The sequence below is a fragment of the Castor canadensis genome, chromosome 9 (assembly GCF_047511655.1).
Source record: "Castor canadensis chromosome 9, mCasCan1.hap1v2, whole genome shotgun sequence".
NCBI lineage: Eukaryota > Metazoa > Chordata > Mammalia > Rodentia > Castoridae > Castor > Castor canadensis.
In genome coordinates, this window is record NC_133394.1 from 20,307,071 (window position 1) to 20,377,891 (window position 70,821).

Sequence of the window (70,821 nt, forward strand, 5' to 3'; positions counted from 1 at the left end):
CCTGCACCAGCCTTCCCAGATTTCTCTGGGAGGTCTATACCCAGCCTCCACACAGAACAAAGGTCTCAACCCATCAAATGACTTCTGTACACCCTGAATCATGAGCATAGAGACCACAAGGACCCCATTTTTCATGAGCTCCATCCACAGACAAGGTCAAACCTGACTCTGCCCAGCAGGCAGAGTTGCCCTTCCGTTGAGATAAACTGTGAAGAGGACATGCTTGTAAAAGAATGTATAGCTGGGAACATGGGCGGATCCTAGTAATAAGAAGCAGGTGGGTAGAGATGAAGACACATGTACACCTAGGGTTTTCTCTGCTTGTCTTTTCTCTCTGTCTGCTTGTCTTTCTTTACACCCCTTTTTAAATTCAAATGTGGTGTGTCTTTGGGATCCCAAATTTTGGGTAATTGAGAATTCACAGTGAGAAGGTTTTCAGTTTTCTGGGGAAGAGAAATTGCATCGTGTGTGCGTGTGTGTGTGTGTGTGTGTGTGTGTGTGTGTGACAGAGAAAGAGAGATTTCCAGCATAAAAGTAATTCCATTTTGCACTGTCAATAAAATGTCCGATGTTTGTGTGCTTGCCAGGTACTCCCTGATTCCCTGCTGTGTAAAAACACATACCTGCAGGGACGATGCCCATTGGTCGGTCACCCACAGAAAGCATGGCACGTTCAAAACCCCTCGGATTAGAAACCCATTCACACATGCAACAGAGGAGGGAGTGGGTCAGGAGCGCGGGGTTGCCTGGAAATCCCGCAACATTTCATGAAAAATTAAATGTGAGGCCATTTGCTCTTTTTTCTGGCCTAGTCCTCAGAAATCTCCCCCCTATAGAACACCTTGTACAGAGAAATGTTATCTTCTCCAATATGCAATTTAATATGGAACACACAAAAGTTACCCTCTGTGAAATCCCTAGATAGAAGGGATTTAGAAGTGTGAGGGGAATATTTCCATCCATTTAAAAATGGCTCAAGAATTTAATGCCACCTCTCAGGTTAACGCAGGAGCCTCTTTTCCTAGCAAGGTGGGAGAGAAGACGAACCAGAAGTCCCCAGCTTTTACTCCAACAGACCCTCCCCCACATTATAAACAGGGCCTGATTTTAATGCCAAGAGCTTGGTAAGGGTTCTCTTTGTATCCAGGGCCATTCAAGATACTAACCAATAGTATCTGCAACAAAAAGCTTACCCCCTTCCTCCAACATTGTGGTCCATTGCAGATATTCCTACAATTATTTTTGAGAAATACTAGAATTCAGATTATTGCATGAGGCATTGGGTTCAATACCAGCACCATACAAAAAATCTGATTATTATAGGCTTGTCATACTATTTTGCTAACATACCAAAATTCATATTGACTTATTAAAAATAGATCCTTAAGAGTGAAGGAATTGTCCATAGCCACTCCAGTAAACTAAGCACACACTTGAGTCCCAAGGGCACAAAAGGGCTTCAGCAAGTTGCTAAGTCACCAGCAGGTCCTTTCTCCACCTGTACATGCACTCAGGTCTGCACAGGATTCGCAGAGCATTCCCCCAGGGACACACACACACCCCTTGTTGATTCCCTGGGTTTATTTGGGAACTGCTTATTCTGTGTGTGTTATGGTTTCAAATTACTGTTTGCTCTTCTAACTTCTTAAAAGGGTAAACAACTGGAAAACAGTTGGAACCAATAACAAAAGAAGCCAGCTCTTTAAACTCCATTCCTTTTACACTCACACTTGTTTTGGAGTTGGGTAAAGGACAGATGTACCAGGCTGTCATGGCATATTTTAAAGCTATTTGTGTCCGCTCAATATTTCACTGCTACATTTATAATTCACACAGGCCAGTTTTCCAAGCTCCGAGTGGATGTAACTGAAAAAAAAATGTAACTGAAGTTTTGCTGGGTGGAAACTCAGTGTGATATGTACTATTTCTTTCTCCTTTGCCTCTTCTTCATTCTCCAGCTTCTAACACACACACACACACACACACACACACCCCTACCTTAAAAGGGAGAAAATGGGCAATTTGCTCTAAATAAATATGGACAGGTAGAGATAAGGTTCCTTAGGTTTCCTATGACCTCATTCCTGCATGTTGGGTAAGAGCTGTTTTTAATCTGTCCATCAAACGCCTGGGCGCTGTTATTGATAAGTACCTCTATTCATTTCTGGCCAGGGAGGTGTTGATGCTGCCAGGGATGCTAACATCACATGAAAAACAATTTCTATTTAAAGCTTCTGGAAATCACTGTTTAGAATCTAGAACAAAAGTCTTAATGATCAGCGTCCAGTCATTGTTTACTTGTTATATTTAAAGGCAACTTGCTATTTCAATTTCTTAGTCTAGAAATATAAAGTAGCATTTTGTCAGTTGGAAAGTTACATTTCATCAAGAAGATTTTTTTTTTATTGTGGTGGGTGGGGGCACATTGTAGCATTTACAAGAAGATATTTGCACTTGAATTCACAGTGCCAGTAACAATCTTACTGATTTCATTTGTTGAATGACTTCCACCCTTTGAAGGACAGGGAGTCTAGCAGCTTCTCTGCGCAATGGCTGGTCGTAGAGGTGGGTTCCTGAGTCTGCATTTGTCTGCCAGGCTGTTAACTACAGAGTTGGTTGTTTCTTTCAGCAGTTTCCTATGTTAAGAAGCAAAGACGCAACCTGTAATCTAAACACTGAGTAACTGATCTCATCAGATCTATGTTTTAAGAAGAATCAAAATTGAAAGATTAAAGCAAAGCACATCTCAGTCTGTATCATAAAAAGAGGGAAAAGGAACAAGAGAGGGAGGAAGGGAGACAAGAGACTTAAAATCAGTTTGTTGCTTCAATTCTGTGCCCCAGGGGACTGGCTTCAGTGTGTCCGAGGGCTCTCCAAGTCAGCTCAGAAATTAGATCCACTCCTTCAGCATAAGACTCTGTTCAAATGATAAGGTATTCTTTAGAATGAAGCCTGAAATTTCATTCATCTTTGTTTGAAGGCTTTCTTTAGCAGCTCCTAATGACAGATTGGGATACCAATATTTGATGGAGAAGAAGCAGCTTCTCAGGGCAGAGGCTGTGGCAGCGGGAAGAAAGAGGATACATCAGGGTGAAGGAAGTGGAACATTCTAGAAAGGACAGGCCTGGGAGAGGGATGAGTTAGTTGTGCAGGGAGCAGGGCTTGGCACCAGTCCTCCATGTTGCCCAGGCCACACTCAGTAACAAACATACTCATAGAGTCAGGCTTGCCTTGAAAGCAAGACCGCCCACTCTGCCCTCTGCCTGAGCCCCTGTAGCAGCAAACGCTGCCACCTGGGGCCACCAAGTCCAGTGGCTGGGCTGCCTTTGAGCACAGTTGGCATCCGGAGCCTTGCCAGCCCTCCCCGGAGGCTAGTCGGTACGGTTTTGGAATACAGATGCACTGAAGTTCTTCCCGGGCAAGTACACACGTTGGTGAGATGAGGGTGTGGAAAACGATCACCATATTAGTAGATAAAGAAATTGCAGTCTTAGATCCAATCCATCAAGATATGAACTCTGACTGGGCACTGGTGGCTCACACCTGTAATCCTAGCTACTTGTGAGACTGAGATCAGGAGGAACATGGTTCAAGGTCAACCTGGGCAAAAACAAAAGTTTGTGAGACCCCCATCTCAACCAATAGCTGAGCTCAGTGGTACACCCCTGTCATCCCAGATACTGCAGGAAGCACAAATAGACAGTAGACAAAAAGTGAGACCCTATCTCCAAAATAACCAGAGCAAAAAGGGCTGGGAGCATGACTCAAGTGGAAAAGCCCTTTGCCTAGCAAGGGAGAAGCCCTGAGTTCTAACCCCAGTAGCACCAAAAAAAACCCCTGTATTTGAGAGTTTTGCTCTGCCTCATTCATGTACCTTTTGACCACCTCATGTGCACTCCACAAAAATAAGTCCAAATAAGCATGACACCATGCTGCTGGAAGGACTTGGGACACTTCAGATGGTGGCATGCCACAGCCTGTCAGATTGAGGAATGCACCTTTTCCCTGAAGACACACATGAACCCACAGAAGTTTTGAACAGGTGCACAATGCCATGATATCAACTTACAAAAATAACTCAGCAGCAGAGTTTCAGGATGGATTTAGGGAACAGGGAAATGACAGAACACTGAGCTAGGGGAAGCGGGTGTCCAATTTAACTTCCGTAAGCTGGAAAACATAGGAGGTAGGGTTCAGTGGGTGATGGTAAGACTCAAGGTGCCTGATGCATGGCCAACAGCAAAGTGACACGGGTTCCCCTTCCTCTAATTAGGACTAGTATGGGGTAGCAGTGGATAGAAAGTATAGACCGAATGAATATTACTTGGGAAAGAAAAAGCAAACTTGGCAAAATGTGGATATAAGGCATTTAAAAGCAAGGAAGAGAAACAAAGAACCTAAGAAAAAACTTTTATAAAATCAGCTCTTAGGTAAAGGAGAAATGAAAGAATACTAGTTTTGAGAGAAAGATGAGTTGACTTGTACACATTTGAGGTAGTGCAAGGGACCACACAGATTCTACAGTCCCTGAGGCTCCCCCAGGTGAAACCAGGAATGGACTGGCTCTCATTTTCCCGGGACTCTGCCAGGGATGGACCTTAGGATTGCGTTTATACCTTTGTTTTCTTGTTTTTCTTTAACAAGCATCCGGGTTGAAGTCAGAAGGCAATTCCCCCAGGGGGAGAGGGAGGGAAATAGTGGGAATGGGAGATCAAGATACGTAAGAGCCTTGTGACTGTTGTCAGAGGAAAAGAAGGGTCAGTCAGGAAGGCCAGAGAAACAGAGGAAAGGCCTTGGGCCAGGAGATCAAAGGAACTCTAAGGAACCCCGGGCGGGGCTGGGTCACCGCACTTGACCCTCAAAAGCGGACATTTTGGGCTTTTTGTAGCAGACATTTTGGGCAGCAAACACCTGGACTAAAGCGATCGTCAAGCCTCAGCTTCCACACTGACTTTTGGATACGAGCTCAGTACAGCGTGGAGAGGCGCTGGCTCCCAGCAGCAGGTGGACTCTACACCTGACCAGGCTGTGGATGGAGAGACACGCACAGAACGCCATCCTACACCTCACTTGACGCGCTGGGGCCTTTTGCCTGGGTAGCTAATATTCGCTTGGATTGACCTTAGCTCCCCTGAGGTGGGACAGGCCTGGTCTTTTCTTACAATATTCCACTCTTTGAGATCTCCTGTGGTCTCAGTGAAAGCCTCATCATTGACCAGGAAATGGCAGAGTTTGGGGTTTTGGAGGCTGGCCGGTTGGTTTGCACTAAGCTTTCTCTTTTCCCATTCAAGACAAACCGAGGTCAGGAATCCAGGAGCTCGGGGCTGAGGCCCGGGTTGGAGGATCAGGAAGTGCTGAAGCCCAAAGGCTGTAAAGCCCTGGTGGCTTATCTGGGATCAGGCGGTCAAGAGGCAGAGTGACTTCATCCCCGCAGAGGGCGCTTCCCAGCTGCAGCAGCCGGTTTGTCCGGGGTAAGTTTTCTCTGACTACTCACTGCGCACTGCCTGGCACCGCAAGTCCCTGTGAAAAAAGATGAGATTAGACCAATTTCCTGGTTTCCTTCAGTGCGTGGGCAGGGCACTTCCCACGCAGCGTCAGTCCATTCACCCGGCCTGCAATAGCCTTTTTTCTGATTTTGCTTTAATAAAACTGAAAGGCTCCTCTTACCCTCGCCATTGAAAATGTTTTAAAATGACCCAAACACTGACTTTTATATGAATAAAAGAAGAAAAAAAAAAAAAAGAAAAGATGAAAATAAATAAAATGACGTTAAAGCAGCAAAGGTACAGGTTGGCAGGCCCCAGGGAGGAGCCGCCCTTTGGGACGCTGCGGCCCCCCGCCAGGCTTGGCCTTCCAGGGCTGGGACGGCCCCTCCCCAGGTGTCGCCTGGCGCTCCCGGGAGCACCGAGAGTGCCAGCGGCAGGCGGAGCGCGAGCTGGCGCGCAGGGTGCGCGCGTGCCTGAGTGTGTGCGGGGTGCGCGCGGTGGAGGGGGCGGTGCGGGGAGGGCGTCCGGGAGGCTGCAGCCGAGTTGCCTTTGTGGAAGGCTTTTGCGGGCTCCGAAGCCAGCGTGGCGCCTCCCTCGCGGGTTCCACTAGGACCGCGGGCTCGTCTTCGCAGCCAGGCGCCCTCCATCTCCCTCCGCCCCTACTTCCCTGGGCGGTCGGCGGCCCGGCCCTAGGTGCGGGGAAGCGCGTTGCGAGCCCCCCTCCCCCCCGAGCAGGTGAAGGCGATCGCGGCGGCGGGGAGGGGTGATCGGGGAGTCCGGGCGCGGGAGCAGCGGGGCCCGCAGCATTGTTACCTGAGGCCGCGGCCCCGCCCCGCCCCGCCGCGCCGCCCTGCCCCCTCGCGGTCCCGCGCGGCTGGGCCTGCAGTGACCGGAGGAGACGGCGGCGCAGGGAGACCGCGGTGGACGCTGCGCGGGAGCGGGGAGCGCGGCGGTGAGCGGGGCGGGCAGGCCGGGCGGGGGGCGCGGGCTGCGTCCTCCAGCCCCACGGGGAGGCTCCCACGGCCCCTCCGGGAGGACTTCGGTGGCCGCTCGCACCTGGCCTGGCCGGCGTGGGGAGACGTGGGTGGGCAGCGCTGGCCTTCCTAGGACGGCCACGTCCCTGCCCGTGGGGACGCGCCCCGAGCCGGTGGCCCTGCGACAGCGGGCACGGGGCTTGCCCGGGAAGTTCCTGTCCCAGGGGCGCCTGCATAAGGGGAGTGGGGGGAGTGAGCGGTCACCCCTGGCCACCACGGTGGGCCTGGGTCTTGGACGGAGGGGTCCCCGTCTATCCCCGGGACCCCATTTCTAGCGCGGCACCCCCGCCCCGTGCGCTCCCGTCGCCGGCTCTTCCCGCTCCCTTTTTTGGAGCTGCAGTGCGGCGGTGAAGGTGCCCCCCCACCCCTCGCCATCCGTGCGCTCTGGGACTCCGGTGGAGATGTCACCGCGGAGGTCCCAGGAGAGGGGTGTCATCGGGATCGGATAAAGGTGTCTCCCTTCAAACACCCCTCTCTAGTGAGCCGGCCCCCTTTTCTGGGAGCTTTGCACCCCAGCCCGGGCGGAGTGGGGGGGTGCCCCGGTCAGCGTGGCGCAGGGACCCCTATCCCGCCACGCTCTCAGGGGTCCGGGGGGCCGAGTCCAGCCCCAGCCCGAGGTCCCCGGGTCCCCGCGGTCCCCACCCCGGCCCCGGGCCGCCGCAGAGCCGTGCGGGCGCCGCGCCCCCTCCGGTCACAGATGAGGTCGCCGTCGGCCCTTTTGGCCAGGGATCGCGTCGAGTGGCCGATGCTCGAGGAGGGGACTCCGGGCTGGGCAACCAAGCCGGTGGCGTTGGTGAGTGGCGGGGACCCGGCCTGGAGAGCGGGGCTGGAGACGCAAGGAGGCGCTGGCCCGCTGCCCAAAGCCAAGACCCCTACTCTGCGCACCATGACTTGCAGGGGCTCGTGTCCCTGCTGTCCCCCACGCCCAATTTCTTCATCACCCAGCGGTCAGTGTTCGAACATCTGTTCGCATAGAAACTCCCCCTTGACTTTGGCACTCTGTGACACCCCCCCCCCGCCGCTGACCCACGGGGTGTCCTTCCTTCCCTCTGCTCAACAGCATCATTTGGCACTCTAGTGTACCCCGCCTTGGTTTTGGGGGCAGTGAGTGAAGAAACTGAAAATGAGTGTTCAGAAACTGGCGGTCCCTGGACTCTGGGGGCGTCGCTCAGGCAGCTGTGAATGTTTACATGAGCCTGATTAAACATGCTGTGTTGGTTCTTTCCCTGCTGGCTGGAGTGCCAAGTTGACGTCTCAGCTCCACTGTGTGGCTGCACCGCCTGTCGTCCTGTTTGATAATGGAGAAAGGTCAAGTGATAGGTAGTGCTGCTGGTGCTGGTGCTGGTGCTGGTGAGGAGGACACTTCTTAAATCCTTATTGGGTTGTGGATTTTAGAACTGCCTGAACTTCTCCAGGCTTTCTCCTTCTCCCAGCCCTCAATGTAGGGCTCTCCCTCTTCTCAGCATACCTGGCTTGCTCTGCCCTCCACCCCACCCCAGAAGCCTGGGCCAGCATTCCTGCCCCCCTCCATCCCCAATGTGGGGCACTTGTCAGGAGTCAAGGGGAGGGCTTTTCTGGCACTGGTGTTACTTTTAATTATTGTTAAACAAGAAGGCCTTGCCCGCCCTCTATCAGGAAAGTCCTGAGCTCCGCCTGGGTCTTCAGAGACCATGTGGTCTTACATACACTGGGATGGAAACTGCCCTCTTTCTTCTCTCCTGCCGCTCTCTTCAAGAGAGCAGAACTTGAGGATGTCCCTAACACCAAAGACCAAGTAGTGCCAGGTCTTTGGCAGGAGTGATTATCGCAGGGGGACCGAGAGCTTCTCTGGAGACCCTGAGGAACCTCCTCCTTCTAAACCTTTTGCTATTGCTTCTTGGCCTTTTGGCTGTAATCAAGATTTGCTTGCTCGTTAAATACTGAAGGTTAAGTTCTTGAGCACAGCATCCCTTACCGAAATTTCACAAAGTTGAAAGTTGCTTAGCTGAGCTACAGTCTCCCTGTTTGGCCCAGCTCTTAAGCCCACCTCTGCAAAGCACTCAGGGAACTTGAAGACATTTTTTGCCTTCAGAGCCTCCCGGTGACAGCCCTCCTCCCTGCTCCTGGGGTCCCCAGCCTGGAGGGAAGATGTTAAATACAAGCGTGTCTCTGTCTGTCCTGGGGACAGTGATAGGACACTTGATGGCTTCCAGACAGAACAGGGGCTGACCGGTCCCATTGTCCCCGCTGGCAATTGCAGGCAGTGATTGTCTTCTGTCAGGGCTGTAGCAGCACCTACGTTTTCCTAGTGTACCTGAGTTTGGGTTGCATCAGTACTGTGGTCAGTGCTTTAGTAAATCGAATGTTCTTTATGGATCTATTTTAATATCTCACGTGACTGCGGAAAGTTAGAATGCTGTCTGCTTGCTTCTTTTCCCACTACCTCTTTGTCACTAGAAATCCTGTCCAAAGGGGGCTGCTATTGAAGTACCAATACTAAAAGCATTAGCATCCTAGCTAATCATTGCCATGAACTGATTCTTTAGAAACTGGTGGGGGGCTAAGACCCTTGTGTGTCACCTGGGAAAAAATTAACCAGACAACTTACCAGGGACAGTGTGATTTATTTTCCTTTGCTTCTCAAACTGTTTAAAATAACATTCTTTGTAAAGATGGGGCAGTGGTTAGATTATGGCAGTGCACAGCTAACATGCCACATTTTACTTTGACAGGTTTTTAATCTGGTACTGGCTCTCTGTGAAACACAGTACTCAAAAAAGCTCGCATCCTTTTGGCTTTGGCATTAGAAGATTGTGATGTCACACAACTTTTGAGTAGAGTCTTTCTTGCTCTTAATTTGCATTGAATAGCTAATGCACATCTGAGCATATACTCAGCACTGAATCAATTATTGCTTTCTAAATTGGAGACTTTTTTTAGCTTATTGCTTGTGTGTGTGTTTGTGTGCGTGTGTGTGTGTGTGTGTGTGTGTGTGTAGGGGGTGAGGCTTGAACCCAGGGCCTTGCACGTTCTAGATGGCTCTGCCACTGAGCCACACTCCCAGCTATCACCATTCTTCAGAGGGATAATATGGAACTGAGACAGAGATCAGTGGTAGAGCACTTGCCTAGGTTCCATCTCCAGCTCTAAAAAGAATAAAGGGACAATGTGTAAAACTGTCAGCACATCTGGAATTAGAGGTGAATTGGAGAATTAGCGACTCTTCTACATGAGAGTTATTTAATGTACAGAAGTGTTTTAAAATATGTAATAATAAACTGCCAAAATTACCTGTACAGTCTTGAGAAAAGAAGAGTTCAAATATAACTATAAACTGTAATTGACAGTGAGTCATTTGCTTTCCGGGTGCCAACTATGAAAACAGCCTCGTTAGGCCCCTAATGATAATTACGAAAACTCCTTCTAAACACCAGCTGTGTCTCCAGTGAACTGGAAGTCAGCTTGGACACACACTTTCAGTTGTACCTATTTAGAAAGATCCAATGGTGACAGCCGTAGCACACTGACAATGTATTTAACTGAATACTAAACTAAATACTTTAAAATGGTTAAAAGTAGTGTCCAATTATAATAATATGCAAAGCTATTTTCTAGTCATATATAGGCAATTTTCAAAACTTAAGAAGTGTTAACACCGTGATGGAGCACTGGGTAGCAGTGTGTGAAGGCCTGGGTTTCAGCCCCACCACCAAAATAAATAAATACCTTGAATATTTAAATGTTTCATCAAAACGTTTGTTCTTGTAACTTAGGGATGATTTAATATGCAATCATTGAATCTTTTTTTAAAAAAAAGGACAAACCTCACAAACTTCTATAACAAGAAGTGGAAATATTAAAAGTGTATTTCTAGCAGCCAGGGATAGCTTGGCATTTTATCTAGAATCCCAAACATGTTTTAAAGCAAGTGCATGGTTTCCATGCTCGTTCGAGTAGATAGTGACTATCAGAAGTGGCTCACTGTGTACCAAGACTCTCAAGAAGGACATACCGGTACTAGTTCACTCATTCTTACACAAACCAGTGGGTCAGATATATCCACACCATAGCTGAGCACGCTGAAGTGTGGGTTAAGTAACCTACAGGTCGAACAGCTAGGAAGTTGAAGAGCTGGGCTCTGAGGAAAAGCAATCTCTTTTTGGAATCTCCACTCCCAAGGTAGTCCTGCCTTTCATATCCAGTATGTAAAACAGTGCGTCAAGTTGAATTAGTGACATCAGACAGTGTATTGTTTGGCCAATTTGTGTCTGTAAGTCTGGGCTCTGCTGATGATTCCATAAAATGGTAACTATACCCAGAAGTCCTGTGTAAAAAGCCCCTCTGTGTGGCCCTTTGTGAGCTGAAGGAGACAGTCCCCTTTTCACACTCACATCTAGCAAGGGTGCTCTCATCACTCCGTTCAGTGTCCCTTAACCACTCCCCTATCTACCTGTCCTGGAAGAGATGTAGTTGTTTTGACCCCATCTCACATCAGCTCAGTTACAACCCAGAGCCAAAACCAAATATTTGAAGGTCCAGAAAGATACAAGCCACCAAGAGCAGCGAGTGAGTTGTGTGGATAAGGGGTAGACATGTGGCAGACCTGATAGGGACAAGCATGTCCTTGTGTCTCTTCTTTGCTAATTGTGCCACAGAAGCAGAAGAGGTGGGTGTCAAGTTCTGATGGTTTCCAAAGAGTGGTTGTCTAGAATTCAAGATGACAGCATCTGAAAGGACAGTAGAGGACATTTCATATGTCCTCTGAGTTTTACAGATGAGAAAACTGAAGCATGTGAGGTGAAGTGACTTGTCTCAAATGGCAATGAGGACAGCTTGGTTTAGATCTGGCCTTTTGTCTGTTTGGGAGGAAGTCATATAACCCCATGGAGTAGGAACATGGTGACCCTGACTCCAGGAAAATGAGCTAGGCCATTTTTCTGTCATCTCCAAATGCTCAGCCTATTCCATACAAGGTGGAGGATGCCTTTTGACCCAGTGATTGGTAGGAGACATGTCCAGACTGGAAAAAGGCAGGGTCACTAAACACCTAACACTTCAGTAATTTGGGGAGGTTCCATCAGGCTGGGGATCCATTGCCCAAAAGAGAATGAACCAGTTGGTGAACAAGTACTTTGTTCATTCAGTCTTGCTGAACCTATAGTGGGCTCTCAGTAAATACATGCTTTATTGATTAGTGGAAGATTTCTTAATTGGATTTATTGCTGCTGCGTTGGCCACATTTCCTGGTAGTTAAATTTGGTTCACAGTTAGAGAAGTTTTGGTTCTTTTGAATGCCCTTTGGGATGTCCTTTTGACTTTCGTGTCTTCCCAGTTTGGGTGGGCTGACTTCCAAAGGGACAAGGCTAGTAAGAAAACCTCTGCTTATACTGACTTTAATCTCATTTTATCTTGGCAGGTTTGGAAGATGACAGGCAGCCCGGTTGCCTTGTTTTCTGGAGAAGAAGTATAATACAAGTTTGGTGTTTTGTGTCTGCTTTCCGGAGGTCAAGGAATTATTTCCTTAGAAGGCAACAGTACTATGCATGTTACAAATTGTGTCTCCCTGGCCAGTGATAAAGAAAATGGTACTATTGCCACAGGAGCCGGATTCATGATCCCAACTCCTCCTCTGCCTCCTCCTCCACCCCCTCCGCCTCTACCATGTCCACAATCAGAGGAAGGCTTTTCCCCCTCCCTTCCTCCTCCCCTGCCACCTCCTCTGCCTGGAGGGCCTCCGGTACCCCCACCCCCTCCAGGACTACCCCCAACTGCCCACATGAATGGCCACAGCACCCTGGGTAAGAAGAAACGCATGAGAAGCTTTTTCTGGAAAACCATCCCAGAGGAGCAGGTTCGTGGCAAGACCAACATTTGGACCTTGGCGGCCCAGCAGCAGCATCACTACCAGATTGATACGAAGACTGTCGAGGAGCTGTTCGGGCAGCAGGAAGACCCTGCCAAGTCCTCCCTCCCAAGGAGAGGGGGATCTTTGAATTCCTCCTTCAAAGATGCCCGGGAAGAGGTGAGTGAGTGTTGTGTTGGAGCTGTGTGTACGTGTGTGGTGTACATTTCCAAAACAATTGCTAGACATCCCGGAGAAATCAGATAGAAAAGGGCTTATGTGATGAGTTGGAACTGAGCAGTGAAAATGTGGAAGGCGTGTGCATGCGGGATCCTCCCAGGCCTTCCCATGGGTTATGACTCATGCAGAGAACATGCTAGTGGGGGCCATTGGTCTTGGCCTCTCCCCCTGCCCTTTTCTAGAGCATCTGCTATGGTTTTCCTACTGACAACTTCTGCTGGAGTGCAGGATTGTTCTTTTCAGAAAAAAGACTGAGCTCCTGAGCTCAGCCATGTGGGGTGAACTAGAGCTGTCTGAGAGCCAATGCCTTTTATTAAAAGCATTAACTACTGGGCGTCCTTAGGATTTTCCCTGATTTTCTCCTCCAGTGTGCCCTTAACATGGGTTTTTAGATGATCTTCATTCCTTAGCTCTGTGAATTAAATTGTGGCCTTTTTGGAAGACAGAGTTCCAGACAGCCAAAGCATAATGCTATTTTTCAGATAGACTTTCTAAGAAACATATTTCCAGTGAACACTAAAGGTTTTACTTTGAGGGGAAATGGCCATAAAAGTATAAGAAGTTAACTGAAAGCATGACCCCAAAGCTCTAGATTGCAATGTGTTACAGAAACAGAACCAAAAATCGCACCTGTCAGGACTCTTAGTTCTCTCAGTGAATTAAGAAATTAAATTAAGTTAGCAAGTAAGGGATTTCAAAGGAAGGCATGTTGGGAAGCTGGGAAGGGAAGAAGAGGAGGAGAAGGAAGAGGAGAGAGAGAGAGACAGAGACGGAGACAGAGACAGGCAGAGAGAGAACATGACATAAGTCTTTGGTTTTTTAATCTGTAATAAAGGAATTAAGAAAGTAGGTCAGTGATGGAGCTGCCTAGATAAGAGAGGCAGGGCCCTGAGATGAATTACTTTCTCCATTCATTATTGAATTCTTGAGCCAACAGTATTGACCTCTTTTCTCTGGCTTGGGAACATGTAACTCCTTCTGCTGGTTCATTCGGGGGGCCCTTCAAGCTGATTGTATGACTCTGTTGAAATCACTGGGAGGTTATTTATTATGAAATGCAAGGAACACTGAGATTGGGATTTTTTGTGTGTCAAGTAATTAGAGAAGGAAATGCTCAGGAGAGCCCACGGTGCCTTCAGTGCTGAACAGAACTTCCTGTCTCTGTGTTTTATGCAAAGTCCCTTTATAGAGTCAACTATCCCTTCAATATTGGATACAGCAAGAGGTCATTTCCTTAGTAGCCTGGCCTTTGCCCCAGCTTCCACTAGAGGCTCTTAATTGTACAGCATGCCACATCTCGCCATTGTCTCCTAGCTCTCCTTGCTGAGGTTCAAGAAGTCATGATTGGATGGGTACATGTGGAAACAGGGCTTGTGTCTCAGGAACGCTTCTAGAACAGAAGGGGGTTAGCTTAGCTTGCCCCTGGGGAGGCAGCCATAGCTGAGAGCAGGTGGTGTCCTCTGGGAACTGGGGAAATGTCAAGGCGCTCCTAGAAATTGCTGCTTTATTATGCTTGTGAGTTAAAGAGAGGTAAAGAACCACTTGGGTAGGGGAGGGCAGTGTGGGTGGCATTCCTCCCCCACCTGTGGCAGAAGCAGGAATGTCCACTTTCAGGCCAGATGGAAAATTGGGGGGAAATAGCCTCTGCACCCTAGATAGCTTTTCACATTTCTCTTTTTCTTTCTATCAGTGCTAGGGATTGAACCCAGAGCCTTGAATGTGCTAAGCAAGCACATTATCACTGAGCTGTAACTCCAGCCCTAAACTATTTTAAGTTGTAAAATGCATATAACATGAAATTTACCACCTTAACTATTTTTTGTTCAGTGACTTTGAATGCAGCCACATTTCTGTAAGCCATCTCCATCATCCATTTCCAGAACTGTCTTCATCCCACCCATCAAACTCTATACCTCCTAAACAATAACTTCCCATTCCCTCCTCCCTCAAGACCTTGGCAACTCCATTCTACTTTCTGTCTCTATGAATTTGACTACTTTTGGTGCCTCATGTAAGTGAAATCATACAGTGTTTGTCTTTTTGTAACTGACTTAATTTCTCTCAGCTTGCTGTCCTCAAGATTCACCTGTGTCATAGCATGGGTCAGAAAGTAAGGCCAGATGATATTCCATTGTATGCTGTTCCACATTTAGTTTATCCATTCATCCATCCATCCAAACAGCCTGGCAGCTGTGTTGTACATTTGTGTACAATACCTCTGTGAACACGGGTGTGCAAATATCTCTACTTTTGACACTCGTATGTCTTTAAGAAGACAGCATACTAGAAAGAAAGTTTAAGTCAGCATGACTAATGATCTCAAAATGAGCTAAGCCTTCAGCTCTTAGGTTTGCAGAATTAAGTAGCTTAAATCAATCATGCTAGGTAACATTGTCACATAACAGAGGCTCCTCAGAATTATTTTCAAGTTTTCGTTCTATTGCCAGTGTGGCTAGAAGTATTAGACCTTTTTCAGTACAAGAACAGAGAATGTGCTATTTTCTTTCCTTACTCGATTTTCTTGTAAAGAAGTTATAACTCAGCACAGTTCTAGTCTGACAAAGATCAGCAATAAATCTTCCAACTCAGCCTGCAGTAAGTGGAGTCCAGGGTCGAAAGCAATAGTCCTCACCCTCTGTCCAGGTGGATCATAGAATATGCTGAGCAGCGCATTTTGCAGAGCCTGGTTTTACACCTGGACACAGGACTCCAGCATGTCACCACATAGGCTATAATTCTGAAGGTTCAGCCACACAAGAGGGTCAGTCATGTCCTCTTGTCATATAATAACCTCCCACAGAAATGACCTAACATTGTGTGATTGACTTACACTTTCAAAGACTTATAAAACATGGCAGATAAGTTCCATTGTACTCCAGAGGAAGGATTTGCTTTGCAGGTAGGGAAGATTTGGCTTTGGGAACCTGAACTTAGAAAGAACTTAGAAAGGCTTAAACAGTTAAGTTTTGTAGGGGGAGAGGAAGCTATGAAATATTTCATGGCCTTGTGTCTTTGTTACCTAAAAAAAAATTAACTTGAGGAGATTACAGATGTGATAGTTCAATAGTAATTAAGCTGTAATAAAGCACTCAGAGATAACAAAGATACGCACTACAGCCATATAAAAGGACTGGCTCAGACTTCCTTCCCCTGAGAAGCTCTGAAGTCCATCCGTTACAGATGTCCCTTGGTCTGCCACACTAGTGTTGGGTCTGTGTCTCCTACAAATTGAGCAGTTCTTAAGGGCTGGGATATGTCTTAGCCATTTGGTGTCCCAAAGGAAATTAAAGGCAATTGAGCTGGCTGGAACTTAACCAAGGGAGCAAAGGGACCATCTTTCTAGGTGTCAACAGATCAAAGTTGGGCTTCACCAAGAAAACACGAATATTGAGACACAGGCAGTCATTTGCTGTGATGTGTGACACTGAGTATACATTGACAGTATAGAAAACAACTTCTAAAAGTGCATGGGGGGAAGGAGAGAGAGAAGACGAGAGAAGGCTGCAAGGATGGTTGCTTGCTCGAAGTTTATGAGAAGTAATTTTTATTCAAGGATCAGTCATCCTCAACTATTGTTAATGATCTCAGTGTGTTCTAAAACTGTGGGACAGACTTACAATCTAGAACTAAATAGAATATTTGAATTTTTTTTTAAAAATACACTTCAAATTGAGTTTCATTTTTTTTTCCTAAAATGGGGGGAGGAGCAATTTCCAATTGATAGCTAACTAAAGATTAAAAAATGAAAAACCATTAAAGACCAAAAGCCAAGTCTACATTGGAGGAAAGAGGAGGACTTTTCAAGCTTTGCTTTTCAGAATTTGAAATAGAATTGAAACAGCCTGTATTTAGTATTTCCTGGGTAGGTAAGGGAAACCCTCTTGGGCATTCTGGAATGAAAGTGGTTTGTAAGTGTCTTCTTCCACCTGACAACATGAAGCTAAGTAAAAAAGTGAGTCAGGAAAGAACAAAGTAAACTGTAGTTGTTGGAGGCACCTAGTTGCATTCAGAGACAGAAAGTGCAGGGGTGGCTGCCAGGGGCTGTGATAAGGGATCAGGGAGCTGGTGTTTAATGGGTGCCAAGCTTCAGTGTTGCAGGATGAAAAAGGCCTGAGATGAGTGGTGGTATCCACAACAGTGTGGCTACACTTAGTGCCAATGAATTGCACACTTAAAAATGATTACCATGATAAATGTTATTTATTGTTTACCACGGCTTAGCAATGTTTCTTCCTCCTGTAGAGGATATGGGAGGCAGACTTTGTAATGATGGATGCTAGTGAAACCAAGAATTGTGTGGTTGGGGGTGTGGCTCAGTGGTAAAGTGACCCCAGCACAGAGAGAGAGAGAGAGATCACTGTCTCAGAGGACAGAACAACCCTGGCACTTAACATGTGCCAGGGACATAACAGGTCCCCTTTACATGTAGTGGGAAGTCCTTGAAAGGAGAGGCACACCTGACCTTAATTCCCTTACCCTGGGTCCCCTCGTTACCACTTTCTCAAGGGACTCTTAGCAGAAGAGCTACTAAAGTCTCTATCGCATACCTGTACCTGCCAGCAGCACTGCCTTCAGTGGTGGTATTCCTGCCTAGAGTCCTGGTACGTCTGGAAGAGTGGATTATGGGTGGGCTGGAGTTAGGGTGTATGGGGTTAGGAGGATGCAGCACCCTCCTGGCCAGGTTGGCTCACTCTTGACTTAGCTGTGCAGCCCATGGGTCTCACTGCCATCCCCTGTGCAGACTCTACCCTGTGTGGCTCCAGATCACCACCCAGTCCCACAGGACTCACTGCTGAGTGCCCAGGTCTGTGGCACGGTGTCGGGGAAGTGAGATAAGCCCATTTACACAGGCGGTGATAACCTCTGTGAAGGACTTTAACAAACGCCTTTGTAACAGTGCTTAGACGGGTCCAGTCTGGTAGGGCAGGACAAAGAGACGTCTCAGATCTCAGGCACCGGGCAGATCTGAGGATGGTAGAGTGCAGGACGTGCCCTGGGATGTTAGTATTTGTCTCATGTTCCCTGCCTGAGTAAAGTGCTGGGCTTTGTCTCTGTAAGGTGCTCACTCAGTCATGGCCAACCCGGGTTTGTGACTGTTACTAGCCAGTTTCTGAAACACAGGTTGGAACAACTTCTACTGGCTGTGGCTGCCCCTGACTTGAACAGGACGGCCACCCCTCGGGAGCTGGCTTAGGCTCCTGGAGGCCAACTTACCTGGTGAGAAAGTAACTTCCCCCAGCATCCCCACACTTAGTTGGATGTGTGAGGACTTGGCTAGGCTCCTGGGTGGTCACTTTCTGCAGACCTGCCCCCATTCCTGAAGAAACCTCCCAATGGGAATACTGTGCTGGTGGGGACATTTACTGTGTCTGTATGGGAGGCCCACGGGAATCAGAGTGGAGAGGAATCTGGGAGATGCAGCCCAGCACTTCTGTTCCAGTGCTGCTCTGGGGAGGTTGCAAAATGACATTGCTGAGGCTATTTCCTTATCTGTCAGAGAGGGATAAGAAGAGTCATTTTCTCCATTGGTTTTTCAGCAACATTGGCTGTGGACCTAGGCGAGGGTACAGAGCCCTGGAGGGTAGAGGGGTGAACAGGATGAGGGAGGCGCTTGGGGCCAGTGGGGGCGGGAGGAGGTTGCAATGAAGTGTTGACAGCAGAAGATGCCAAGTTAATGAGAGAAATATGAAACAGTTCTCTCTCCAGCCTAGGTAGAGGTGAATGCAGACATCTTTTAGATACGTATAACTGTATCCGTATACATGTCTGTACTTGTGGCCTTTTAATTTATGGATTGTAATAAACACATTGTCTTCTGTCCTAATAAATTGAGATTCTTCTTTTTGGGGTGAGCTTTCCTGCTTAAAGGGTGTTAGTTTGACAGGTTTCCTTCTCACCCTGTCTTTCCTCCTCTCTCCTCCCTTCACACTGAACTTGAGTGATATCCCTGGGTAGGATTCCAATAAGAAGGCTACCCTTTTAGCTTGGGAGTTTATTTTATGACTGGCAGGTGATTGTGTTAAGGTGAAATAAACCCCTAGGTTAGTAAATAATGTGATTGTTTAAGATTAGTCTTCAAAAGAAAGCAACCATTCTCTTGTAAAAATTTAACCTTATGGCCAGGAAGTGACATTAAAGTTGGTTAACAGTCTTGCTGCTACTTACAATCTTAGAAGCAGACCCAGAGATTAGGAATTTAGACTGAAACTCGATTCTCTTTTGTTCACAACGAATCACATACATTTGGAAAGGAAGAGCACTGTAACAACATCCCTGTTTTAGCTGGTCTCAGTTTACCAAAACACAAGTGGGAAAAACTTGTAGGAGTTTTAGGTTAGCTTCCCTCCGAGCCTCCTGGGTATTTTCTTTCAGAGACAGAAATGCAGTCCTGCACTTAACAACCCAAAACAAAGTTCTGATTTCTAGCTTGATAAAAATCTTCCCAAATTATTGGTTTTGAACAGCTGACGCCTATGGCAAACCAGGCATGGTGGCACACACCTGTAATTCTAGCTCCTCAAGAGGTAGAAGCAGGAGGATAAAAGTTCTACCCCCCAGCTTGGCCAAGGTCCTGTCCCAAAAACAAAACAAAAACAAAAGGACTGGGAATGTTGCTCCAGGGCCTGGGTTCAATTGAGAGTACTGCAAAAACAGAAACAAAACAACTTATTGCAGCCCAAATGTGGGTTCTGATGACACATGTAAATTGCAATCGCTGTATCATATTTCACTAAGTCAAAAGACGCCATATATTGTAAGGCTTGTCCTGATTCCAGAATGTTAAAATGTGGAAAGAAATGATGTGTCTTAGACTTGCTGAAATACATATGGCTTTTTAAATTGAGTAAATAAAATGTGGGACAGCTTTTTTTTTTTTTTTTTTTTTTGAGACCAGGTCTGTCTATGTAGTCCAGGCTGGCCTTGAACTTGAGATCTTCCTGCCTCAGCACTGGGATTACAGGTATATGTCACTATGCCCAACTAGTATACTGCTTTACCTCCTCCTAAAAGAGCTATTGGATTTATAATTGTCTTTCTTCAATAAAATGATTTTTTTCTTTTAGGAAACTCTTGAGAATTTTATGTTGTTTCTGAAAATAACTGTATTATTCCTTTTACATTTGTAAATCAGAGTTCAAACCCAATCTATAGTATTCTTCAGAATTATTTTTTACTGTCAGTTTAAATCTCATACAATTCTGCTAACACATCGAGTTCCAAACTGAGGCTTTAAAGTGTAAGCTATATTATTCCAAAAAGAAAAGTTTTCAATAAAGCAAAATATTGAAAATCATATAATATAAAATAGGTGTGTGCCATTTTTACTGTTAAGGAAGTATAATATGGTGGAAAGTTTGAAGAGGTGATATCTGCATATTCAAGAAACTATATTAGGTATATTTGTTAGTCACCAGATTTACATATTGGGAGTTATCCTCTTTTAAATTAGTCTTGGCTTTGACAAGTTAAAATTCTCTTCTTTCCTCTAACTCTTTCTATTTGAACCTCAATAAACTTATGCATCTCTTTTCTAGATTACCATCTTGGATGCAAAACGGAATATGAACATTGGGATATTTCTCAAGCAATTTAAGAAGTAAGATTTTTACATACATCTGAAACTTTAGTCATAGCCATGCTGTCAGCCTCAAAGTCTGTGGGTGTGACCAAGCTGAAGTTCAAATTCTAATATGGGTAAAATGCATTCCTGACACCTTCAAATCCTTCCTGGATGCATGGCTTGATGAATCAACAAGTGTGTATCTTTTCTCTGAAAGAGTAATCCAGTGGCTGGAAGTAAGGGAAAACTTCCCTGGAGTTTCCATTCAAGCCCTGCCTGTCAGGAAAGTTCTAGACTCATCTTTAGTGTTGCCCCTCCCATGGAGGTTGGACAGATTGGGCAAGCAGCTGTTGAATTCACCAGGAGAGAAGAGAAAGGGCTCTGTAGGAATCCAGAGAGACCAAGGGCAATTGCTTTTCTTCCCCCACGGAAGGCGTCCAGTGGTCATTGCTGCTGCTGGCCTTTCTGGGGTGCCCAGGTGATGTTCTGCACAAAGAAGCTTCGGAGTAGTTCCCCAGCAGTGGGGCTGTTGTGGGCACTCCTGACGGGGAGGAAGAAGGGATGGAAATAAGGGTGGAGGAGACTTATTTTAATATTTCCACTGGCTTGTATCCCTGTTGGCACTCCAGGGGATGTGGAATGGAATGTGATTCCTTGTCTTTTCAAGGTCTCCTCAGTCCATCGTAGAAGATATTCATCTAGGAAAGAGTGAGCATTATGGATCAGAGACACTTCGAGAATTTCTGAAGCTTTTGCCAGAGTCAGAAGAGGTAAGGTACTTGGGAGGTATGCTTTGGATGTTAGGAACAATGAGAGGAGTTTTCACGTTTACTTGGGCGTGTCAGAGCTCCCATGCACAGGACACTCTCCTGCCCAGAGCTCACGTTTTCTCACAGAAAAGTGAAATGTGAAGCTGGCTGCAGTAGCTCACGCCTATAATCCTAGTGACTTGGGAGGCAGAGATCAGGAGATTCATGGTTTAAGGCCAGCCTGGGCAAAAAGTTCATGAGACCCCCCCTCCCCCATCTCAACCAGTAGCTGGGCACAGGGGAGCACAAATAGGAAGCTCCTAGTCCATAATGCAAAACCCTAGCTTAAAAATAACCAGTACAAGAAGGGCCGTCAGAGTGGCTCAAGTGACAGAGCACCTGCCTAGCAAGTGCAAAGCCCTGAGTTCAATCCCCAGTTCAAATAAATAAATGAATGACTGAATGAATGAGTCAGTCAGTCAACCAATGTGGCCCAGTAGAAAGAGCAATGCTCACTGAGTCGGAGACTCTTGGCTCAGAGGAGTGTATCTTGACTGAGAAAACTTGGGCAAGGTTCTTAACGCCTGTGAACTTTAGTTTCCTCTTCTGTAAACGAGGGTAATGGCCCTTACCTCATCAGGTTGTCAAGATGACTAAACCCTGGTTGTGCACCCAACATGGTACTTGGCACATGGGAGCTCAATAAATTTAAGCTTTCTTTTCCGTCCTCTAAAGGTGACCTTTGCCTAGGGTGAACCCAGGTTATTTTATAATAATACACATACCTTTTTAAAAAAAGAAAACAATTTTCTGATAAAAATGCTCTAGAATTAGGAAGGTGGTGAAACTATTAATACACGATGTCTGCATAGCTGACTGAAAGGTGGTAGCAAGAAGTAACATAATAAAAAGTTATTGGTTTTGTTTGACTGAATTACTGAATGGTTTGGAGAAAACTGAATAACAATTTCATGAAACTTTCCAAAATCGTGATAATTTTACACATCATTTCTGAAGAAAAATTCAATAAGAAAGGACGCGAATGTACGTGCTTACAAACATTGAGATAAAATCGTATGGAATTTTATAAAGATTTTACTATGCGAGTAAAAGATAGAGACTTTCTTTAGGTAAAGGTGACAATGGGGCAGTGTATGATTCAGTAGCAGAGCCCTTGCCTAGCATGTGGGAGGTCCTGGGCCAATCCCAGCTCAGAAGAAACAAAATGAAACAAAAATCCATAAGGATGATTGGCTTTTTTTTTTTCTGTGTAAGTCAGCCTTTTGGAAAATGCTGCCAGCTTCTCCTCTCCCATGTCATTCTTTTTCCCAGAGATCATTTATGGAAGTCTATCTTAGTGCCATGAATAACAGCCAACAGAGGTTGGTGCCTTTTCTGTTGATAAGTGCTAAGTTCACAATGCCAAGGGGAGGATAAGTGGGTAACACTAGACTGTTATATCCAGGTGCATCTCATAACCTCAGGCGCTCTCTCTACTGCAGGTTTTCTGTTTGCAAATTAAGTGTAATTTACCTGTGCACAGATTAATGAACAGCATTTATTAATGGTAGTGACTGTCTTCAAGTCTTCAGGGAAAGGTACTCTCTTTTTTTGTGGTACTAGGGTTTGAACTCAGGGCCCCACACTTGCTAGGCAGGTGCTCTTACTGCTTGAGTCGCCCTGCCAAAAGTACCGATCAAAAAGGTACTTTTGATGGTAATTTACCTGGATCTTGCAGACTGCACAGTCTTTCATCTTTCTTTTTTATGAAGAACGGAGTTTCAAAATCTTTGTTAGGATGGGTAGGGTCTAATTAAATTGAGTTTTAAAGAGGTCTGTTTGCTTTCAGCTGGGGGATGTGGCTCTGTGGCAGAGCACTTGCCTACCACGTGTGAGGCCCTGGGTTTGATCCCCAGCACCACAAAAAAAAAAAAAAAAAAGGTTTAATGCTTTGGAAACTGTCTTACTGCTTGGGCTCTTTTCCTGACTCCTCCTTCGGCGGCTCTTCGTACCCACTCCTAACTGACCTCATCGTTATTTTTAAGTGAGGACCACATTTCACAGTGCATGTGAAAAGGGATGCAAAAGCTCCAGATGTCTCTGTAAATAAATAAAGTCAGGCAAGAGGGAGGCCACAGGCCTCCAATGTCCCACCAGCATGGTCACACTTCTCCTTGTTTACATTACTGACTCTGGGCTTCAGTCACCACACCCTCCACACTCAACTGGGAGCTTCCCTTGGCAGAAACACACCGCCAGACCCCAGGTCACCCTCCCCTGACCACTGCATCCGGGTATCTGTGCAGGGTGTCAGGGAAGGCTGGAGCTGCCTCACACTGATGCAAGGACAAGTTGACCTGTTATTGAGAATGCTTTGTGGCTTCTGGCACCGCCTAGACTCAGGGCTGACCCTGGAGTCTCTGGGCCTCCGGATGGAAGTGGAAGATGAGGATGAGGATAAGGATGAGATGAGGCCAGGGAGGAGGCAGGGCCAAGTGAGAGAGGTTCAGGAATGTGACAGAAATATGCTAATAAATGCATATGGGTGTGTGTAACCACGTGGTTGAGCCTCTGATGTAATGTTCTGTGCCCGGTGTTAATACAGAAAGAACTAAAGGTTTACTGAAGGACTTCTGTGCCAGGCTCTGGACAGGGCAAAAAGAAGTGATAATTTATTTACAGCGCTCAACCCAGTGCCAGGCACACAGAGAGTCCGTCAGTCCTAGTTATGATTATTTTGTATATTTTTTCATTTAATCCCTGCAACCACAGTATGAAATGCTCCTCATCTGACAAATGAGAAACTGCCTCTCACGAGTTAGATGGTGTCTTGTGGTTGTTGGGCAGTACAGGAGGGGTGGACTTGAACCTTGATCTCTCTGACCCTGGACTGGTTCTTTCTGTGGCGCTTCACTACCTCCCTTGGAGTCAGGAAGGGCAAAGGTTGTCAAAACTGTGCCTCTCTCTGCGTGGCCTCCCAGTCTTTTCATCACGTCTGCTATCACAAAAGCACTGGTGTGAGTAAGTGTCACTCAAATAATATTGTAACCTTATCAGCATGCTGAAAAATACGAGTGAGCGGAAACAGGCCTTTTTCTCTCCTACCTCTTCAGCTGACAGGCCAGCTGAAGCCAAGGTTAACTTGCTGTCAGGAATTTCTGTGTCCTTCCCCACAAATCTTTTATCTGGCATGTTTGGTCATCTTTCCTCTAGTGCGGTTAACCCTTGCAGAGGAATAAGGTGAGTCCAAACGAAAGTTCTGAGGGCACTCTTGTCTGGCACTGGCTCCCATGTCAGGGAGGGAGGGTGAGGAGGAGGCAGGTGTCCCCAGCCAGTCCAGCCAGCCCTTCCTCCGCTGTGGGCTGCTGCCCAGGGGGTCATCTCAGTGTCCTGGGAACAGGACTAGAAGGTACTAAAAGATTCCTTCTTCTCTCTGGAATCAGGTTGAGTCGCCTCCTCTAGCCTCTTTTTTTTTTTTTCTTTTGGCTGGGGATGGAAAACAGTGCCTTGGGCTTGGTAAGCACTTACTATGTACCGCTGAGCTGCACCCCTAGTTTCTGGACATTTCCCTACATTCATCATTTGCTCTGCCACTGCTGGGAAGGGAGTGACAGGGAGGAAGCCAGAGGGTCTTCTGTTGGGTGGGTGAGTTTGGGGGAAATCCTGTCACTCCAAGGCCCGTGTGAGTGGAAGTGGACAGGATGAAGAAGGCCAGCCAAGTGGCTGAGACACTCGGGAGCATGTTACTGCCATCACTTCAGAAACGGGGCACAGCACGGGCTGTAATGAGAGGCCCTTGGCTCAGCCAGCAAAATGATGCCTCACCATGTTTAATACATGCTTTTTGATAATGATGCTGAAAACACATAATAATTACAGGGTTCACTCACCTCTCCTTCACTTCCCTACCTTTGGGAAGGTACAGTAATCCCTCTTAATGCACGTAAGTCTCATTTTTAAATAGGACCAAGCACTGTGTACTTGGCATTTAAATGAAATACTGTCTTTCCGTCGCCATGCTCTTGAGATCTCGAAATGTTTTTGGCCTTGTACATGAGTGAAGGAGATTAATCGCTGCTCAGTTACAGCTTAGCGCATGTTTAATGGAAATACTTAGCAAGTTTACTTAGCATGACCTGTTCTTACGCGTGGGGGGGGGGAATTCTGTGCTGTTGTTTGCAGAAGCTTTGCACATGCTACCTACAGGTCTTTCCGAAGGTCCAGCCTCCTCCTGTCTCTGCCCATATATAGTGAATTGTCCCGCTCTGCTGCAGAGGGATCAGAGGACATCCTGGGATTTCTCACTTCATAAACCAGGCGCTGGTGTAGGTTTAGCTAAACCTGAGTGTCTCGAGCCCTCGCGTTTAGTAAGGCTAAAAATGGTAAATTCACTTTCAGTTGTGTAGATAGGGCAAGTTTATAAATGCCTGTTTTCTGCCCTAAAGAAAAAAGGTTTAGCTCATTGGTAAAGCACTTGGGATCAGTTTGATCCCAGCATAGCCCCCCCAAAAAGTAGTCTTAAGAACCAGATTTGATACTAGAATGTGAATTTGCACTGTTACATTTTATATCTTTAAATAATTGAGGTAGATATGTCAGTTGTAGATCTTTGAAAATACTCCTTTCTGTGTATTTTTAATGACAGTTTCCTACTTTTCAAGGGACTTGAGATCTTGTTACTAACCATAATGCAGGAAATGAGAGAAAGCTTTACAGGGAGAATTGGGTGGGAGTGGGCACAGTGGCAGATCTGCTGAGCATGGCAAGGCCCTGGGTTCAATCCCCAGCACTAAGAAAGAAAGGAAAGAATAATTACCAAGAGGTGACTCCCTGTGACAACAGTTACCACGAAGATGCCTGTGTGCTGCACACACGTACTAAGGTAGTACTTACCATAAAGAATTTTGTTGGAAGACGGTCCATTAACAGTGGCCTTAGAAGTGGTTTTTGCTGTTGACATGGTCCGTCCGGTTTTCTGTGTGGGGAAGGCATGATTTTCCCTGCTGTAGTTTGAGAAGTTTCTCTCTGCCTCCACCTCCACTTCCACTTGCAAGTTGTTTGGCTATACAACTATGACAGAACTCTGTTTTTTTTACTATAGTTGAAGGAATATTTGTGTGTTTAAAAACTTTGTTTAGCTTATTTTTTACGAGTCACGCATGTACATTGCAGATGTTTTTAAGAGACAGAAAGTGAGCAGCAGAAGAAGGTGGTAGTCAGCTATACTCCTGGGGCCAGCTGTGTGTGGGGCCTTGTAGTCGATCCTGTGTGCATTGGCATGTGCAAGGCAGGGCTGTGGGGTTGTAGACACCCTTTTTTAAATGTATAGAAATGGGATCCTGCTGTAATACTGTTTTATTACCTGGTCTTTTCACAGGGGGAAGTCTTTTTAATATTTTATTTTACTTTAGATTAATGTGAATTCATTATACATATGAGTGGGGTTCAGTTCATACAGTGTGCACTGATCAAATCCAGCTTCCCTTTATCTACCCTCCCTTTCCCCCTTTGCAGCCTCTAATAATCACTATTCTACATTCAGCCTAGCTTTCTTAGCTTCCACATGTGAGAGAGAACATGTGGCACTTGTGTTTCTGTGTCTGGCTTGTTTTATTTATCATAGTGTCCTCCATTTCCATCCATTTTGCTGCAAATGGCAGGATTTCATTCTTCTTCATGGCTGAATAATACTCCACTGTGTATATGTTCCATATTTTCTTTATCCATTCATCTGCTGATGGGCCCTGAGGCTGATCTTTCAGTTGCTTAAGCAATCTTCTTTCTTACCTTGCTGTTAGAGAGCCGGCATGTTCCCACGTCAAGGTACCATGACCCAGGGGTAGAGCATGTGGTTAGCCTGTGCAAGGCCCTGGGCTCCATCCCAACACTGCAAACAAACAAACAAACAGTAATCTCTTCCTATGTGCTATTATGCATGAAGTGGAATTGGATCACAGAAAGAAGGTGTGTATTCCCCACACTATGTATCTGTACATCAAAAATACTTGAAATAATCAATTTTCCACTTACAAGCTAAAGGATGCCAATCACTTCCTTCTTCTCCCAGACACCTGACAGAAAAGGTTTTCACTCTCAGATCTGATCCTTTCTCAGTGCGTCCCTTTAGTAACTGACGAGATCACGAACTTGAGGACAGCCTGGACTACACAGTGAGACCCTGTCTCAAAAACTCAAAACAACACAACACAAAACAAAAGCAAAGTAATAGGGTTGGGGGTGTAGCTCGGTGGTGGAGTGCTTGCCTAGGGTGCTCAAGGCCCTGGGTTCATTCCCAGCATTGCAGAAAATTAAAAAACAAAGTAGTAAACATGAAGATTTTCTTTCTTTCTTTTTTTAAGGTCTGTGTCTTTATTAACTTGAGTTTAGCACTGGAATCCTATTTTCTTGGAAGGGGTCTAAGATGGAATTTTAAGTAAATCTTATATTTTAATCATAAGTGATTTTTTTTTCTCAGCCCCCTTTCCATTTGTCTTCTAGGTAAAGAAGCTAAAAACTTTCAGTGGTGACGTGTCCAAGCTTTCCCTGGCAGACTCCTTTCTCCACTACTTAGTTCAGGTGCCAAAGTAAGGAGATAGTCACTGATCACTGTTCTTCATGGAGTAAGATTTTAAACTGACATTGAGTGCTACAGTTTTGCCTTTTATTTTTCTTTCAGTTATTCACTTCGAATTGAAGCTATGGTGCTAAAGAAGGAATTTTTACCTTCTTGTTCTTCACTCTACACAGATATAACAGTTTTTAGAACTGCTACAAAAGGTAAGCAAATCTATTACCCTCCAGATAGTGTGCTCTTATTAATCTTGGTAGCAGTTTACTTTTTTAAAATTTAGTTGGAATTAGAAATGGAAAATCCCGTTTCTCAGATACCCTAAAAAAGGGAATGAGATGTTAGGAGGGGGTCATTTACCTTTTCTTTCCTGAGTGAATATTAATTTGCGTATTATCTTCCCATGAAAGAAAGTTTCTTTCACCTCAGGCTTCAGAGTAAACCTTCTAGTTGCAGCTTGCTGTCCTCAGTTTGGTTAGCTTTCTGCATGTTGTGGTGGGGGTACGTAGTGTGCATGGCGTGTGCATGGCGTGGGTGGTGAGTGGCATGTGTGTGGTGTGTGTATATGGCTGTGTGATATGTAGAGTGGTGTGTGTGTGCATGCAGTGTGTGTGTGTGGTGTTGTGTATGTACTGTGTATTGTGTACATGAGTATCTGCTATATTGCATGTAGTATGTATATGTGCATGGCATGTGGCATGTACAGTAGGTAGCATGTCTGTATGTCAGTGTGTCTGTGCGTCAGTCTGGTATATAGTGTGTATATGGGTGTGTCTGTGTGGTATAGGTATGATGTGTCGTTATGTGGCATACACGTGTGTTGTGTGTGGTATGTGTGTACAGTATGTGATCCATGTGATATGTATTGTGTGTGTGTGTGCATGATACGTGGTGTATATATTGTGCTGTGTGTGGTTTATAGCATGTATATGAGCGTGTGACATGTGGCGTGCGTGGTATGAGGTTTGTGGTGTTAGTTGTGTCGTGTGTGATGTGTATGTGTTTGGGGCATGTGATGTGTATGTTGTGTGTGTAGTGTGTGTGTTCTGTGGTGTGTGTTGTGTGTGTTGTGTGTGTGGATTTGGGGCACGTGTTATGCTCGGGCTCAGAGCCTGTATCCCCAGGCCATCTACCTCTCCTCCCTGCTGTGGCCTCTTTTGGTAGCTGGGACCTGACTTTCCAGAAGCCGACCTCTTTTCCAGGCCTCAGCTGTGTGACTCTCCTGACAAGGGTCTTGCCCTTCGGTGACTTCTCCAACTGCATGCCCTCCAGGCTCCAAGCGGCCCAAATGGTGGCCCATTTAAGTTTGAGAGGAGCAGGTCTGTCGGTTCCACCTCCTGTCCTACGTCCTCTCAGACCATGTCTCCCTCTGCAGGGATGGAGCCCTCCTCTGTACTTGTAGTCCTTATAGAGTGGCCTCAGCACTGCAGCTGCCTCCTGCCCCTCCAAGGCGGCCCCCGCCCAGCCCTCACTTCCAGCCTCCATCAGGCAGCCTGGTTTCCTCACTGACTTCCCGCCTTTATAGTTACAGTTGCGGAACTGTCTATTCCTGTTTGGTTTTCCTGTTTAGTTGCTCTGGCCTGTGCTGAGATAAATGTTTTCCCCTGCCCTCTCCCCTCCCCCACCATATTCTTTTAATCTTAAGAGGACACTAGGAGTGAGAAGGAATTTTTCTTCTTCCAACATGGAAGCCTTCACAGTATCTTCCCATACCAAAGCGACTACAGTAACTTTGGAAGGTTGCTCTTCCTGTTCAAATAGCGACGGGACGACATGTTTTCCTACGGAGCAATGCAAAATTGTGGGCTAGGAGGAAATGTTTCTTATCTGGGTAACCTTCCCAAACTGGCCTTCTTAGATAACAAAATACAGGCAGCGATCCAAGGGTGATGTTTTGAAAGTATTACCAGACTTACTGGGGAATATGAAATATCACAGGTGACATTTTATTATCTCTACATATGGTAATTTTAATAATCAAGTTTTCTTTTTAGCTTCCCAACTATATTAAAATGTTAAATTGTGTTTCTTTACATAAATGTAGAAGAGACTTGGTGTCAATAAGGACCTAGCCTACCAATATATTACAATGACAAGTTCCTTTTTATAACCTTTGGTCTATCCAAATGAAATGCTGGCTTTGAATAACATGAAGACGTAGTCTGATTCCTGGGGGCCCCAAGGGTTGGTGCTTTGCATCTTACTTGCGTGTCATCACAGCTGTTTATTTTTTATCTTTTCATAACTCTTTGGCTAAGCAAAATGTTGCTTGCTATTAGTTTTTATATTCCATAAATACAGTCTCAAAGGCTAGTGGATAGAAAGGGAAAAATTAAATAACCTCATTGGGAAAGTTAATCCCTATAACACACTGTGCTGCCTTTTCTTAGGCTTCTTTCATTTTTCCACTGCTTGAAAATTTTCATTACGAACTATCCCATGACGTCTGCCTGTGTGACATACTTGACCCCAGTGAAACACCGTGACATGGATTGTCAGTAGCAGATGGTGTGTTCAGGACCCCATAACTAGAATGCGCTGCTTTGTTTTTTAGACTTCAGGGTTAGAGCTTGCTCCAGACACACTTGCACTTGAGTGGGTGTGTGCGAGCTGGAAGGTTTCTCTGAGGCACTGTGGTGTGTTCTTTCTGACAGAGCTGATGTCTTGTGAGGAGCTACATTCAGTATTACACTTGGTGCTCCAGGCTGGGAATATCATGAATGCAGTAAGTAAAACCCAAGACAGTTAACCTATTGTGTTTGCAGCTCCACTGTTTGTTTAAAGGTATAATATATTTCTCTTTCTCTCGCTTTGCCTTCCTTAGGGAGGGTACGCTGGCAACGCTGTAGGATTTAAACTGTCTTCTTTGCTCAAATTGGCAGACACAAAAGCCAACAAACCTGGGATGAACCTTCTGCATTTTGTCGCACAGGTAGGTGGAAATGATTAATTCAGAGAGGATGGACAGGCGGTGCAGCTTTTCCCAGGCATGAGATGGTGTCCGTGTTAGGACAAGGGCCTGGTGGTTTCCCAGAGGTTCTGTTTGTGGAGGCCTTGTCTGCAGGTTCCTGCGTTGAGCTGCACGGGGGTTACCGGGCTGGAGGGGAGTGGATGAGTGAGGCAGAGAGGCTGGGAAGCCTGTCGGGAAGGAGTCAAATGTCAGACATGTGGAGTTTGGATTTCATGCTTGAGCCCATGGGGCGCCCACAGGAGTTTGTGCACAGTGTAATGGCATGGCCAGATTTTGGGTTTAGGAAAATAAGGTACATGGAGACTGGGTTGGAGTGGAGAAAGTTCTAGACAAAGGGATCCATGTTGGTGGCAGTTGTCTGTAGTTGGTGAGAGCTGGAGAGGATCTGGCCACATGTATGGAGAATAGAGGACTGGGTATTGAAACGTCCCCGATGGGCCAGACTTGTGGCCAGTTATGTGCAGAGAGATCAATTTTTTTGTTGCGAACTGTGCACTGTAGTGCCTTATTGAAATTACAGGATTTGGAGTCTGACTCTACTCATAGCCTCTTTTTCTTGGGTGCTGAACCCAGGGTCTTGCACTTGCTACGCCTGTGCCGTCACTGAGCTACACAACTACCCCTGTTGCTTTTTATTTTGGCAGAGTTTTTGTAACACCAGAATGCCTAGGTGTAAAGGACAATTATCTCTTTGTGGTTAAATGATCTCAACTAATTGTAGTGATGTGCTTTTTCTTCATTGAACCCCCTTGTTTTGACACCAGTGAGAGACATAACTTCAGCCTAGGCAGGAAGCCATGTGTGTGTGTTGATTGCATGCTACAGGATGGGCAGGATTGGGAGATTTTGAATGCCTCTTAGCTGTACCTGCTCAGATAAGTGACTTAAAACTTGAGATCCTCAGTTTCTTTATCTAGTGATGGGGGTCATTGAAAATTTTGGCTGGAGGAGTTACATCCATAGAGTGGTTAGCTCGGTGTTTGTCATATAAGTTGTCCATAAGCAATACTCACGACTACACCACTGTTATTACATTCTTTAGAGGACAGAGGGCCATGTTTAACTCAGCAGTTAGTTGGTTTTTGTTTTTGCAGTGCTGGAGATCAAACCCAGGGCCTTGTCCGTGCTAGGCGAGTGTTCTACCACTGAGCCACACCCCCCACCCTTTAGTACTTGATTAAAAAGTTAATTTGCAGGGCATTAAGAGAAGAAACTTTGTTCCTTATCTAGCCTAAAACACTTTCTGGCAGATGTTTTTCAGATTTGTGCGTCTAGTGGCTCTGGGCCACTTGGTCCCTGCCCCTATGGGGAAGGAAGCCTCCTAAGTCAGTAATGGCTCCCTCCCCACAGCCTTCCCCTCCTCACCCTCCCAACAGGAGAAGAATCCCAGCACCTCCACACTGTGTACCTTCTCATTAAACTCAGTTCGCAAACTGGTTTAACAGCTGAAGGTACTCACCCATTTGAAACACACTCACAGGTATGGGCGGTGTTTAAGCAGGACATATTGGATTCTCTTACAAACAATGAGGCCTGTTAAGCAACTTGCCTCCTTCCACTGAGTTTCCATGCACACGAGTTGTATTTCATAGCAGGATTAATTGCCTTGGGAAGGCACATGTGTCTTGAGAGTAGGGAGTTCTGGTAAATCTAACTGAGCATATCAGAGCTCCAGGCTCAGGAATGCACCAAGCTGAAAAATGAGCCGTGAGCTTAAGGCTCTGTTAAGTCCTAAACAGATGATATTCTCTAACCATCCAGTGAGAGAAAATTCTGTTCTCATTCCAGGAAGCCCAGAAGCAAGATGCCGTCCTCCTAAACTTCTCCGAAAAGCTGCACCATGTTCAGGAGGCTGCCAGGTGAGCAAGGCAAAGTGCATTGTGAGAACTCAGTCTTTAACAGCCTCTTACAAAAATGGCTGCGAAATTGGAACTCATGGGCTCAAGACTGAACTCTGAAAAGCTTTCTCTTGTGCTTTCAGGCCTTTTAATTCTCCTGGAAAAGGTGTGTGGATCTTTTAAAAACTGTGATCTTGATTTTTAAACTAAAGAAACGCTGTCAGTCTATTCTGGTGACTATCATCAGTTAAGAAATACAGGTTAAGAACTTCGAATTCCTCCACACCCAAAAGATTCAAGCAGCACAGCCTGTTATCTTGGGAGTTGGTCTCCATCAGTCAAACTTTGAGGGCCATCCATCACTGTTTCCTCGTAGACTCTAACATGGTACACTTACTTTCTATTGTGTTAAAAGGGTTTGGAACCCTACCAAGAGCTGGGAAAGGATTTGATTTTAAATTAGTCACTCAACTTTACAGAGAAAGTACCTACCAAGCAAAAAGCTCACATTACATCACTCTAATTTGGTTCTAATCCTAATATAGGTGCAGATTTTATGTAGCTACCATCTGCATGTACGTCTATTGTGACTTCAGTGTTTTTCAACTTACAGTACATATCCATGCATTCCACAGTAATGTTTCAAACAACCAGTTCTTCAAGAAAAATACCCTGATTCGTCATATTTGCTGTTTTTCATGCCATGAATACTGTTACCCTGAGGCGGATTTCAGGCCACCTCCATGGAGGTACTGAATACGGAAGAGATAGACAGAGAGAGACAGAGAGAGAGAGAGAGCTTGGCTCACCTCTGCGTGTATCCACCCACTTCATAGCCACGTACTTTTTTCTTAAGACAAGGTCTCCAACTGATCTCAAACCCCTGGGTTCAATCAGTCCTCCTGCCTCAGCCTCCTGAGTAGCAGGGACTACAGTGGTGTGCTGCCCCAGCCAGCTATCTCATGTACTTTTGTGTGTGTGTATGGTACTGGAGATTGAACTCAGGGCTTTGCAACTGAGCCATGCCCCCAACCCTTTTGCTTTTAGTTTGTTTTTAAGATAGGGTCTCATGATAACTTTGTCCGGGCTGGGCTCTAACCTCGATCCTCCTACCTCTAACCTCGATCCTCCTACCTCTGCCTCAGAAGTATCTGGAGTCACGGGCATGCACACCACACCCAGCCTACCATATACTTACTTACCATGTGACTGTAGCCGGCTACAACAACCATAAACCATCGGCATATAAACAAATGAACCCTAGCTTGTAGCCCTGTCACTGGCCGGTATCTCTCTGTTATTGACTTTATGACATCTAACCACGGATTACATGTCTGCCCAAAAGGGAGATTAGCAGTGCAAAAGTGTAAACACTTCATAATTCCTATTTATAGATCACCAAACATTCTCTAAAAAAACAATGGACACAGACATAAGACTCAAAACTGTTTTTGAATTACTAAAAGAAATTTTTTATTCTAACCAGTATAGAAATATTACTAAGACATACATAAGGTAAAACTGTCATTCCATTTTTGAACTGGCATTTCTGGTTAGTGTTGGAAGAGAAGTTTACCTAGACAATGTCTTAGAAAACCCCCTTTTGGTAAGAAAGGGGGAGTAAGGTAAGACTTGCTTTATTTGAAATGGAATTTAATACCTATTGCATAAAGGTGAAATACACAGATGATGTCCATTTAGATCCCAAATAGGCACCAGTGACCAATGAAGGTGAAAAACTTTACTGCACAGAAAACTACAGTCGACAGTGGAAGCATCAGAATTTACAAATTTCACATGGATTTTAGGTTTCACCTGCTCCACTCACGTTCTACTCATCTTGACTTGATACACATAACAAGCATTTATTTGCAGAACTGTTGTCTGGGTTTTAGTTCTGTAAAACATGGAAAGCTTGCCCTGGCTGCCTGGGGTGAGTGACGTGAAGTCCACTTAGTATCTCCATGTCGGGCCCCCATTGCACTGCCTCTTGGGAGTTAGAACTTCCTAACCCAAGAAAAGCATTTAGTTTTTAATACCTAGTGCATAAAGGTGTTCAAACCTAGTTTACGAGAAGCTTCACAAGTCGTGTATTCTGGGTTAGCCATTCTGCAAACACACAGTGACAGGTGCTGTCTTTGGACAGTGTTTTTAGGAAGCAGTCGCCTCTTTAGGTGGACAGTCACATGATCTAAATGCAAGGATAGGTAGATGTAATTGCAGTGACTTTCCTGTTTCCAGAGTTGGCCAGCGATGAGACTTGTTTGAGGTATCTACATGACACATGGTGCCCTGTGCCAGCGGCTCTCTCCCTTCTTTCTTTAGACTGTCTGTGGATAGCACCGAGGCAGAACTGCACTCGCTCTCCGTCAGGACGAAATCGCTTCAGGAAAATATCCAGCAGGATGAGGAGCTGTGCCAGCAAATGGAAGACTTCCTGCAGGTCAGTCAGTCCCTGTAATCTCCTCTTCCAACAGCTCGGCCTCAGTTTCCCTGGGTGAATTTGTGGGGCAGCAGGCTGCCATTCGTATTTTCCCCCCAGCTAGTATAAGGAACCTTGTGTCTTGAGGCCCTTTCATTACAGAGGAGAGTCACCATGGGCTTGGATGTGACTTCTCTGCTCTGTGTGTACTTGAACTCGCTCCTGGATTCTGCCTGGCTTTTGGTTCTACGCCTATCACACTCTTGTATGGCAAAGTACTGCAGACATCCCTCAGACACCAGAGGCCCAGGCTTATCTTCCTTCTTGTTTCTATGGTGGAGAACAGCTACATCTGGGCACAAGTTTTCAGGAGAGCGGCAGAGCACACACAGTTGCTGGGCCCATCAACCCTGCTGACAACAGGGTGTGTCAGGAGCCTCTCCAAATAATATCAACAAAACCCAGCAGAGTGGATGTGTTTGTGACAGCTCACCGTGACTCACTAATCACATAGTCTGACATACTTCTTTTATCTTCCTTATTTTAAAAAAAAGAAGTGGCCCAGTTTCCTGCTCTTGGGCTTCTGTGAGGTGGTGTGCTGCCTTCAGTGTCGTCCGTGCTGAGACCCAAGTGGTGGAATCTGTGTGGCACGGTTGCCACGGTGCTAGACAGGAACAGTGTGCTCCTTTGGCCCAGCCACCAAAGCCTTGGCAAATTATTTGGGCTACTTCAAAACATTGCGTGTCAGCTCCTATCGGCAAATACTGCATTTCGTTTGGTTCTGCTGCGAGTTTATTTTTTTACTGTGAAATGCACTCTGTATTTACTTTCACGTTCAACCTAACTTCAGTTTTTCTTTCAAGAGCACGTATTTTTCTTTTTCTTTTTTCTTGTTTTTTTTGCAGTGCTGGGGATGGAACTCAGGGCCTCCTGCATACCAGGCATGCTTCTTCCTTCCTTGTCTTCCTTCTTCCCTCCCTTCCCCTCCCCTCCCCTTCTGTTCCCTCCCCACCTTCCCTTCCTTCCCTCCTCCCTCCTTTCTTCCTTCCCTTTCTTCCCTCCCTTCCTTGCCTTCCTTCTTCCCTTCCCTTCCCTCCCCTCCTCACCTTCCCTTCCTTCCCCACCTTCCTCCCTCCCTCCTTCCGTTCCTCCCCTTCCTTCCTTCCTTTTTCTTTTTGAGGTGCTGGGGATTTGTGTATTCTAAGCATGCACTCTACTACTGAGCTCCAGCTCCAGCCATAATCTTATACTAAATCCTAATAAAAAGGATTTAGGATGATGAATGGCTCTGCCTTCCCCTCACCTCTAGATTGCTGCTTTTCACGGGTAACCTTATTGGAGCTCTTTAAACTTTTCTTTCTGGCAGTTGTTTTTGGTTTATGTTGTGTTGTGTTTTGGTGGTGTTTTGATGGGGCACAAACCCAGGGTGTAATGCATGCTAGGCAAGTGCTGTACCACTAACTTACATCCCTGGCCCTCACAGCCATTTGCATGTCTGTAAACAAAATGTGCCACACAGCTAGGTATTTTTCTTTCTTAAATAAAGTCTTAAGGTGGGTTAGGGTCAGGCCAGGCCATGCAGGCCCTGCACTGAGCACCAGTCTGAAATTTCAGGACCTCTTGTAAGCTGATTGATTAAGACTTGTGAGGCTTTTGGTTGGTTGGTTGGTTGGTTGGATTTTCCTTCTGGACCAGAATGGAACCCAGGGCCTCACTCATGCTAGACAAGTGCTCTCCCACACCCCTGGCCCCACTCAGGGTTTCTGAGCAGGAAGATGATAGGAACACATCTTTGAGGATCTCTTTCAGCATTTTGACCCTTTGGGTGAGACATCTTGATTTGGGACTTTGGTCGTAGTGGGGGCAAGTTAAAGGTGAAAGCTGAACTGTCATGATTGCTATTCTGTTGTCACTCCCTTTCACCATGGCGGCTTTAGACCTTTTCATTGGTGCCCCTAATCCTAGAGAACTCGGGGCTCGTAACTCGACATGGCTGTTTCTCTAACCTGTATCCCGAGTTTCATTTTCCCAGGTGCTAAGGGTGGGCTTAGGCCTCTCCTTCCTGATTTTCTGTCCATTCAATTCCGAGAATTCTGCAGATGGTTGTGTCTGGGGAGCTGAGCTCTCACGTAGGTTCTTGTCAGGGAGACCATGTTTCTGCAGTTGAGAGGTCCTGGCTAGAATTCATCTTTGCCCCTGAAGAAGAACGACAGGCAGAGACTTATCCTTCTGGAATACCCTTGTACCTAAAGAAAGGTACAGCCCTCAGCCCATGTGCACACTGCCTTGGGCTGCTGATTCAGGTGGTCACTCTCCGTGGCATTTACTTTCCTGAATAGTTCTGGTTTCCTCCTGCCTCTAGAATGTATTTGGTTTAAGAAAAGGCCTTTTATGGGGAAAGTGGTTGGCAGATGTGGGAGGTGACAAGTCTGAAAGGAATTTCTCTTTAGGTTCTATAACTGGCCAAGCATGCTCAGACAGCAGCTTCCTTCCTTAAAAGTGGGCAACCTGTAACTTCCTACACCCTAGACCCAATCCTCTCAGTCCATAAGTAGTTGTTCATATGTAACCCTTGGGTTAAGCAGTGTGGCTCACATCTATAATCCCAGCCTCTCAGGAGATGGAGATCAGGAGGATCACAGTTCCAGGCCAACCTGGGCAAAAAGTTATCAAGATCCCTCATCTCAACAAATAAGCCAGGGTATGGTGGCACACATTGTAATATCAGCTTTGCTAGAGGCACAAGGAGGAGGATTGCAGTGAGCATCCAGCTCCTGACAAAAAGCCAAGATCCTATCTGAAAAATAACTAAAGCAAAGAGGACTGGGGGCGTGGCCCAAGTGGTAGAGCACATGCCTAATAAGCTTGGGGCCCTGAGTTCAAACACCAATACCGGCGGGGGAAAAAAAAAAAAAAAAAGTAAGACCTTTTTTTGTAAACATGATACCTGTGATTTAATCAAGCAGCATACATCCTACATTCTTCTTCTTGTCAACTTTGTTCCCCAGTGAGCAAAAGAGCAGCAAGAGACTTCAGTGTAATCCCAAATATTTGGTCTCCCAGGAGGCTGGGATGGAGCCCTTCCTCCCTCCCATGCTGCCTCCTCATTAGTGCTCAGAGGTGGTCACTGGCCTGCGCCAGGGACTGTGCTTATGGCCTTCAGAGGAGGCAGACCCCATCTGAGATGGCTTGGCCACTAACTGGGAAAACCAAGTTTTTAACACGAGGCAGTACTAAATCCCCAGAGGCCTCCGAGATTCACACATCCAGAGAACTTAAAGATTTGTGTGGGACCCATCGGACAGTCCTGGGGAGTTTTAATAGCCTATCAGGGAAGGCCACTGCAAACCTGCTGATTGCACGTGGGTACAAGCATGGACTGTGGCCAGAGCTTCCCAGCTGACAGAGATGGCCCCCGGGACTAGGCACAAGGGCCTGTGACCCCAGTAGAGTGCATTTGGGATTAAGTGTAGACACCCTCTCAACAGGGCGACAGGGACAACTGGTTAGGCAAGTTAACTAGTTAACTTCAGGAGCCCTAAAGAAAACCCCTGGCCAGTAGAAGACTCAGTTTTGAGAAAAAGGAGAGATGCAGAATGAGTTTTTTCTTAATAGAACCCAATTATATACCTGGGTAACTTCCAGTGGCCTTAAAGGTGAAAATTGTGCCAGTGACATTCTACAGGTAAAGCTCTTAAATCCTTCAGAGACTGTGTCTCGCTCTGTAGCCCAGGGTGACCACCACTTCTGATCCTCCTGCCTCAGCCTCCTGGATGCCGGGCTTATAGGATTACAGGTGGTGCCCCAAACACCAGGCTTCTATCTGTTTTGTGGCTTTGGGGTGTTGTGGAGGGGGACACCTTGCTTTCCTGGGGTTTGGTTGAGGTTGTCTTCTTTTCCTTTTGCTGAGGGCAGCCGCTTTGCAGTGTGCCTTCCCTCTCCAGAGACCCGAGACAGGACAGCAGCGCGTGTTCCGGGCACCAGCCAAGTGTCACCACGCTGGGTCTGTTTCTGCCATGTGACACTATTCGTTTCTCTGCAGTTTGCCATGGAGAAGCTGGCGGAGCTGGAGCGCTGGAAGAGGCAGCTGCAGCGTGAGGTCCACACCCTCATAGACTTCTTCTGTGAGGACAAAGAAACCATGAAACTGGACGAATGCTTCCAGATATTCAGAAACTTCTGTACCAGATTCAACAAAGCAGTTAAGGTACGGCCGGTGGCATCTCTGTGCTTCCAGAGTCGTCTGGACTTTTGCCTTTCTGCTTGCTGACCCAGGCCTCTGTCCATGGCAGAAGGATGGTTTCGGGGCTCCATGGTCTCAGGAGCATGGGGAGTCTGGCATTTGGTGGCCTCTGTTCTTTGCTGCTCACACCAACTCACACAATGCCTAAAAGAGTTTTGTTAGCACACTTTCTTAGTGATGGAAGTCAGAGTATTTAAAATCCTCCTGAAGATCCTGACTGCTTGCTCAGCCCCTGCCTAGAAGAGGGTGTCTGTGCTCAGAGAGGCCAAGGCCTCCCTAGAGGAGAGGTCTCGCTCACCCTGCGCCGTCACTGTGGTGCCAGCAACCGGGGACCCTGTTGTCCTTGGGCAGCTCAACCTCTAAAATTCTGTGCTTTGTAAGGAGCCTGTGAGCACAGTGACCACACTTCCCCTTTAGTCACCACTTCCAGGGGGCTCTGAGTTGAATTTGAAAACCAGAAAACCCCTGCATTTCTGGGCTTTAGGAATCAAACCTTCATCCCTCAGTTAACAACAAAGTAGCCACTGGCACCCTTCATTTCAGGTGCTCCTGAGCTATCTGTTGCCCTATATTTTATTTATTTATTCATGTATTTATCAAATGGGAACTTGTACTCTCGCCCTATATTTTGAATGCAGACTTGTACAAAGCTGGATTTCTCAGAGGGACTCATCACCTTTCTCTCAACCCCAGAGTTGCTTTGAGTTCCCAGCCCCTGCTTTCTCCATCCGGCTGAGAGAAGGAGGCTGAGCCTGTGGCCACGTTGATGCGCCTCTGTCCAAGCAGTGAGCTCAGCTGTGGGAGGCCGTGGCGGGTGGCGGAGGCCAAATTGGCTCATTCTGAGGCACTCGCTCCCCATCTGAATTCAACAAGCCCGTGAGGCCACCTGTGTGGTGCTCTCAGCTTGAAAGCCAGGACCCAGCCACCCCCACCACGGGCAGCCTCGAAAGAAGGCCTGAGAGTCTTAGGGATACTGGGGAGGCCAAGGCCAGAGCTGCCTGTCCCCAGCCAGGGCCTCACAGAAACTTGGAAAGAATAGTTCACTGGAGGAGGAAATCGATTTTCAAATAAAAACTGCTAACAGTAACAGATTCGGATTGTGAGGTCCGTGTAATTACGTGATTACACATGGATCTCACAACCCAAAAGAGCTCTGGATTTGTGACACATGCAACCAGCCAGCCTTCCAAATCCACAGTTCCACATCTGCAGATTCAACCAACCACAAGTGGAAAATACTGTTTCAAAATCCGCATCCGTGCTGAACACATACAGGTTGTTTCTCTCTTGTCATTCCCTACACAACACAGAATAGCAATGGCGCACGTAGTGCTTCATTTGCGTTTGGCGTTGTAAGAAATCGCAAAATGATGCAGGTTTATGGGCGAATGGACATGGGCTCTATGCAAACACTACGCCGTTCTATATATAGGCCTTGAGCGCCCTTAGATATGATATCCAAGGAGGACCAGGAAGCAGTCCCTGCAGGTACCAGGGACAAATGCATATTACATGACACAGACAGGTAAAGTGGGTTCCATTTCGTTGAGAGGGCTGGCTGTTTTGCATCAGGGTAGAGGGTTAAGTGATTTGCAAGGCACCTGCTCTCCTTTCTTCTCTGGTTGTGGGAATGGCCAGGGCATGAAGGACAGAGCCCTGTGCTGCAGGCTGCAGCTGGCAGAGCCACCAGCATATTTGTGGCGTGTCTTTACCAGAGAGCAGTCGGAGAGCAGAATTAGAAGGCATCTCTTAATGTCTTCGGCATACATTTATGAATCCAAGTCATTGTTGAGGAGAATGTGCTGCGTGTGAGGGATGTGTGTGTGTGTGTGTGTATAGCCATGCAATACAGTGGTCAGTTTGGGGTGCACTCTTTTCACATCCATAGTATTTGTATTTTTCTCTCTGCCAGTGCTCACAGACTCCTTTCCTGGACATCCTGTCTTTCCCTACTTACAGACCAAGCTGGTTTTCCTTGGAGTTGAGGTTGTATGCATATGCGCGGAATTGTAGCCCACAGTGGAAGCTGGAAATTGGGCCAAGGGAGCAGATGAGAACTATAGACAGGTTGCTGGAGCCAGACCTGGCGTGCCCCTCAGTCAGACCCCCAGGTCACCTTGGGAGGCCTCCTCTCCTTCCCCACATGCACATCTGCAGACAAACGCACAGTGTCTTTATCCAGGCTGTCCTCCACACAAGCACCTCTCATTGAGTCATGGGGTAGGTGGCCCTGGAATTGTACATGGACCCCATGTGGCTCATGCAGGCTTCTCTCCACTCTCACTCAGGACAACCACGAGCGGGAGGTGCAGGAGCTGAGGCAGGTGCAACGGCTAAAGGAACTGGAGCAGAAGCGGCGTTCCTGGACCGATGGGGAGCTTGGGGGCTTCTGCCGGAGCAGCAGTGAGAACGATGTGGAGCTGCTGACCAAGAAAGGCACGGAGGACCTGTCCCCTTTCCTGCACTCCAGGCCCGTCAGCCCCTCCTACCGGCCCCCCAACACACGCCGATCCCGCCTCTCCCTGGGCACCTCTGCTGACCGAGAGCTGCTGGCCTTTTTGGAGAATACCACAGGCAGCCCCGAGGGGCCCAACAAGTTCAACAGCTTGCCCCGGAGCAGCCCCCAGCAGGCCCAGCATACCATAACCTGGATGGGGCCTGAAGAACCAAGGGACCACGACCCCAACTTTGCACCAGACTCTCTGGCCTTGGAGGGCTTGGAGAAGGCACCTAACCCACCCTCTGCTCGGAGGAGCCAGCTTCCAGTCCCCCAGTCCCAGCTCAAGGAGCCTGCCTCCACCTTACCCCAAGCTCGGCGGGGTGGGGTGAGCATCCTCCGAAAGAGGCACAGTGAACCCATGGGCTTGGGGCCAGCACGGACCCCTCCACTCTCACCACTGGCTCTGGCCATTAAGGAGCATGAGCTGGTGACAGGGCTGGCCCAGTTTGACCTCCAGGATCCCAAAGGCCTGCAGGAGACAACCTGTCTGACCCTGAGTGACTTCAGCTCTGTGGAGCAGGAGTCCCCAGGGTGTGGGAGCCAGCAGTCCCTCTCTTTGGACAGCAACACCCTGGCCCCTGTGGACAGGGGTCCCCAGCAGAGTCTTCGCCCAGGCCTGGAGCATAACAGGGCTGCCCCTGATGAACCCAGCAGTGCAGCCTTGGTGTCTGTGGCCAGTGGTGACCCTGAGAACAAGGATCCTGGACCTCTCTTCTACATCTCGGACACCACTGACTGCTCACTGACCTTGGAGTGCTCAGAGGGCACTGATTCCAGACCTGGGGATGGTGAGCTGGAGGAAGACAGGGAAGGGGGTGGCTCTGTGTCCTCCGGGGCTGGGGAGGCTGGGAGCAGCCAGGTCTCCTCCAACCCTGCCTCCAGCCCCACTGGGGACGAATCTCCTGCCTCCAAGAAAGGAGAGGCCAGCTGCAAGGGGGGGCTTCTCAAGGATAGAGCCACCAGAGGGAAGGATGCCACCGTGCCCGCGCCCAAGAGAAACTCTTTCAGAGAGACATCGCTGGTGGCCGCCAAGCCTGGGAGTGTCCGCCGGAGCCAGGGGACAGCACCCAAGGCCGTGCGGACCTTGACCACCTCTGAGAATGAAAGCATGCGCAAAGTTGTGCCTATCTCCAAGTCTAGCAGAGGGACTGGAGGCTGGAAGCGGCTGGAGCCACCTTCCCGGGTTCCCCCTCGGGAGACCCCCAACAGCACAGACACACAGTTGGCACGCCGCAGCTCTGTGCGGGGGACCTCAGACACATCACCCAGGAGACTCCCCATGGGAGCTGGGGCGGTGGCCACAGTGACCGAGGAGCTGAAACTGCCCCGGGGGAGCAGCAGCTCCCGCCTGGGGAAGGAGCAGCCCCTGCAGCACAGGGGGTCTCTCAAGAAGCCTAGTGCTAAGCCCCTCAGGAATATCCCCAGGCAGAAGCCCGAGGAAAATAAAGTCTGCTGCTCTGCTTCCCAGGGACCCGAGAGCCCTGGAGAAGAGGCCAAGGCCCGGCCAGCCTCCAGCACCCCCCGTGTTCCACCCCCTATCCCAAGCTTTGCCCGAAACACAGTGGCCTCCTCATCCCGCTTCATGAGGACAGATTCCACACCTGTGCCCAAAGCACCTGGCATCATGCGGACGGTCTCCCAAAGGCAGCTAAGGGTGAAGAGTGGCTCCGAGGATGCCACCCCCAAGGACAGCACCTTGAAACGAGCCAGCAGTGCCCGGGCCCCCAAGAAGTGTCCAGAATCTATTGAGGGTCCCAATACCAACACGGAGACCTCTCCAAAGGCCAGAGTGGCAGGAGAAAGGGCCTCCCTCAAACTGAAGGACGCAGGGCGGACCACTCTGGGGAGAATTCTCCATCCGCTGAAGAAATGAGGGGTGCCTGTCTGCCTCTCATCTCCTGGGATGCAGATATTGAGGACTGAGTTCTGGAATGAGGGTGGGAGGAAGCCAGTACTCAGTGTCTTTGTCACACATCAAGCAATCCACTGGTGCCACCTGGTCAGGGTTATATTACTAAAGGTGTGGTCTGGAAGGCCTGTGGACTGCTGCCCCAGTACCTGCCTCATACCCTGGGCTCTCACCCGGACTTCTGTCCCCAGAACATGGACATGTCAATTGACGTTGTTATGTAACAAGTGAAAAAATTTTCTGGCCAGTTTTTATATATCAAAGACTTATTTTTTAATATTATAAAAATAAAGCGTTTTAGCTGATTGCTTTTACAGAGTGAAACGCCTCCAGGGGCTTGGGACGGAGAAGAATTATCCTTAGTGTGAAGATATTTTTATCTTCCTGGGTTCCCTGGCCTCTGGGTTCTACCTGCCCACACACTGCCCATCACTGGCAGCTCAGCTCTTCCAAGCCCTTGGGTGTTCTAAGATTGGCTTGGGCTCCTGGAAGACTCCGGCTTGCCCGTTTCTCTTCAAGTGGCTGAGGGTTTGCGTGCGAACGAGGGAACGTCAGACTCGGGTGCACAGAAATGAATTCCCCTGTGTGCTCTGGAGCATCCTGGGCGTGAGTGTACTGGGGGGAGGCCTGTGGTAGCAGGGGAGCTTCCCCTGCAGATCAGGGAAGAATGCCGGATTTTCCAGAATCTGGAAGTGTCCAATTTTAATGAGCTGTTCATCTGGGCACATTTTCGCAGTCACGTATCTGTCATGAAACTGTGTGACAGCTCTGACATGAGCTCGCTCTGCTTACAGGGGAGAGAAAACCCTTCTGTCCTTGGCCTCTGTCCCCCTGCCTGCTGGACACCTCCTTCTTTGCAAATGTCACCTGGAGCCTGGAGGATCTTCCCTCGCCCCCATCCACCTCCTGTTCCCTTTGTCAGTGATACTTTTAAATGCTGGCAACTCATTCTTGGTACAGTGGCTTTTAAACCCTGTGAAAACACAAATCAGGCCACTTTTCTTTCAAGCAGACCAAGCACTGAAATTGGTTTCAGAATTATTTCATCAGGAAAAATTGAGGGGAAATTGAGGGCTTCATTCAAAAGAAAGCCTGATTTCTCCCCAGTGCCTGCTTTATTACTTCTGAGACCCAGAAAATGGGAGAACCCTTCAAACTTTGTTTTTAAAAAATGCCTCCCCTTTTCACTTTGGGTCACTTATGAGCCAAATCTCATCTTTGATCTGACATTGGTAGACAGATGGATCTAGACAAGTGCGATGCATTTGTGGGAATCCTTGTGGCTAAATGTTCGAGTCTCATTCCCATAGTGTGTTGCCTTTCATCCAAATTAACTGGAAACAGCTGTCATAAGTCAGCTGAGTTAAAAGGTAAACACTAAGGTGGAGAAAGGAAGCAACCACAAACCCCTTGTAAAAATAGCCCTGATCAGTGTCCAGTGTGGTGGCTCATACTATGAGGGAGATGGAGGTAGGAGGATCAGGGTCCAAGGACTGCTCCAGGCAAAAATATGAGACCTTACCCAAAAAATAACTAAAGCAAAAATGGGTGGAGACATGGCTCGAGTGATAACAGTGCCTGCCTAATGAGCACAAGGCCCTGAGTTCAAACCTCAGTACCCCCCCAACACACACACAAAGACAGCACTGAGCCGGTCTGCCTGGGCTTCTTGAGATGTATAGCAGGGATCCTGAGCTGCTTTTCACCATCTTAAAATGCCAATACTTCATATATTGAACCAGGTGGACAAAAATGTCCCAAATATGAACACAGGGCCCATGAGTGGATGGGAAAGGGTCATAAGCTGTGGACTTCTGGCCAGCAAAGAGGTCAGGACTGGGAGGGCCCCCAGGCTCCCAGTCCCTACTGTATCCTGCTGTGTGTTTTGGCAAGTCATTTCCTCTCCTAAGGGTCTGTCCCCCAGTCCACAGCCATGGAGGCGTGGCCTCCATGATGGTCTCCAAGGGTGTGAGTCATGGGAACAACCAACGACCTTTCTCTCCTGGAGTCAGACTCTCAGAGTCACTCCTGTCCTCCCTAGAGGAGGCCTCGTGCACTCAGGCCACTCAGAAGAAAACCACAGAATGGCTTGGAGCTGTCAGATGGAACAGGCTGTGTGCTGAAACATGGTGGCCTTGGCCCTGAGGACAGCCAGCCACACATGCATCTGTGTGAGCAGGTGCTCATTCTAATACCTTTTATCGGTAGTAAGCTTGGACAAATAACTTAAGTATCCAATGGAGGCATGCAAATAGGTTTCTACATGCATTTGTTAAGGGTAAACTGAATGTATTTAAAGCTCCATTTATGTGCTTTTATGGAACAGGTAGTTTAATAAAATTCCTCTTTATGGGAGTTGTGTTTTAACTCAGCTTTCTTCTCCTATGGATGCGTCCTCCTGATCCTGCCAGGAGGGCATTTAATTTTCTGCCCAGAGAGAAGGCTGAGATGTGGCAATCTGTTCCTACAAAGGCTGAGAGCCAAAAAAGTTTGTTGGCCATGTGTCTTCTTGGTGTAACTGGGGGCTCAGGGACAGGATTTCTATCAGACCAGTAGGGATGCAGCCCCACGTCTGACCCACAGACCAGCAATGGAACACTCAGTGCCTCCTATGGGCTTTTCTTGTTCCTTGTTGGGCCAGGCTTTGTGTGATTTCCGTGAGGCCAGCAAGTCTGGATTTGCCCTCTTCTGTCCGATTGTGATTTGGCTGAGGACATTCATTGGGAAATCACAGCTCACCTCTGGCTGGCTCAGGAATGAGCAGAGAGGGAGGAGGGAGGTGTTGCTTCATTTCAAACGCAGCTCGGTGCAGATTTGGAAAGAGAGATGTGCGTAGGCTTTATATCCCTCCAGTGTGAGTTCTAGCTGCTCTGTCTAAAAACAGGTTAGAGGAATGTCGCTGGCTCAGCTACCAGCAGAGGAGAAAGCAGGTGATGTTCTGTTGTGAGTTGCCTTGTGACCCCTAGACATTTAAACCCCTGGTTTTGCCTGGATTCTAAGCACTTTGAGACACCAGACTCCTCCCAGTACCTTAGCCCTGCCATGCCCAGGGCTATTGACCTAACCCTCCTTCCCCCACCAGAGTTCATTGTTTTCCCAGAGGATCTCAAGTAATTGTCATTTTACACTTGGATTTGCTTTTGCAAGGAAACTGAGTTCCAATTCTCCTCCCAAAGACTGGATTGAGGGGGCCATCGTGCCTTAATATGCCTAGGTCTTCATTATACTTTTGCTTCATGCTCCAGCCCTGCCAACAAACAGATTGTCCCCAAACACTTTTAAATACCAAATATATAAACCAAATTTGGATAAGGGACATTGCATCTGGTCACTCAATAAGTGCTTCTTAAAATTACTTAGATTATTTGGGGCTGGTGGAGTGACTCAAGTGGTAGAGCACCTGCCTTGCAAGCATGAGGCCCTGAGTTCAAACCCCAGTACTGCTAAAACAATAACAACAAAAAAATCTGCGATTATAAGCACAGAGTGTCAGCAAAGTCACCAACTCAGCATCCATGGGGCAAAAATAAGAATACACAACTCAGACAGATCTGTGGCAAGGCTGAATCATAACCCAAAGCCATCTCTCTGCCTGGAGCGTCTCCATCTGTAAACATCTTCCTGTTAAAATGTGCTGTGTGCCTCACTGGGTCACCTAAGTGAAGACAAGAGTTACTTCTTACAGCTGAAGAAAGTGTCTCTTCTGTCTGCAATAGGGCTGTTGGCTGTTGGCTTCCAGTTGCTAGGTAGGACAATTGGACCCTACTGCAGAAGGGGTCATGGACCAGGGCAGCATTCATAGCATCATGTTGGAGCACTTGCCCGGGGCCTCCAGGAGCCTGACACCCCCGCCCATCTTCCTGTGGAGTGGAGACTCCTGAACCTTGTAGTGAGGATGCCTGCACTGATGGAGTAATGTTGGGTGCTAGGAATAGACCTGGGTTTTGTCCCCTGGCCTATTTGGGATCATCCAAAGGCTGAATCACCCACAGTGTCATCGAAAGCAGACGATGTTCCCCACATTTGTTTAGATTTGAGGAGTTAAGGATGCACTTTCCTTCAGCAATGTGCCATGCCTTAGCTACCTAGCTTCCCAGGACAGCCCACTGTGAATCTATTTAACCCTTACCCCAAATTTACATGCTGGAATCCTAACCCTAAGGTGGGGCTACTAGCAGCTGAGGCCTGTGGGAAGTGGTTGGCTGTGAGGGTAAGGCCCTCCCGAATAGGATTAGTGCACTTACACAAGAGCCTGGAGGAGTTCCTTTGTCCCTTCCACCCTGTGGGCACTCAGTGAAGAAGGCACCAGCTATGAACCAGGAAGCAGGCCTTTATCAAACACTGGATCTCCTGGCACCTTGATCTTGACCTTCCAGCCTTTATAACTGTGAGAAATAAGTTTCTGTTCTTTGTTAGCCACATGATCTATGGTGTTTTGTTATTTCAGCCTGCATGGGCTAAGACACCGTCCATGGGTGGACTCTGACTCTGACATTCCCATACAAGAGAGCCCAGCTTAAAGTAGTGTTTCTGGGAGAAAGCGCTGAGGATGTTGGGAATATTTCTCCCCTATTTCCTGACATCAAGTAGAGCCTCAAGCACTGTGAGTTGAGGGCACAGTAACCAGTGAGCTGAGCTCCCCATTCTAGGTCATTCCCTAAGGCCAAATGTAGAGGCACACATCTCCTAGGCCAGCCCCAGGAGATGGGTCATTTCTTTGTGTGTGGCTTCCTTTGCTCTCTTCTTTGGTCTGTTAAGCACATTTTTTATTTAACTTTATATTTTTTCAGGAAGGAGGCTGAATTTGGCCCTTTGCCTTCTGGACCACCAATGAGAAAGTGACAGGGATTGTGGGGAGACCATCTATATGGTAGTTGGGCAAGTAGGCTGTTCCGGTAATAGTGGGATGTTTGCTGTGGATAGTGAGCTCTGCTGGGCACCTCCAGGTCTGGGAACATCAATGCACCCAAGTGGCACCCACCATGTGGACCACTCCTATGTACAATAGTCACTCACCAGTGCTGACAATTCCTGGTCCACTCCAGACCTACCAAGTCAGAATCTTTCTAATGGACCCCAAATTTGCATTTTAAGCAACTTTCCAGTGGCTCAATTTTCATCCTGCCGTTGAGAAGCCATGAGCTGCAGAGAGGCCAGAAGGAAGGCTGACCAGTAAGAATTCCCCGGGCTCAGAGATGGAGCTAAGGAGCCCTTCTCCAGCCTAGGTCCCTCTTGGAGCCTGTGTCAAAGTCATGCAGGTGTATTTCTCCCTGAGCAAGCAATGCGGAGACATGCATCCCGAGTGTGGTGCCAGGTTCTGGGACAGTTGCCTCTTGGGAGCCTGAGGAACTGGTCTAGTTTGGATCTTAAAAACAGTCACCTCCAGTCACATGCTTGGTCTCTCCCTGGAGTCTGGAACTTCAATGGCGCTCATCCTTGAGGCCTTCTGCAAAGACAGCTCCAGGGGAACATGGTTAGTGACACTTCACTGCAACCTTGCATTGACAGCCCTTTAAAGAGGTCATGACAGCATAGGGGACATGTTTGTTAGCAGGTGCTGAGCAGTGCCACAATTGTCTGAATGGCCTCAGATTTTGTCAGTAAAGCTGCTCTTTGGAACCTGTTCCCTGGCCACCTGGGTCCTGGAACTTCCTCAGCCTTCTTGTGGATCACTTCAACCATGTCCAGAGCCAGGCAGGCCTCCATCCTTGCTGCCCTTACTGCCCAAGAAGGAAGTGGGTGCAGCTCTGCCCTCCAGGGTGCTGACTCAGTGCAGCAAGGAGCATGCACACACTCACACACTCACCACTGGCAATTCAGAATAAGGGCAGAAAAGATGAGAGAGGTCCCGCCCTGGGGGAGAGTGTGGAAGCCCTCCCTGAAAAGAGGCCTGGGCCTGCTTCTTTCCAACACTGTCAGCATAGAATTATTCAGCCTCCCGTGCTGTGAAAGCAGCCCTCAGAATCCAGACGATCTTGCTACTTTTCAGGGACAACCATTTTGCCAGTTTGGGCAAGTGCAGGAATCAAGTTTGAGCTCTATTTGGATGAAAATGATGGTTCAGCTTTGGAAGCTGCCCCAGCAGAAAGAACAGTGCATCAATTCAGCTGTGGCTGGCCGGTCAGCTGCATCTCCTTCTTTCCCAAGGAACCAGCGGTTCCCAGCAGCTGATTCATCCCCAGAGAGGAGAGAGAAGAAGTGGGCTGCCTGCAGGGCAGGCTTCTTCACCATGGCTGAGACACAGAGACAGCAGATCCGCCTCCCCAACCCACAGAGCCTCCTACTCCCTATTTCAAGATCAGCTCCAATACAATAGGAGTCAGAGTTGCTAGATAGACAGCTGGATAATGTGTCTAATTGCATACGTCCTTTCCCAAGCCCTTGCTTTTCTCAACCAGCTCATAATGGGTTGTTCTCTGGCTACAGCTTGTCTCCCAAGAAACTCATGGCTTTACAGACAGTTACTCACCACACTCCCACCATCCCAGCCACCAAGCAGGGAGCAAAACGTTATTCTCACTTGGCAACAAAGGAATTCATTCTGAGAAAGATGAAGGGCATGTGTGAACCAGTGGTCTCACATGGCTACCAAAAGCACTGTCTTTGGGACCTTCATGGAAACATAACACCTGAACGAAGCCCAGCTGATCAGTGTACATTCAGACCCTGTCCTCAGCCTGGGGACCCACCTTCCAGGAAGGACCCCGATGAGTTGGAGCATAACAGGAGTGGCCCAGATAGCCTCACCACCACGTTGAAGGAAGGAGGATCAGCCAAGGCCCATCCTGATGGTGGAATCAGTCTTATTCATGGTTGGTCCTAAGCACAAGGGAATAAATCCTCAGATATAGGACAAACGGACACCAAAGCTGTATGTACCCCTTCCTAGATGAGAGGCCCCCATGTTCCTTCCACTGGAGGACTCTGATCCTACAGAAGGACTGCCCCAGTATCAGTAGCTGACTAGATCAAGTACTACCTGAAGGCCACTTTTCCCATGCAAGGGATTCATCCTCGGAGGACCATTTGCACCTCATGGCTGTCATCGCCATCATCACACCCAGAGCATTTCTTGAGTGGTTATTGTCCTAGGACCACAGTTGCTTTGGGCACTGTCAGTTTATTCCTCTTGGATTCACCAATATAGCAGAACTCTGAAGCATAAGGACTGTTACCATGACAGATTCCCAGTGGGAGTGAAGAAAAGTTTGTGACCCTGGGAAGCTCTGTGCAGTTCTAAAATGGGATGCTCAGGCCTGTGTTGTCCAGTAGCTCCCCAGAGCCCAACCATCCCTGACATAAGCCGAGCTCAAATACTTCTTTCCATCCATCAACTCCTCTCTGGCCCCCAGCTTTGGAATACATCTTCTCCTCCCCCAATCTCGTGAAGCATGTGGGGGCATTGCACACATCCCCACCTGCTTTGTCCAGCAGTTAAACTGAGCTGTGGCCTCCTCTGGATGTGTTGGGGATGGGAGTTCTAGGAGCCCTCCAGGACCTAGTGAGGCCAGCACTGAGTGTGATGTCAGCCCATGTGGATGGATGAAGGGACTTCCTGTGCCCTAGGGGAAGGTGTGATCAAGAGTCCACTGCGTAACCATTGCCCCACCACTGATGGGTCTCTATTTTTGCTTAGGCTTGGCTGAGATAGATAAGTCAACACCCATGGCTCCCTTGAAGGCCCAGGGAAGGAGCAAAGGGCCTCTGAAAGAGAAAGGACCTTAGAGAATGGAAAAATGACAAAGAATCCAAATAAAACCAGTGTCAAATGCCCTGAATACCTGGCCTACACTTTTCCTGGAGCGGAATGAGAACCTCACCAATGCCATGCAAGCCCTCAGGCTCTCTGAGAAGCAGCTCCATGGTGACCATCGTCCTACTGAGGACTTCTCTCACCTGTCCTCCTAAGCCACACCTGTGCACTGAGAGCAGAAGCAGCCTCTGGGCGTTCCAAATGTGACCCCTGTAGGCCTGATTTGCAGAGGCCCCTGGCATATTCCAGGATACATTGGGAAGATGAACAGGCTGGGCACTGCCCTCCACTAGCAGTAGGCTTCTGCCACTTGACCATTTAGCAGCCGTGTGACCTTGGCAAATTGCTGACCATCTCTGCTTGGGGAACCCATAGCTGTATGCAACTTCAGAGCAGTAGAGAAGGATTGTATGACTAAACGTGTTGGGACAGTATTAAGTGTTTGCCATTATCACTAGGTCAGAGCATAGATGTGGGGGGCTGAAGAAGGCCAGCTGGTTCCAGAGGCTCTCCTGCAGGAGGAAGAAGTCTTGAGAAACCTGTGCCCATCAGTCAGGGAAGCCTGCAGCCTCCACAACTCCCTGATGACTCAGTGCAGTGGGTCCTCACCTTGACGCCATCCCTATCTGGCTGGTGACCTTGGGCAAGTCACTGACCAGAGCTATGCTCTATTTCTGCTTCTTCCTTCATCAGAGAAGACAAGGCAGGGTTCCATGACACCTGACAGCATATAATAGCCAGGCTATGTCTAATTTATTGGATCTATAAAATTCATTTGCTTCCAAAGCTCTTGATTTCATCCTTGAAGCTGAAGTCTTCAGGGATTCCCTCCCACCAGGACTCCTGACGTCCTTCTCTCCTGGATAATGTTTGTCAGCACTTAGGAGGAAAAAGGTACTGTGTACATAGTAGCAGGCACTGTTCATTCAGGAAAGGCCAAGGGAACAAACTGTTCCTAAAGCTCACTCTCAACAAAGCCCAGAAGAAGCAAATTAGGAGGATCTGGTGTCCAGGACCCAGCACACTTCACCTAGATCACCTGCTTGTCTGTGGCCACCTGTGCTGGGTGTTCTCCACCCACATCATACCTGCTGCTCCCACTGCGAGGAAGGCAAGACCGAGGGGAGAGATATCCAAGGCCACTAGCAAAGAGGAGGCCACAGGATGTTGGGGAAAGAGCAGAGGCCTTGTTTTCATGAGACCACCTTGTCCTGTGCAAGGTGGGCCTGGGGCTGGTGGAACAACCTCTCTAGACATCTGAATTCTCATTCTTCCATGGAAGTTGGGGCTCGATGATCTCCAAGTTCCTTCCAGGGCTGAGGTTCTTTGATTCAAATGGTACAGTTTTTGGTAAGAGTGTTAGGGGGGGTGAGCCCACCCTCTCTGTTCCACGTGCCCATATTATAGCCTCTACACATTTCCTAGAGGGGCTTGAAGCATGCTCCAGCACTGGGCTTTGTGGTTGCCTTCTTGGGGTCTTTCAGAGGCTCTGTGAAGCCTGATAGGAGAGAGCATGGGCTTTGGAGACAGACAGAGAGACCTGGTTCAAATCTCAACTCTGCTGTTTCCTAACTGGATTACCTTGGGTGGGTCTGCTTCTCACGTGTAAAACAAGAAAAACCAAGGTGACTATTAGAAGAGAAAACATATCCTAGTGCCTAGAAGATGCTCCAGATGGTGATTCAAATTATTAGGAAAGTCTGGTGCGTGAATAATCCCCATATCTTTTGGGACAATTGACTAGGTCTCTGCTCTCTAGGGACTCATGAGAAAAGTAGTAGGCAATCAAAACAGACTTATATCACTCTCATCTCAATGAAATACAGCCATAGGATAAAAGAATTATGGCTTGTCACCTGGCTCCAGAGGAATTCCCAAAAGAGAAGTTCTAAGAGCAATTGGAACATGCCAGGTCATTGCTTTTCACACATGGCTACAGTGCTGAGCGGTTTCCAGCAAGCCATCTTTAAAGCTCCGAAGTTGTACCATTGAGGCCTCTTGAAGGAAAGTTCCAGGAGCTCAGCCTAGCCACCTATATCACACCTCAAACCTGTGGCTTTGCCAGCTTGGCTGAGGGAACTCAGAAAACAGCTACAGCCCTTGGGCGATGCCCTTGGATGTCAGGCTGTGCTGGGCAAGCGAGGAGCCAGTCTGGATTCCTGACTGATTTCGTAGGTTCCTGCTGACTCACTGTGGGACTTAGTGATCAAGCAAGTCACTTATGCCCCTGCGTGCTTTAAACAGCCTTCAGATGGGACTCTGGCTAGTCACTTGCCTATCTCACTAGAGCACAGCAGGGTCAGGAGCTCATTTCAGAAGTGTTTTAATCTAGAGTGAAAGTTGAAATATTGGAACTGAGTAGCGAAGTTTTTGAGGCTTTTTTGGTGGTACTGGGGATTGAACTGAGGATGTTGCTATACATACTTTAACAAAGAAAGTCAACTGGACCAGATTCCAGTAGCTCATGCCTGTAATCTTAGCTACTCAAGAGATCAGGAGGATCACGGTTCGAAGCCAGCCTGGGCAAACAGTTCGGGAGATCCTATCTCAAAAAACCCTTCACAAAAATAAGGCTGGTGGAGTGGCTCAAGGTGAAAGCCTTGAGTTCAAACCTCACTACCACATTGTAATAGAAAACTATTTTGTTGTTGTTGTTCTTCTTCCTACCTCTTTTGTAATACTGAGGATTCAACTCAGAGTCCTACTACTTGAGCCATGCTCCCTGTCATTTTGCTTTTAGTTTATTTTTCAGATAGGGTCTCACACTAACTTTTCCCGTGATGGCCTTGGATCATGATCTTCCTACCTCCACCTCCCAAGTAGCTGGAATGATAGGCACATGCTATCAGCCCAGCCCTAAAAATGTATTTTGAAGGCTGCTTCTTTGAGAATACTCATTGTTCCCATCCCTTTTGCAGGAAAACTGCTGGCATAAACCTTCACCAACTGCCCTCTTAGATACCCTGTCCAGTTTTGTTGTCAGTAGTTTTACAGATCTGGAGTTCCACAAACTGCTGACATCAGCACGTTATGTCCACACCGTGCAGAGGGTTCTCTGCTTGCTGTAGTCACGGTGAATACTGAACAGGCTGTAAGAAAGAAGATCCCTTCCATCACTTCTCCTGCTCTCGGCACCACGGTGACATCATTTCCTCCACTCAGGTTGTGCTCTCACCTGCCCAGTCAGTGAGCTCATCTGAGCTTGGAGGTGGTTGTCCTGGAAAGAGGGAAAACACTCAACAACACAGGTAAAGCAGGGCCTGAGCCTCCTGCTCCTGGTGAGGTCTTCACCTTGAACTCCACTCAGGAAAGACCAGTTAAAGCCAGTATATTCCTTCATTCTGGGTGCCCATGGGCTAAGATAACCACAGCCACGCCCTTTAAACAAACCCTGGAAACGTTGGCTTGAGCAGTCAGAAAATGGAACCAGGCAAATAGTGGGACACAGTCAGCCAGCCGGGGGCTCAAGCTTGCCAGATGCCCTTCCTCCTGCCACCAAGTAGCTGTGCAAGTGAAACAACTTACATGCCCTCTCTGGGCTTTGATTTCTTTAACCCTAACATGGGGAACTGAGTTAGAATAATTTCTAAGGTCTCTGAAATAGAGGGAATGAAATCACCCTGTCCCAGTGAAGCCAGGGTTTTTACAGGTTGGTCGGTTGATTTGATGATTGGTTTTATGTGGCCTTGTTTGGTGTTTGGTGTCGGACCTACAAGAGCAGACAATGAAGGTGACAAGACTCCAGTCCATGGTGTACGATTGTTATCAGGCAGACTGGGCAAAGCCCTTTCATGCTGAGTGTGGTTGCACTTCCCCTTCATCTCTGACCTCCACTCCTATTTCCTCCCTAGCAGGCCCCCACTAATGTGTTTGGCATCTGTCTTTAGATATATGTGTGGGGCAGGGGGATGTTTGTGTGTGCGCATCTCTGTGCCTCTGTAGGAATATATCCTTGAAAAATATGTGGCACATTTTAGGTGCTCTTCATTTATACAAATGATGGTGTCCTGTGAATCTCAGTCTTTTCTTTGTCCTGCACTATTTCTGTGATCCCTCTCTGTTGCTGTGTGCCCATCCAACTTGCAAATTCTTACTGATGCACAGAGTTCCTTAGTATGTGGCTACCATATTGTTTTTATTCATTCCCCTATTACTGGACACCTCTGTTACTCACATACCACACTACCACACACAAGACCATAGAGGACATCTCCACACTCATCCCAAAGGACCTCCAAGGGAGTTATTTTGGGAACTGCCATCTTAGGAAGTGAACATATATTCAATATCACTAAGTCTTGCTGGGTAGTGGGCCTGGGGAAGGAACGCAGGAAAGGGTAAGAGGGAACCGTGGACTCTATTATGAGGCAGGAACTCACAAGAGAACACCAGCAGAGCATGGCAGGAACTTGCACACATTTGAGCATGCCTTGGAGGTGCTGTGAGGAAAGAGATTGGGGTAGGCTCAGCTGGGGGCTGGAGGAGGTGGGAGGCATGGCACCAACCAGAGGCAGATGAGGTGAAGGGAGATGGCTGGGCAGGAGGGACCCCTGGGGACAAAGGGTGCCTGTGAGCCATTTGAGTGGAGATGGGGTGGGTGTTGGACCCTCACAGGAAGTGTGTGGAAATGTGTGGCCCAGGTGTCCCAAGAACTGAGGCATCCGAGTTGGGTCTCCCTGGGGTTAAGAGTGACAGAGCCCTGTAAGCCAGAGAAGCACCACTTTGATAGCATAGGGATCCCCAGCAAACAACTGTGGGCAAAGTTGGTTTCCAGAAACAGGAGAAGGCCACTGGGCTGATGGTCAGCCTTGCCTGCAGAAGGAGGACACGCCCCCACCTAGATCCAAGGAAGGTTATGGGTCTCCCTAACTGTCCTCATCCTCAGGACAGAGGCCACAAGGCCGACATCACTGGCCCTGGGCACATCCACAGGCAGGGGCAGCTGTCTCTGGGGGCATGTCCTTGGGAACTCCCATACTCTGGACACTGCTTCTTTATCCTTGTGCTCACAGTGTCCCATTGGGACACTTCTCTGCCCCCTCCAGAAACTGAAACCCCAAACGCAGCCTGAGAAATGAGTAGCATCACCCTCCTGCCATGCTGAGGGAGAAACAATTATCTTCTGGCTTGCTTCAGTCTTCACTCTCCACCCATTCACCAAACTGGCCTTTCAGGCTCCACGGCTCTTGGCTCTCAGGAAAGTGCTCGGGGTTAAGGTGCCTGCAGGTCTCAGTTCTCTCCCACCCCCTCCCCCATCCCAGCTTGCTTTGTTTGTTTCCTTTGAATCTCTCCTTTGTCCCCTGACTCAGGTCCATTGACAGGTGGCCAAGTTGAAAACCTGTGCAGCCTCTGCTGTCCTCCTCCCCTCCATACCCCTACCCTGCCACACCCTTGCTGCAGCCACATCAACAATGACCAGCAGGGAGGCTGTCACAAGGCTGCGAAGTCTGTAGCCTGCACTGGCCTATCTGACCAGGAAACCCCAGGCTACAGCCAATGTCCTGGCAGAAGCAAGTCCCTCCACTCAGAAACGGTGCCCAAAGTTGGCCTTTAATGTCACATCAGCGCTGGCAACATTCGCTTCCTTCTTACAGACCCCTCCAGCACCCCTGTGTCCTTCCCAGTGAAGGTTCTGCGGGAACAGGAGTGGGGGAAGTTTTCAGGCCAGCTTGGTTCAAGTAATGGCTAGCTGTGAATTTCTGCTTAGGGAGATATCAACAGCTCTGAGAGTGTATGCTTTTAAATAACACTATTAAAAAAAAAAAAGCAGTTGGTTTCTTTAAGAAATAGTTCACCCTGTGACACTCTGCTGACCTCACTTCCTCTTCTCCCTTTCTGTTTGCCCTTACTTCCTGCCCTACCTGGGTGGCAGGAAAACCCTGAGGCATCTCAGTGGCTGCAGATCATGGTAAAGGTGCCCTAGGGGAATTCAGAGGCAGCCCAAAGTTTGGGAGTCTGCTTCCTTCCATGTTGTTGGAGTTCTGTTAGTTTTCAAGAGGCGACCTTGCCATTTAGGTGGTAACTATAAGGCCTGTGTCTCCAGGGAGCGCAGTCCTGTGCAAGTGAATTGTTAAAAGGAGGTGGCAATTGCAGGGGCAATTTGTGTCCACGGAACCCAGAGAGTTATTTGGCCCCCTTAGCCAATGAAACCACTGACCTCGTTCCTCAGGGGTCCAACTAACATTTAAAGCCTAGAGTCTTTTTGTGTATTTGAATTCGACCATTCTGCTACAGGATAAGCCAGACTTTTGAGTTCCAAGTCTGCTCAGCCCAGGTAGGGGTGGTGGTGAATTGGCACAAGTGATAAAGCACTTGCCTACCAATTGTGAGACCCCGAGTTCAAACCCCCAGAAGACTTTCTCCATAGCCCAGGTAGGAGAGAAAGAAAGAGAATCTGGAAGATGTCAGAGAGGAGGTGGAGACCATATAGCTATTTTGGATTCTCAGGGAGAATTTATTCTTTAAAAAATTATTTATAGTAGCTTTTTATTTCAAGCTTCTAGACTATAAAAAGTTCATGCTGTACAAAAAAGTAAGACTTGTCTTCACTGAAGTTCACACCCCAAATCAATCCTCCCTTTAGGGGCATCCATCTTGATGGTGCCCTCCGCAGTGCACATCTCTGCACCTAACCACAGATCACACATGTGAACAGTTTTAACACAGTGGGCCATGGTCCCCATATTGCCCTGCCGTTACCTTTGGTGTCTCAGTGGGGCCTCACAGCCATTCAGGGAGAACTTGCCACCATGCTTGGCTCTCTGGCAGGTGAGTAATCCAGCAGTTCTTCCTGCCTGGAGGTAGGTGAGGTGGCCTCGGTGTGTGCCAAAGGCAGGAGCAAAGAGATGACTCATTGCACTGCTCTCCTGGTTTGTCTGCTTTGTCTACTTTGCCTGGTCCATTCAAGTAAGAGTCCAGTATGGATCAGTTCAGTGCTCTACTTACCTGGGCAAGTTTCTGTTTTGGCAGATCAGAGTCATGAAAGGGCACTGGACAGAGCCCTTTCAACAAATCTTTATTGAGGTCCTATTCTGTGTCAGACACCGTTCTGGAAATGAGAGACATAGGCAGAAAAACAGAGTCGAGTGAGCTAACGGTACTTTGAGGGGCATCTGAGAACCAGAACTTGGAGGCCAGCTCTGTCCAGCGAAGAACTAACTGTGTGCCATGGAACAAGACATCCCTTTACCTGGATATCTTTCCCCCACTGCATGATGAGGATGTTGGGCCAGCTCACCCCATGCCTCCTGCTATCCCTAGAACAAGCAGGTACATCCAACACGGTGTTCTGTGGCCATTTCTTCTTGGAGTCCCTTTCCCATGGCTGTACCTCAGGAAGGGAGGGGAAGGGAGGGGAGGAGGGGGGGGGAGGGAAATCCTTATTAAAATCCTTTATCGACTACTGGCAGACACTTCAGAGAACAGCAGGAAGAGGAACTCAGCCTAAAACCAACAGTGTACATGTTCCAAGTGGCTTCGTGCCCTCCAGGCCTTTGCTGGAAGCCCAGGTGGGAAGAGGGCAGGTGGCTTTCTAGAACAGAGAGCATGGGGCCATGGACTGCAGGGGCAGGGCAGAGCCCAGAGGCCAGGAGGAAGGAGGTGGAAGGTGCTCTGGAGTAGAGGGTGGCAGGAACTTTATGGGCCCTGGGGAACCAGAGCCCTCAGCCTTAGTGTCTACCAGCTGAAGAGGCTCCCAGGCCATTTGTCACATCCCAGCTCCACCAAGTGAATCCCCTGGCCTGGCTCTACCACAAACAGGGCAAGCAGATCTGGTTTGCTGAATGCTCTCAGGACCTGCCCAAAAGGAGACCTGAGTTCAGCCACCACCAAGAAAAGCCTGCTTTGCAGAGAGGACCAGTGAGTGCTTGAGAACTAGAGGTGGGAGGAAGGAGTGGAGAGTCCCCACCTTTCCCTCCCGTACTGTGCAGTGACTCACATGGTATCTTTTCCTTTTTATAACTCATAGGTCATGTTTCCCTTAGGAAGTGGGGCACTGGTGCCCAAGGGTCTGGAACCCTGGGACTTTGTGAACTCCCAGGTGTGACGTTCAATCACACCTTGGCCTGACAGTAATGTCACACAGCTGAGGAGATGGTGGCTGCCCATCTTCCACTTTAGGAGAAAAAGGAAGCTACCTCTGAAACCTTGGCTCCTACTTGGCTCAGGTTCATTCCTAATGCAATAAGCCTAGGCTGTGTGAGTAATCCATTAGTGCAAGAAGGCAAGCCAGTCAGATACACTCATAGATCAGGTTCTCATGGCACAAGACTCCAGCTATGGGCCAGGGACTTCTCAGAGGGCCTCGGGAGGAAGTCGCCCACTTCAGGGTTTTGAAAAAGGTTAGCTGAAGCAATGCTAACTTTAGTAATAAGCCACATTGTGACTGAGTGCTAGCCATGTGACAGACACAGTGACTAGCTGGAGAAATCATGTAGCAAATAAAATAAGCCACTAGTGTAGACAGACCTTAAGAACACATTAGCCTGGGAAGGCCCCCTGCAGTTGCCCACTGCCAGGCACAGTGTTCAATCAGTGCCAGTGAAAAGCCTGGGGTCCCTAGCCAAAGGTGACCCAGGAGTGTAGTGGGATCTTAGAGCTGGTTGGGTTGGTAGCAGACAGTCTGAAAGGCAAAGGCAAGCCAACAAAAGCCTGCCTCCTTTTCCTCTTCCCAAGGAAATACTTTTTTTTTTGGAATAATGGAAAGAATTTACAATAAGGACTAGAAATGTGTTTGTTTTGCAGCAAAAGGTGTGTAAGAGAGATTCTTAGGAAATTTTGGCCTGAGGTTCTGAACCATTTGGCAATGCCTAAACCTTTGCTGGTGGCAAATGCTTTCCAAGTTCCCTTAAAAATTTCTAAGTTAGCCAACCATAGTTATACTATACTTGGATCGGTCACAGGGTTCATAGGACAATGAGGGAAAGCCTTTAGTTGGAGGGGAATAAGTCCTTTGACTTTTTTTTTTTTTTTTTGGTGTTTAGGCAAACGTTCTATCACTAACCTACACTCAGCCTTATATGTCTCCTCCCCCACCCCTGCCGCCACTAGAGTTTGAGCTCAGGGCCTTGCACTTGCTAGCAAGCGCTCTACTACTTGAGCCACACCTCAGCCCTTTCTGCTTTAGGTTATTTTTCGGACTGTGTCTCAATTTTGGACCAGCCTAGGACCATGATCTCCTACCCATGCCTCCTGTATAGCTGAAATCAGAGGCATGCCCCACCACACCCATGTGTTGGTTGAGATGAGGTCTTGATGCCTGGACTGGCATCAAACCATAACCCTTCCAATCTCTGCCTCCTGAATAGCTGGGATTGCAGCCTTGAGCCACTGTGCCTGGCCCTATTCTCACTTTTAAAGGTCACTCGGATTTCTCATGAGCCTTGGGTGTAGTTTGTTTTCAAGGGATACCACTTCAAGCCGCACCCTGAGAAAAGCTCAAGTTTTGTAGCATAACATTTTTGAGAATGTCTTTGAAATATGATACCTTCTTGGTCCTAAGGAAGAATATATAAAACAGCTGGAGAATGTCCCTGGGCCATTTACACATCTAGAAGTTTAATTGTGCTGTGGTTTAAATTTGTCCCCCAAAGTTCACATGTCAATCAACCAACAGTGTTGAGAGGTGGACCTTTAAAAAGAGATTAGGTCAAGAGGGCAATGGATTAATGCCATTACCATGGGAGTGGGTTCATTATCCTGGGTGTGGGTTCCTGATGATGGAAAGATGCATTTGTCCCCCTTCCCCAGTCCCTTGCTCTCCACATTGTTTTCCCTTCTGCCTTTGGCCACGCAGCAATAAGGCCCCTGCCAGATGCCAATCCCTTGACCTTGGCCTTCCCAGAATCCAGAACTGTGAGAAATAAATCTTCATTAATTACCCAGTGTGTGATGTTCTGGAATAGCAGCACAGGACAGGCTAAGACAAAGCACTTTTGCAGGAACTCAAGGCCATGTCTTTCCATCCTGGTCCAGACCCTTCCATGGACCTCAGAAGTGTAATGAGGGAGGGTGTCTGTCAGAGCCACCTGGAGAGCTTTTAATATGTGCACACATGGGGGAGTGTAGCTCAGTGGTACAGCACTTGCCTACTATGTACAAGGCCCTGAGTTCCATCCCCAGCACTACAAAAACTATCTGTGTGTATATGTGTGTGTGTGTGTGTGTGTGTGTGTGTGGCTGCCTCCACCATCCACTCTAGCTGTTGGAGTAGAGGGATGATGAACATTTTGGGGAGTCCCTGGGAACCCTTGTTAACTATGTAATGACTTGCCATCACCACAAACCCTCTTTTATTTTCTTGTTTTCAGACAAGGGCCTCTGGTGTTTGCCAGACCTGGATTTTAATCCCAGATTAATCCCTTGCTTTTTGCTCCATTTCCTTCATCTCCTCACCACCCTGGATGGTAGGGAGGCCCCTGTGAGATGTCATGTGTTCTGTATGTAACAGTCCGAGGGGAAGCAGCCCCCTTCCTTCACCCAGGCATGTGGGCCAGGATGACCAAGAACAGAATAGGTGGGAAAGGGGCACAGGGTGGTGTTAGGATCCTTTGCTCATGGCAAGGGAGTGCTCGGTAAGGTCCTGCAAGGTGGAGCCACTATTGGGGGTGATAACCCTGTGGGTGCCTCAGGAAACCCCCAAGCAGGAGTGTCCCAGGGGAAGCCTTGGGTGACCCAGGGCTGAGTGGGTTCCCAGGATCTGGGGTTTTATGTGTTTCCAATGAGGAGTCCAGGGCAAACCAGACAAGTTAGTCACTTTAGCAGTTTTCATCCTGCTGGGGGTTGGGAGGTTCAGTCTCTCACAAAGAAACATTGCTCAGAAGGGCATTTAAAACAGCAAGCTTGGGCTGGGGGTATAATTTGGTGGTACACTGGTCTGGTTTACGTGAAACCCTGGGTGTAATACCGAGCACAGCAATAAATAAAACAAATAAAATTAAAACAGCAGACTGGATTCCCCTGCAACCAAGGGCCAAGAAGCCCCACATGGGCGGAGGCTAGGGGAGACAGCTGGAAGTGAGGGGCAGGTGGCCTGCTCCTCTTTCTTCATTCAAATTTCCTTGACCCCCTCCCGGAAGCAGAGGATTAGGGGACCACCCCCATGACTTTGTTTTGATGGGGGCTGCCCAAGCCACACATAGGAAAGGGCAGCATGCCCCCCCCATACTCCCTCCCCCGCACCCCCTGGGCTGAATCACAAAGGCCCTGTGTGACCAGCCTTTCTTTTGTCCTGAATGTCACCTGCCTACAGACACCTGCCACCTGTGGAGCTGGAGCTGAGCGAGCCTCCCGCCAGGCACTGGCTCTACTCTCTTGCCTGTCTTCACAGTTGATTCACTTCCACTTTTTTTTTTTGCCCCATCTCTCTCTCTCTCTCTCTCTCTCTCAAACTGAGAGCCTCATACACACTAGTCAAGCACTGTATTCCAGTCCTATTTCTTTCTTTCCCCTTTCCATGTCCCCCACCACATGTGTCCTGATCAGTCATGGCCTCTTCTTCCCTGCCCCGGAAGTTCTTAAATATTTAAGGGAAAGAGGGCTTTTCACATGGGAAATGCTCACTTTAATTCCTTCTCCACTGGACTGTGAGTCCCACAAGGTCACAAGATACATCTTCTTGTCCCCACTGCGTTCTGATGCATAGCATGTAAATATGTGTTCTAAGATCATGCAAATAAGAAAGAAGACAGCTTTGAACAAGACTGTCCTGTGATGAAAATGAAGTAGAGTGAGAAGAGGAGATAAAATGTTCCAATTTTTTCTTAACTAACAATTTCCTTCTCTTGAAAGTTTTGAAATGGATTAGGCTTTTTGGCCATGTGGAATGCAGTCTTAGGTCATTGTCAAGGACTCTTCAAGAGATAAAAGTTGTAAGGAGGCCCCATTTCACCTCCAGCTCCTGAGGGAGCCCCATAAACACAGGGCGAGGTCTCAAAGTAAGTGGGACAGAGACATAAATTGCACGAGCTTCCCCTGTCGCACCGTCGGGCCGGCATCTATCTGCACTGTCCCAATTCGTGAAAATCTCATTCCTACTCTACAAAGCTCCGAGGGAAAGGAGCTCGCTTTATTGAATATTTACTGTGCTTTATATAATTTACTTCACCAATATCTACAAATAGATGCCAATTATTATTCTCACTGAGCTGATGAAGTTCACTAATTCACCTAAAGTCATGCCTACGAGAGGGCCAACCAGGATTTAAGTGTTCCCCTCCCCATTCTTGAAGCCTGTGGCCCTCTTCCCTTTATGCTGTGCAACCTGTGCCATGTAAGAAGTACTTAAACCACTTTTGCTGAAAAGCACTGACTCCTTCTTGGGCATCTCTTCGTTTTATATCTATCTTGGCTCTGAGTCATTCTCTCTGCAGTCATTTTGCAATCATCTTTGAGTTCCAGGAAGGACAAAAGTGATAACATCTTTATGACAAGGGACTAAAACTACCCCTAAGGAATGGCAGAGCCTTGCAGAACGGGACCCTCACCCCCTCCAAAACAAATCAGGACAATTACCTATGATGGTGAGGCTTCACCCTGGAGCAGGTACAATCATGTCTTGGGAGTCAGATCACTCCCCTCAAGTGATGACAGTAATGACAACTTTTCCAGAACCCCAGAGAACCAGAATGAGATAAGGAACAACCAACCGCACACCTGTAACTCGGATTAACTCTGTATACCATTCGCCCCCGCCCCTAATTCTTTGTCTTTTTAAAGCTGTAAGCTCATGTCTGCACCGCAAAGATGCAGAAAGATGAACTCTTTCTTCTTGTGGCTGCCTGTGCCACAATAAACCTACTTTCTCTGCCCTTCACTTGACTTTCTCTTTGGTGTGAGAGGGGCAAGTAACCAGACCTGACATGTGGAATCCTAGGAGTTTGGGCCTGGGGCCTAAACCTCCGATTCCAGTTACTAGCATAAAGAAGGAAAAAATCCTGAAATTTTTTGTTAGCATGTGTTAATTGTACATATTATTGGACGCAGTGTGAATTTTCATTTATGCCTACACTATTGTACATTCAGGTTAATTTTCGTCTTCTTCTTCTTCTTCTTCTCTCTTCTTCTTCTTCTTCCTCCTCCTTCTTCTCTTCTTCTTCATCTTCCTTCCTTCTCCTTTTTCTTCTTGGCGGTTTGAACTCAGGGCTTTGCACTTGCTAAGCAGGTGTTCTACCCTTCAAGCCATGCCCCTAGCCCTTTTTCCTTGAGTTTTTTTTTTTTTTTTTTAATAGAGTCTCCTGTTTTTGCCAGGGCTGGCCTGGACCACAGTCCTCCTATTTACACCCCGTGTAGCTAGGATGTCCTAATGCCTAACTTTATTAGTTGAGGTGGCATCTTGGCATCTTGCTAACTTTTTTTGCCTGAGCTGGCCTTGAACCAGAGTCCTTCTGATCTTTGCCTCCCAGTAATTGGGATTACATGCATGAGCCATCATGCCTGGCAAGATTTCGTTCTTCTTTATGGCTGAATAATACTCCATGGTACGTATACCACATCGTCTTTATCCATTCATCTTTTTAGGTGGAATCACCTAAGCTGATTCCAGGTTGTGAAATCTTACAGCACTTCCCACTGAACACTTTGAACCATGCCATCCTTCACTTGGATAAATTTACATTCAGTTACCTGTCATCTATTGATTTATCACATCGTCAGCCTCGATTATACTGTGGGCTAATGAATTCTTTCTTTACCACCTGTCCAAAGGCAGGTAGCACTTGCTTTTCTTTGTCCTCCCAATGCGTTTTCCAGGTTTCAAGGAAATAGTAAGTATTCCAAAATGTTCTCCTCTGAGATGTGCATATTTCTTCAATTACAAATGTCATAGTCTCTCTTTGACCTCCCTCTTCTAGACCCAAGTTTCCCCTCTCCTGTCTGGCCTAGCTGTTCTCTGGGCTCATCCAAATGCAACTCCTGGTCCCCTTCAATGTGACTCTTTGTGCCAATAGTATCTCAGGACAGCCTCCCGACTGTGGCATTGGAGCAAGTCTCTAGTTAATAAGACAGTTGTGTCCGGTTTGGTGCTTTGTTGAGGCTCAGCTGGGCATACCATTTTAATAAAAAGCCTTCTATTCCCCCTGATCCTTGGGATAATCAGGAGACAGATCTCCAACAGGGCCATTCTTCCCCAAGGAAGCCTGGGTCACTTCCCAGAGTGCTCGGGGTAGAAGATGGAGGCCAAATGGACATGCCTATGCCGTGACTTCCATATGTCCTATTTGCCTCAGAAGTTGGTGTCAAATTCATGCCTCAGACACACAACAAACTCCTACCTGTCCCAGAGTGCCATTTTCCTTGGCATAGTGGCACTGAAGGCTTGGGGCTACTGGTTATGAAAAGAGAAGTGGCATTTCTATATCTGGAGGCCATGGCCAACGATGTAGTGCCTTCCAATGCCCAGGGTAAGAGGAAGAACAAGCAAGTATTGAGCAATTCTGTTTTGCCTCGGGGGGGTTTGGGCCAACCTCTCATGGAGTTGTTGGGGTCCCTGTCATTTGGAAGACCCTGTATCTGCCCCTATTGGAGGCTGTGGCCTGATGTCCAAATTGAGCATTTCAGAGGAGTCATGGATTCTCCACTGACATCTGACTTTGGAGGAAGGATCAAAGACCGGGATCAGACTTTTTCGACTGGGACTGTGTGTTCTGAATACCCAAAATTCTAACAGGTGTTATGAGGTGAATTGCATCCTCTCAAAATGCATATTTTGAAGTCCTCACCCCACTACCTTTTTTAGACATTAGATTACTGCATATGCAATTAGTTAAGATGAGGTCAAACTGGAATAGAGTGGGCCCGTAATCCAATATGATTGGGGGTCCTTATAAAAACAAGGAATTTGGCCTAGTGCTGGTGGCTCACACCTGTAATCCTAGCTACTTAGGAGGCAGAGATCAGGAGGATCACAGTTCGAGGCCAGCTCGGGCAAATAGCTCACAAGACTCTATCCCGAAAATACCCAACACAAGAAAGGGCTGGTGGAGTAGCTCAAGTGTTAGAGTACCTACCTAGCAAGTGTGAGGCCTTGAGTTCAAACCCCAGTGCCACCAAAAAAAAAAAAACAAAAGAAGAAATTTGGACACAGAGCCACACACAAGGAGATCCCCACGTGAAGATGGCCGCAGACATGGAGCAATACAAAATCTGCAAGGCAAGAACTGCCAGAGAACGCCAGCAACCTCCAGAGCGAGGGCAGCCTGGAGCAGATCCTCCCCACAACCTCAGCAGAAACCCACCCTTGCCGGCTCCTCCATCTCAGACTTCCAGTGCTTCCCTCCAGAACCAGACTCAATACATTTTGGTTCTGTTTTTGATTCTTTGAGAGAGGGCCTCATAATGCTGCTTGGACTAGTCCTAAACTCCTGGGCTTAAGCAGTCAATCCTCCTGCCTCCTGAGTTGCTAGGACTACAGTGCAAACCACCACACCTGGCTATTCATTCATTTATTTATTTTTCGTGCTGGAGATGGAACTCAGGGATTCACGAATGCTAGGAAGGGCTTCACCATGGAGCCGTATTCAACATCACAGTTCGTGCTACTTTGTCATAACACTAGCAAACAAATACAACTGGGCCAAACCATTTTCCTGACTTCAGAACTTCTCAGAGCCTTTACTTTCAATGAAGTTTGTGTGTAATGATAGAGATCATCCCAATTTGATCTTGGGAGACCCTTTTCCATTAGGTATCTGGGAAGGATTGTATTTATAGGAACAAATTCTGGGCAACACTGTCCTAGGTTTGTTAGACCTGTAAGAAAGAGAAGTTGCTGTTTCAAAGCTACAGCCTGGGTAGGGGTGTAGCTGTGTCACTCAGTGGTGACAGCTTACTCTGCATGTTCAAGTTCCCAGGTGCCATCCCCAGCACCAAAAAAAACCAAACAAACAACAACAACAAAAAATCACAGCTGGAGACTGTGCAATGGGTCCCGGCACCCAAATCACTTGACTGCTCTGTGCCTCTGTTTCCACATCTGCACAGACAGAGCAAATGTTCTATACAGAGCCTGGCCAAGGGCCTGATAGCTCACAGTATCCTGAAGGTGTTGGGGCCACCTCCTCACGTTTTCAGGAGTGGCACCAGGGTGGAGCAACTCAGGTCTGCTTTCAGTTCTGCCATGTAGCCTGGAACACAGGCAGCAGGGACCCTGGGTGGAGACCAACAGCTCCTGCCAATCTGGCTTGTATCCAACAGCAGCGTGAGTGAGTCAGGACCTCAGAGAAAGCGGGTTCACAAGGCCCACTGGCCAGCCCTGGCCTGGTCCCTTTGGGCACTTGAGCCCAGATCTCTCCCAGATCTGAACTGTCCACAGCTTCCAGATGAAGCCTGGGCCAAGCCAGGGGGCCCTCTAAGGAAAGAACAGGGCAGGCAGCATGGAAAGTTGTGGCTGTGAGCTGAGGATAAATCATGCAGAGCAGGGAGTGTCACTTCCTGATTCCCACCTCAGGATGGATGAGGGTCAGGAGGTGAGGGACACGATTGTCATGCTGTGGAGACCCCGCCTCCAAAAGCACCCCGCTGCCCTGGCTGTCCTCACAGCGCTGTCAGCAGCTCACACCCAGTGAGGGAGGGTGAAGGGGGGTGAAGGGGGGTGAAGGAGTGACCTCAGTGATCCCCTCCCCCATCCAGCACCCTTTGGAAGGACCCTGGCAGCACAGGAAGGAGAGGCAACTCTGGGTGGCCGAGGCAGCATGAGTGAGGAGCTTGCCGGGAGCGGGAGGTGGTCAACAACCACATACAAGGGTCTTGAAAGTCTAGCAAAGTGTTTCAGCTCTTATCCTGTGGGTCGTGGGAGAGTGACAGTTTCTCCATAAGTGAGTGACATATCAGAACAGGGCTTCAGATGGTACAGACGGGTTAAGACTAGATGTGAGGGGTCCACAGAGGGATCAAGACAGTAGGCTCTGTGGTGCCTTACTGAGAGGTGAGCGAGGTGGCACAGAAGTCACCTGAAAGCCCAAGCCTGGCAACCTGGCAGGTGGTGAAGCCCCATCCTTGTTCCTCCTCACACCTGCTCAAATGGCTAGACCTAGACATCAAAGGACAAGGCATGGGCAATGCCAAGTGTTGTGAAATAGGGGCTGTCAGACGCACTGAGAGAAGAACCAGGGAATGGTCGATGACCCGTTTCCTGTCTGCTTCTAAGCTCAAAACTCTTTCTAAAAAAAAAAGCCAGCTTTCTAGTAGCTGTGAAATCACTGTGAAAAATGGTGGCGTGGTTTCTTAGACAGTTTAACATAGACTATTGTAGTTTGGATCTGGAATTTTCCTCAAAATCTCATGTGTTAAAGGCTTGGTCGCCAGCCTGTGGCGCTACTGGCGATGGGAGGTTAATGGAACCTTTAAGAGGAGGAGCCTAGTGGAAGGAAGTTAGGTTTTTGGGGTGTGCCCTTGAGGGAAATAATGAAACCCTAGTCCCTCCCTCTCTCTCTTTCTTTGCATCCTAGCTGCCATGAGGTGAACAGTTTTGTCTACCAGTTGTTCCTGCCATGATATGCTGCCTCACCAAGGACCCAAAACTGACAGGCCAACCAACTATTGACTGAAACTTCCAAAACTGTGAGTCCAAATAAACCTTTCCTCTTTCTAGATTGACTGTCTCAGGTATTGCGTCACAGTAATCACACAGTAATACCATCAAGATGATAAGATCAGGAGAGTTCTGACCCAATCAATGGCTTAATCCATTAATGGATTCAGCATTTGAGTAGAGTGTTGGGTGGTGGTAGAAATGGTGGAAGGGAGCGGGAGGAAGTAGGGAGCATCTCTTTGGAGGGCATATCTTGCCCTGGTCCCTTCTGTTACTGCTACTTCCCATTTGCTTCCATTCATGAGGTGACGAGCTTCCTCTTGCTCCTCATGGTCCTGCCACCAGGCTCAACCTGAACCAGAAGACCATTAAATGAACTCTCTGAAACTACCATGATCCAAAAATAAATCTTTCCTCCTTTCAGTTGTTTTTGTCAGGTACTTTGTCACAATGATGCAAAAGTAACACAGCACATCTTCAAAGAGACTTACTTGGAAATGTTTGTAGTAGCTCTATCCACAATAGACAAAATCTGAACACAACTTAAAATCTCCACCGCCAGGAGGATGGAGAAACAAATTGGGAATATTCATACAGTGAAACAGTGCTACTTTCCAATAAAAGGAACTGGCCAGGCTGGGCCTGATGCCTCATGTTTGGAATCTCAGCTTCTTAGGAGGTAGAGAGTGTAAGGATCACAGTTCAAGGCCAGCCCAGGAAAAATATTAGGGAGACCCCATCTCAACCAGTAAATGGGGTGTGATGGCATCCACCTGTCATTCCAGCTATACAGAATGCAGTAGGTAGGAGGATCAGGGTCAAAGGCCACTCCAGGTAAAAACACAAGACCGTACCTGAAAGACAAGCAAAACAAAAAGGGTTAGGAATGTGACTCAAGAGTTAGAGTGCTTGCTTAGCAAGATGAAGCCCTGAGTTCAAATCCCAGTACCACCACTAACACAAAAAACAACAACAACAAAAAGGAGCTGGAGCAAAGCTGGACTTAGGTGAGTACCTACTGTGCGATTCCAGTTATATGAAGTTTCAAGAACAGGTGAAACCAATCCATTAGAAAAAGGAAGGAGTGACCTCCTCACTGAGATAATGGAATCCCTCAGATTTTTTTGGTGATGGTCACACGATAGACTCTTTTTTTTTTTTTTTCCATTTGGCACCAGGAAAGAATAGTGTTTGGAGGGACCAACCTTAGGAAAGTGGTAAGATTCTTGTGGGTCTGGTCTGGGTTCATACAAAGGAGAAAGGGGTTGCTGAGCCCTATATAATGGGTGCTAGTACTGAATCATTGATTTGCTCCTTGCCTCAGTTTCCCTGTCTGTATAGTCAAACAGCCCTTCCATTGAGGGCTAGCACAGGACAGCATGCATTGCAGAACCTTTCTCAATAAAGACAAGTTGGTCAAAAAGTTTAGAAGAGTAGCTGTGGTTCCTTGGAGCCGTTAGTTTCAGCCTTGTCCTCCATTGGACTTTGGTCAGAGCGTTGAGTTTGCGACTTTTGGAGAGGAGGGAATATGTGTGTCAGCCATTCTCTTTCTTCTCTAAAAGTAAAGGGCTCAACTGTCTCTCATTTGCCTGGAAAGAGCCAAACCAGGACCCAGGCTGAGTGGCCCAGTGGCAAAGCACTTGCCTAGCATGTGTGAGGCCCTTGGTCCGTTCCCAGCACCCAAAGGCAACAAACACCTAACGGAGATGAGAAAAACAAGTAACAACACAAAAACGCCATGTTTCCAGGAGCTGTTACTCACTTCAGCTCATTTTGTCCTTAAAACACGTCCATGTGGCTGCAGGATACACTTTAGCCCTGGCCTCAGATGGGTAATTGCCAGGCCACGTGTCAGAAGCTGGGTTTGAATCTAGGTCTCCTGGCTTCTTAGTGTCTCCACCATGTAGGAGGGTGACAATAGTCTGAAGTGGTTCATCTGGGTTCCTGAAAACCTTGGGAACTTAGGACACTGTCAGAGGAAAGGGAGTCATTTGCATGTAGACAAATGGTAACTGAGTCCCTACTAGAGGCAACCAGGTCACCTTCCCAGGACAGGCTTGAATTGCAAGAGAGGCTGCTGCCTATCCAGTTCTTCCTGGCCCAGTGTGGTGATCTGGATGGGGATGTGTCCAGGTCTGGTGGCCAGCGTCTGGCTGCGCTCCACATGGAGTTGGAACCTGTTCCTCTTTCCCCCATGCCGCA

At 47.7% G+C, this 70,821-nt stretch overlaps 1 protein-coding gene across 4 annotated transcripts; it reads left to right on the forward strand.

Annotated features, from left to right (window-relative positions):
• Positions 1–5,338: 5,338 nt before the first annotated feature.
• On the forward strand, positions 5,339–43,647 carry Fhdc1 (FH2 domain containing 1). Of its 4 annotated transcripts, none has more exons than XM_074041292.1 (12): positions 5,339–5,471; positions 11,916–12,521; positions 20,117–20,178; positions 20,810–20,912; positions 27,390–27,475; positions 27,568–27,668; positions 30,114–30,184; positions 30,284–30,391; positions 32,219–32,289; positions 34,594–34,711; positions 38,733–38,897; positions 41,222–43,647. In XM_074041292.1, exons 2-12 carry the CDS (start codon positions 12,039–12,041, stop codon positions 43,304–43,306), a joined length of 3,453 nt encoding a protein of 1,150 aa, XP_073897393.1. In that variant the 5' UTR covers positions 5,339–5,471; positions 11,916–12,038; the 3' UTR covers positions 43,307–43,647. The 4 variants fall into 4 exon arrangements, with proteins under 4 accessions (XP_073897393.1, XP_073897394.1, XP_073897395.1 ...); XM_074041293.1 differs by lacking the exon at positions 5,339–5,471 and adding an exon at positions 5,993–6,221; XM_074041294.1 differs by lacking the exon at positions 5,339–5,471 and adding an exon at positions 5,993–6,179.
• Positions 43,648–70,821: the final 27,174 nt, after the last annotated feature.

Bases quoted from the DNA above. Each gene is read 5' to 3' on its own strand.
- Fhdc1 (XM_074041292.1), top strand. From the start codon at position 12,039: ATGCATGTTACAAATTGTGTCTCCCTGGCCAGTGATAAAGAAAATGGT. The intron at 34,712-38,732 runs GTCAGTCAGTCC...GTTTCTCTGCAG, and splicing joins AAATGGAAGACTTCCTGCAG to TTTGCCATGGAGAAGCTGGC. The intron at 38,898-41,221 runs GTACGGCCGGTG...ACTCTCACTCAG, and splicing joins GATTCAACAAAGCAGTTAAG to GACAACCACGAGCGGGAGGT.